Source organism: Elephas maximus, chromosome Y, assembly GCF_024166365.1.
Source record: "Elephas maximus indicus isolate mEleMax1 chromosome Y, mEleMax1 primary haplotype, whole genome shotgun sequence".
NCBI lineage: Eukaryota > Metazoa > Chordata > Mammalia > Proboscidea > Elephantidae > Elephas > Elephas maximus.
Genome location: NC_064847.1, coordinates 4,031,643 through 4,103,731, shown reverse-complemented (window position 1 = coordinate 4,103,731; position 72,089 = coordinate 4,031,643). Strand labels below are relative to the sequence as shown.

Here is a 72,089-nt window from a genome sequence, read left to right as displayed (position 1 = left end):
TTATATCATTTGTGCCAGTGAAAGATAAATCACTGGAGTGTGAAATCCTTAACAATTTTAAATCCTCCAGTTTTTCTCCATGTGAAAATGTCTCTTAAATTTATAAAATGATTTAAAAAAATTCTGGCTATACTTATTCAGGAATTTTTTTTTCCCCATCTGAGACTTCAAAGCAAAAAAACAAGCCCATTGCCATGGAGTTAATCCTGACTCATGGCGATGCCATGTGTTATAGAGTAGAATTCATCCACAGGGTTTTGTATGCTGTAGTCTTCATGGAAGCATATCTCCCGGCCTTTCTTCTGAGATGCTTCTGGGTGAGTTCGAATCACAAACCTTCAGGTTAAAAGTCAAGCACAGTAATTGTTTTTGCCAACCAGGGACTTCCTGAGCCCTTATGAATGGGTTATTAACTAGAAGAATAAAGAAAGAACATAGTGTGATATCTTCGTTATCTAGTGCTGCTATAACAGAAATACCACAGTGGATGGATTTATCAAACAGAAATTTATTGTCTCAGAGTTTGGTAGGCTAGAAGTCCAACCTCAGGGCACCAGTTCCAGGGGAAGGCTTTCTCTCTGTCGGCTCTGGATGAAGGTCTTTGTCGTCAATCTTCCCGATACAGCGGCTTCTCGGTGCAGAGACCTCGGGTCCAAAGGATGCTTGCTCTTCTCCTAGCTCTTGTTTTTTGGTGGTCTGGGGACCCTATGTCTCTCTACTCGCTTCTCTGTTTTATCTCTCAAAGGAGATTGGCTTAAGACACAGTCTAATCTTGTAGATCTCATCAACGTAACTGCCGCTGATCCATCTCGTTAACACCATAGTGACAGGATTTGCTGGAAAATCACGACAGATGACAAAACAGTGGACAGTCATCCGATACTGGGAATCATGGCCTAGCCAAACTGATACACTGTTTTCGGGGTGTACAATTCAATGCATGACATGTGGCTTCATAAACCATATGATCACCCCCCAAATCAGAAATCATACACTCACACACCTCCACACCCTATATATATGAAAATCTACATAATATGTATATCCATGCGTACCATATTTTTATGTAAATAATGCATGCCTCTTGCTCTTGTTGTCCGTATGAGCCCTTCCCCTGTGATCTTTTTCATAAGCACGCTGTGCTAATTTTTTATAGCAACATATGGAAGAAGATCAACATGGCAGCATTTATGAGGGTGCCTTCAACGGGGAGGACACAGCTAGAAAACAAATGCAGAAGGTGCGTCATTTGTGGAAACAGTTGTATATCAAAATTTTACACTCCTTTATGTATTTTCTATATTTACATATGTAAATATGTTTATATCAATTGCAATAGTTAAAATTGAAAGGGTTTGTATAAGTTCTTCTAAGATAAAATGTAATGCACCTATCCAATGTGTACTTTTAAATATAAATTGGAATTAATACAAATTTTCCTAATAACATTTCAAAATTTTAGTTAAGTTCTGAGTTAGTGAGTGGATTAAAAGCTGTTTCAAAAGTACAACCACCATCTTGGTACTTTTCAGGTGAATTGTGAATTAGTGGAGACACTTTATAGCAAACACATTAAACATTACAAATTTATGTGAACAGGTAATAGACATATTAAGGTGTTTTATTGGATTTTTTTTAAATATAGGGACCAATACATCTGATAATATCAGACAAAAAAAAAAAAAATTCTAAGCAGTTAAAAAACTTCTGAGAGCCTTCAGAATAGTTGGAAGCAAAAAGTTTTGTTAGAATCCCATCTTTCTATGAGCAGTCACCTTTATTCTTGCATCAAGTTTGCAAACTTGGCTTTTAAATGATTAGTTTAGGCTATCGGATGACAAGGAAGATGAGAAAATGCAGTCCGACCCAATCAGGCTCATTTTGGAAGTGGCGAAGCTCAGCTCCTGAACAGAGCCAAGTCAGATGCAAAGGAGTATGAGCAGAATGTTCCACTTTAGTCTGGAAGTTGGAGCTGCCCAGTTGGAGACAAGAATCAGGAAGACCCTGGGTCAAATCAGCTAAAGCTGTGCTGTCTAAACAAGGGAGAATGAACAATTGGACTGAATCCGCAGAAAGCAAAAGCAAAATAACACACAGCCAGGCGTGGGAGCGGGGAGATGGTCCAGCCCTACCATGTTTGTTGGTTTTTGAATGGCTCTAACAGTTCCATATGCATTTTCACTTCACTCCTATACTCTCATGAAGTAAGCTTATCTTCCATTTACCTGCTGTGATATGATTACCTTGTGTCTACCCAAACCACCAAACCTGTTGCTGTTGAGTTGATTCTGACTCACAGAGACCCTACAGAACAGAGTAGAACTTCCCTATACGGTTTCCAAGGAGCGGGTGGTGGATTTGAACTGCCAGCCTTTGGGTTAGCAGCCCCAGCTCCTAACCACTGCACCATCAGGGTTCTTCTTGTGACTAAGCACTTCCTAAATAACCAGTAACCATTTTCTGTCATGTTGATTCCGACTCACGGTGACCCCATGTGTGTCAGAGAGGAACTGTGCGCCATACGTTTTTGTGTTATTAAATACTGTTTTATTGTGCTTTTGGTGAGATTTACACAGCAGCTTAAGTTCCCACTCAACAATTTCTACAAGTTGTCCAGTAATGTTGGTTGCATGCCTCACAATGCATGAACACTGTCATTGTTTCCATTCTGGTTGTTCTGTTGCCATTAATCTAGTTTCCCTGCCCCCTTACTTTCTCATCTTTGTTTTAAAATAATTGTTGACGGTGTGGTCTCATATAGGTGATATTTTAAAGGAACACAGTACTTATGGGTGATATTCATTATTTTTGGAACCAATCAGTTATTTAGCTACAAGGTGACCTGGGGGATTACGTCAGTTCAAGGTTTGAAGAATATCTCAGGGCAGTAGTCTGGAATTCTTCCAGTCTCAAGCAGTCCAGTAGATCTTTTTTTCTTTTCTTTTTAGGAAGCCATAGGGCTTCAATGGCTGATTTCTAGAAGTAGATTTCCAGGCCTTTCTTAGCAGGTATCGGTGGGTACACTGGAACCTCCAATTTTTCAGTTAGCACCTGGGCTCATTCACTGTTTGCACCAACCAGGGACTCCTGTATTACATGTATGCAAATATCATATATGACATCCAGGTGAGCAAAAGGGAATATAACCCATCTGAATGTGACTTTTTTGGCCTAACCAGATTAACAAACTTCTTGCTCTGGTTGCAATCCTGTCATCATAATAGAGATCATTTAATTTTGCGCGTTTTTTTTTTTTTTTTGGACTTGGGTCATGCCTATCATCAGCATTAAACCCAACAGGTTTTATGTATCACACACGGTGGGTGTGGAGAACATCTTTGAAACTTGAGTAAGATTTTGAAATGGGGATATTGTGTCCATTCATATCCTTTCCCAGGGATCCAGAGAGATTGCAAGCAGAAAACCAAACAGAAATTATACAGCAATGTTCGCTGCAGCACTTTTCACAGCAGCCAAAAGGTGGAAACAACTGAAATGCCCATCAGCAGGTGAACGGATAAACACAATGTGGAATAGCCATACAATGGAATACTACTCAGTCATCAAGGGAAATGAAGTACTGATATATGTCTTGGCATGGGTGAACCTTGACAACATCACGCTGAACCAAAGAAGTTGGTCTCAGAGAGACCAATAGCATAGGATCTCATTATTTGAAATATGCAAATATATAGAAACCAGAGATGATTAGTGATTACCAGGGGTGTAGAGGGGTAGTTTTAGCTTGTTCATGGTGATGCAGTGGTTTGCACAAGGAGGGTGAGAATGGTTGTACAACTTGAAGAATGTAATCCATGCCCCTGAATTTTACTTGTAGAAATGGTTGAATTGGCGTAAGTTTTGTGGATGTATTCACCACAATGAACAAAAAAGAGTGAGATTGGAAAGTGAACATTTCCACGTTTCTCTAAAATGTTCTGTTTTCCCCCAGCCACCTAGTAATCAATGGAGAACACGGCCCTATGACCCCCAGTGTGGGCTCTAGAAGGAGTTTCATAACCCATTAGCACCACCAGCTGTCAAGAGAGACTGAAAGAAGGAATGGATAAAGCTTCCCAAGCCATCTCTCCCGCCCCAACAAGTGTATCGTACCCACCTTCCCTGCTTTCTTTTTGTTTCTCTTTAGAACTTTTTCCTTTCTAACATGCTCTATACTGCGTGCCCCCTCCTTTTTTTTCTTTCTTTTTGGTCTGTCTTCCTCATTAGGGCAGACAAGATGTTGCTGTTGGTCTTGTTAGATGCCATGGAGTCAGTTTCGACTCACAACGGCCCAATGTACTACAGAACGAAACACTGCCAGGTCCTGCACCATCCTCACAATCATTGTTATGCTTGAGCCCATTGTTGCAGCCACTGTGTCAATCCATCTCATTGAGGGTTTTCCAGTCTTTCACTGACCCTCTACTTTACCAAGTGTGATGTCTTTCTCCAGGGACTGGCCTCTCCCGATAGAGTGTCCAAAGTATGTGAGATGAAGTCTTGCTATGCTTCCTTCTGAGCAGCGTTCTGGCTGTACTTCTTCCAAGACAGATTAATTCATTCTGCTGACAATCCATGGTGTATTCAGTACTCTTCACCAACACCGTAATTCAAAGGCATTGACTCTTCTTCAGTCTTCCTTATTCATTGTCCAGGTTTCCCATGAATAGGAGGTGATTTAAAATGCCAGGAGATGAGCAGGGATCTGTCATAAATGAAGGGGCTGGTCACTGATAAGAATTCAGTTCTAGTTTCCTCCTCGACAGTGGATTCTGTAAACTGCTCTCTCAAACATGAGAAAATAACATCATATACATTTTATAGCACGCCTTTGTTGTGTTTTCCATTTGTAAAAGTCACACTTTTTAAAAAAAATTAGTGACATCATAAATTATGTTGAAGTGTCATGTTCTTTTATTACAAAAATTTTGAAAAAGTGTGGAAAAGTTAAAAAATAATTTACGTTGATAATATCTGCTTCTCAAACATGAACATGGTTAACCATTTGCTGCACATGTAAATTATTTATATATTGTTAGTTGCCATGGAGTTGATTCCAAAGCATGGCGACCCCATGTGTGCAGAGCAGAACTGCTCCATAGGGTCTCCAAGGCCGTGACCTTTCAGAAGCAGATTGCCAGGCCTGCCTTCCTAGGAGCCTCTGGATGTGTCCAAATCGGCAGCCTTTTCAGCTGGTAGTTCAGCGCTTAACCATTAGTATCACCCAGGACTCTAATCATTTATGTACATACTCATTTATATGCAATATATGCATCCATGAAATGTTTACACGTTTAGCATCATCCTGTACCTGCAATTTTTCATTTTGCTTCAAAAAATGTTCAGTTTTAAAAAATTTCAGATGTGGTGTATATATATTTTTAATATGAATTTCAGTGGCTGGATATGACTCTAGAACTCATTCAACTTGTTTTATGCTGTTGAGAACTTGGACTTGTTTCAGAGTATCACTATTATAAATAAAACTATAATGAAGATGCTCATATATAAATCTTTCTCTAAATCTGATGATTTCCTTAGGATAGATTCCAAGCAAGGGCTTTGCGATAGTGTTCAAATTGTATTGTTTTCTTTCCCTGACTCTCTGCCAGACTCCACTGCAGCTCAAACCTAATAACCACTGGCTGTTTTCATTGTTGCAGGATTTTTAGACATGCCTCAGGAATTCAGAGAGTGACCGGTCATTTTCTTTAGTTAAAACGTTTTCTTTTGATGTAATAACTCCACTGGAAACATTCTTTCAATTTTCCTAATAATGCAACGTGTTTATTTCTGTGTTCTTTAAAGCATCAGGTATCAGTAAACCAGACTCCAGCTTAAATGATTCAGCACATTGATGAACTATTTAGGACCCTTCGCCTTGGAGATATGCACTTCTACAGTCATCAGTGATGATCAAAAGCAAATTACATTGCTTAATTTTCCAACAGAAAACATTGATGCTTTCGTGACTATTAAGTAACTCAGTTAATCTTAATTACTTATTCTACACTAATCATGTCAGTTGCTAAGACCTTAAATTGAAGAAAAAGAATGCATTTGGGAGGTGACGTTTACTTTCTCCCAAAGCGAGCATCAAGAGTGCACTCAAAGGATATAATGTCCGTCAACATTTACTGAATATCCGACGGCTTCAAGTTTGGTGGTGATATGCCAAGAATGCTTAATGTTAACATATAGCCTAAATATTTATGAAATACGTATAAAAATATATACAAAGAACACCGCTTAGTAAAAACAACTGTGCAGAAGTGATCTGAAAATGCTGAGGTAGGCACATTTTCTATCAGATCTAAAATGAGGAAGGACAGGAAGTTGGAAATGAATCTGAAAAGGACTCAAGAAGAGAGAAGGATCTTTTAAAAGCAGCTTCTTGTTGTTGTGAGGTGCCGTTGAGTGGATTCCGACTCATAGCGATCCTGTAGAACAAAGTAGAACTGCCCCATAGGGTTTCCAAGGAGCAGCTGGTGGATTCGAACTGCCAACCTTTTGGTTAGCAGCCGTAGCTCTTAACAAGTGTGCCACCAGGGCTCCATAAAAGTAGCTGGGACTCCTCAAATATTGTTGTTGTTATTATCTCCCTTTGGGTTGGCCCTTGACTCACGGCCACTTTATGTACACTGGGATCAGACCATTGTGATCCACAGGATTTTCATTGGCTGGCTTTCAGTAGATCACCAGGCCTTTGTTCCTAGTCTGTCTTAGTCTGAAAGCTTCACTGAAACCTGTCCATCACGAGTGACCCTAATGGTATTTGAAATCCTGTGATGGCTACCCTGAGGCTCACTGTCTGGGAATCAAACCCAGGTCTCCTGCATGGAAGGTGGAAATTCTACCACCAAATCCCCACTGCCCCCTAAAGGAAGAATCCTATTTCAAATGAAGGGAGGTATTTTGTGTCCAGAGTGACAAACTGGTTTACAGAGCTAACTCCGTTAGAAACAAGGGGTATTAGAATTTGTGAGGAAGATGTCATTCGAACTGAAACGGCAAGGTCCGTGCTCTTTTACTCCTGGATGCATATGCAGAGCTTAGCAAAATCACAGCCTCGTAGTTGACTCTTGGGAATATCTCTAGTATAAATTTTTGAACCACTTGAAATTGACCCCTGGGAGCTAAAGGTCAAGGTTTTACAGGATTTCTTTTAAGATGAATATTTTAGATTGAACGTGTCCAGTATTCTTATTTAGGAGTCCCTTGTTGGCACAAAATGTAAGCCCCACTACTAACGGGAAGTTTGGTGATTTAAACTCACGCAAGGTGCATCGGATGACAAGCCTGGTAATCTGCTTCTGAAAGGTCACAGCCGTTGGAAATGCTATGGAGCAGTTCTACTCGGAATCGACTCCAGGGCAACTAACAACGATAACATAATTCTTGTTAAATACGGTAAAGACACGTTTTACTTCAACTCCTCTCTCAAAAGTAAGGGAAAGAAAACTTCATCTTCAAGGTGAATAAGAAATGAAGCCAGCTCCAGACCACTGTACCAAGCCCCTTCCTGTCTAAGCATGAAGCCTACCCAAGAAGGAGGCACTGTCAGATAACATGTCATTATTGTCCTTCAGTAGAACAAATGTTTCCTAGAGAAAAAAGTGTCATAGATCTGAAAAGGCACCCCATAATTAAACTGCCAGTGGATATACGTAAATCCTGAATCCTGTCTCTTGCTAAAGCCTGTCTATCAAGGCTATATTGCTTGGTATATAGATAGATGTTAGACAGATATGTGGATGGGTAGATGGATGGACAAACAGACAGATGGACAGATGGAAGGATGGATGGGTGGATGATGGATGGGTGATAGGTAGACAGACAGTAGATGGATGGCTGGTTGGATGGATGATTGGATGGATGACAGACGGACAGATGGATGGATGGATGGATGAATATATATATGTATGGATGGATGAAGGGATGGACGGATGCATGGATAGATGGACGGACAGAGAGGTAGGTAGGTAGGTAGGTAGGTAGGAGCTACAGATAGCTGCCCTTGAGTTGACTCCAACTCAATGAGATCTTTTGTACATCAGAACAACATGCTACCTGGTCCTGAGTCATTCTCATGAACACTGGCATTTCCAAGTCCATCCTTGCAGCTGGTGTGAAAATCCATCTCACCAAGGGTCTCCCTCACCCTTGCTGGCCCTCTGCTTCACCAAACACAATGTTGTCCTTCAGCCATTGATCTCTCCTGATGATGTGCCTAAAGCAAGCTAGTTGGCCAATGTTCTGTTGTGATCCATCTGCTTTCCATTGGCTGATTTTCAGAAGTAGCTCACCAGGCCTTTCTTCCTAGTCTGTCTTAGTCTGGAAACCCTGCTGAAACCTGTCTACCATGGGTGACCGTGCTGGTATTTGGAATACCTGTTCTGTGGCTTGCATCCCATTGTAGTTATCTTTCCGGTTCACCCAAACTTTAGAAATTTGAGTCTGTTCCCGTTTCTCTTCCTATAAGTGAACTGGGAACAACCAGTTTGAAGCCCTGATTAAAATGGTGGAAAAACTATGAAGAACATAGTGGATAGGTTTGAAGAACTCAGAATGAAATGAAAAAGTGATAAAACTGTGTAGATGCAGGAAGATGATAGCAATGAATGACAACGAAGATAAAATGTTTGCATAATTGATACCCCTGAAGATGAGAAAAGAGGTCAATTCAAAGAGAGGATAGAAGAGAAATTTCTTAAGATAGAGCAAGATTTGAATCTAGTAGTCAATACTTGAGTCTGGTTAAAATTATACACAATGAATGTCTCTTCAAGACATGCAAAACAAACCAAACCCATTTCCACCGTGTAGATTCCAACTCGTAGCAACCCTATAGAAGAGAGTAGAACTCTCCCATAGGGCTTCCAAAGAGTGGCTGGTGGTTTCAAACTGCTGACCTGTTGTTTAGCAGTGAAGACCTTAACCAGTGAGCCACCAGGGCTCCCACTGAGACATAGCTTAGTGCAAAATTAAATAAATTAACAAATATATAAGTAAGCAAAAATAAAAAAACAAACGAGAAGTTATAGGGGCATTCAAACAAATGATGGGAACATTAATTCTGAACTTGCGAAGGCTTAGTCCAAAAAAGATTTGGTGCGTCCTGAGACCATTAATAATATAACAGAATTAATACGAATTATAAAACACAAAACTATGGAGAGGATTTTGGGAACTGGCTGAATTTAATTGCTGTGAAAATTTGCGGTTGTCAAATCTGGAAGAGGATGGGTGCCAAGAATGTAATCGGGGAGAGTTCTACATTATTCACAGCAGAGATGCAACTGAAGCCAGATAAAGCTAAAGCATGTTACTAAAAAAGCGTAATGTCGCCAACATTTCAAAAACACCTTTTTGAGAAATCTTTATGGAAGAAATGTCCTTCTGAATATCAGTAACATTCTCAATTCCATTAAATTTTTATTTTCTTCTCTTAACATAAAATTGAGTACATATTTTACTTTAAGCATATATGACACAATCTCTTTTTTTTTTTCAAAAAAGTGAACTCTATAATTTAATCTATTTATTTACATTTATTTGTGTATGTGTGTGCAGAGATGCCAAGAATGATGTTGACCTGATGTTGACTGCGCTTATTTCAATAGAGTTTTTGGAATTTTTGTTATACTACTTGAATTTATTATTTCAGTAAAAATATACCTACTTTTAAAAACCCAGATTATATACTTGTGAAGAAAAACTAAAAGACTAATTCAATTCATGACGACCAAAACCATCCATTGCTTCAAAATTTGGGAGATCTGTGCCCAAATATCTTCCTGACAGAATTTCGAAGGATGAGATATAACCTACCCTGGCTCTTACCCAACCTATGCAGGTATTTCCAGACTCTCACTTGGTTCACTCGGAGTGGGAGAGAAGCTATTGGATCTCTTCGTCTCTTCCTTTTCACATGGAATGAGACACAGTAAGGTTGTATTCTCAATCTAGGATGAGAAACTAAATTCCTCATTGGTTTTCCCTTTTCTTCATCTTAAAATAAACTGGTGCCAATTGTTGCTCTTGTAGGTTGCCATCAAGTGAATTTTGACTCATAGCTCCTTGTGACAGAGGAAACCACCCTGTAGGGTTTTTTAGGCTGTAATCCTTACAGAAGGAGAACACCAGGTCTTTTCTCCAGTGGAGCCACTGAGTGGGTTTGAAATGCCAACCTTTTAGTTAGCAGCACAGCACTTAATCATTGTGCCACCCGGGCACCTTGGTATTAATTAAACTACGTACATAAACTAAGATTCTCTAAACGTCTCCTGGTTCCAAGCTCCAAATAGCATCTCTTCATTCAAGAGAGATACTTTGGTTTTGGGAAATGTCTAAGTTATGCCATGCTTCCTGTAGAGAGCACGGGTCTTGTGCTTCATCTTGCTGAGATTCATCGACTCTTGTACATCTCTTTGGGGGAGCAATACCACCACTTTGATAATCCACTGCCGTCAAGTCGATTCCGACTCGTAGCAACTCTATAGGACAGAGTAGAACTGCCCCATAGAGTTTCCAAGGAGCACCTGGTGGATTCAAACTGCCAGCCTTTTGGTGAGCAGACGTAGCTCTTAACCACTACGCCACCAGGGTTTCCCCATTTCGATAATGTCTGTCTTTATCAAGTTAAAACTGAAGCAGACGATGTTAGATGTTGTTACTGAATATGGACAGCTATGACTGAATGCCTAGAAAGGAATAGCAACTACAACAACAATAATAACAAACAGCTTTTGAGATCATCTGGCTAATAGGCCTTGAATTTTACCTCTGAGGACAGTCTGTCAAAGATCTAGTTCATTACCGTATTTTATGCAAATAATACACACCTTCTACATTTGTTTTCCAACTGCACCCTCCCCCTGAGAGGTATTTTATTAAGGGTGCTATGCTTATTTTTTTTTACAACAACTTGTAAAAAAAAAAAAATTGGCATAGTGGTGCTTATGAAAATACCTCAGAGTGGGAGGGCACGGCTGGCAAACAAACATATGAGGTGCACATTTTTGCATAAAATTTTGCATAATTTTTGCATAAAATTCAGTACATGAAAAACCTGGGGTTCATAATGTTTGGATTCTTGCCAGAGCTACTCAATCAATACAGCTGGGGACACAATCCAACCCATCATTTTACCGACCCACCATTGAGCACTCAGTGGAATTCTATACCCATCTAGAGTATCCATCCCTGGAGGATGGCATTGTGATAAAATGGAAAGAAAAGTGGGGAGGGAGCCTTGGTTTGTTAGTGCTGCCATAACAGAAATACCACAAGGGGTGGCTTTAAAGAACAGAAGTTTATTTTCTCACAGTTCGGGAGGCTAAAAGCCCAAATCAGGGTCTTGGCCATGTTGATTCCTTTGTTGTTGACAGCCCCGGCATTTTTCTGGCGCCTTGGTGTTCTTTGGGATTCTTCGGCTTGTAGCTGATCCTCACATGGTGTCTGTTTTCCCCCTGTGTGTATGTCTCTCTTTGTTCTGCCTTTGTCTTTATACCTTAGAAGTGATTAGGTTTAGGACCCACCCTGCTCTCGTATGACCTCATTAACATAAGAAAGGAATATGCTATCCCCAAACAGAATCATATCCACATGCCCAGGAGCCAGGCTTCAACACACATTTTTTGGGGAAAATAATCCAATCCATAACAAAGTATTCAAAAACAGTCAGAAATATGTAGACACCACCTTTCTTTCCAAACTCCAATTTCCAACTTTATAGATGTATCACAAAGAGAAACTTTGGTACAATGCTTGAAAATCAGTCACAAATTCCAAAACATAGATGTTTAGCAACATTACATTCTTTTCTTCTCCCTTTTTCTTGCTTTCCACAGTCACCTTCCCAAGCCCCGCTGCATTGTAGGAAGAAAACACCACATATATTTAATGAATGCGTCATTTCTTTTTTCATTCCCCTGGCCTTATTTTTTACTGGTAGAGAAAATTGGACTTGCAATTAATGTATATTCATCAGTACTCACTCCACCTCCATAGGTGTCCATTAAGGTAAAATGAATGTTACGTAAATTAATTAAAGCCGAGCTAAAGCTGTCTATTTTCATTTGACGTGGGTGCTTTAAGGGTCTGTGACCGATACATCATCAAAAGAATTAGGTTTGAGGTTAAATTAGTTATCGAGCCTCCTCCAGGCTGATATCCTGTATTTTGCATCTACAACTGGACAGGTTGACCAGCCTCCCTGAATAAATCAAGCTGTTACACCAGGGCTGGTCTGGTACTTTGAGTATCTACAGACTCTTAGCCACAGAGATGGATGAAATGCTCATTTAAAAATAAATGCACATAAATTAATTTCCACGACAAAGGAATTGCACTAACAGCTAAAGTAAACGTATGGCTACAAAACTGTGTGACCAGGGAATGTCTTGCCTTTTGAACATTTGGGTCTGTCCTTTACGTAGTTATCTAGGATCCACTTCAGCAGAGCAGGTTCAAATAATGCCCTCTGAGTAAAAATTTTATTTTAACGACGTGCTATGCACTCTGCAGGAACCTGGTGGTGCAAAGGTTAAGCACTCGACTGCTAACTAAAAGGTTAGTAGTGTGACCTTCCCTAGCAGCTCCGTGGGAGAAAAGACCTTGTGGGTCTGTTTCTGTAAAAGATTATAGCCGGGCAAACACTGTGGGGGTAGTTCTTATTCTGTCACACAGGGCCACTAGGAGTCGGAATGTGTGGTACCCAAAGATAACAACATGCATTGCACATTAAATTCAAGTGAATGATGCAGATCTTGAAACGCAGTTTAGCTTGGGTGGCTATCGCAACTTGGAAAGATTTACTAGGAAATGGGGCTCCACCATGTTGTACGCTACAGTATGAGAATGGTTCAAGTGAAGAGACTAACCATGTGTCTTAGTCACCCAGTGCTGTTGTAACAGAAATACCACAAGCACATGGCTTTGAAAAACAGAAGTTTATTCTCTCACAGTCTAGTAGGCTACAAGTCCAAATTCAGGACAACAGCTTCAAGGAAAGGCTTTCTCTCTCTGTTGGCTCTGGGCAAATGTCTTTGTCATCAATCTTCCCCAGGTCTAGGAGCTTCTTAGCACAGGAACCCTGGGCTCTAAAGACGTGCTGTTGTCCTAGCTCTTGTTTCTTTGTGGTATGTGGTCCTCATGTCTCTCTGTAGCTTCTCTCTTTTATAACTCAAGAGAGATTGGCTCAAGACACCATCCAATCTTGTAGATTGAGTCCTGCCTTATTAACATAACTGCCACCTATCCCACCTCATTAACATTATAGAGGCAGGATTGACAACACATAGGAAAGTCACATTAGATGAGAAAATGGTGGACAACCACACAATGCTGGGGAATCACAGCCTAGCCGAGTTGACACATATTCAATCCATGACAACATGCTACACCTCTGAGATGTGAAGGCTTGTTACTGCAGCACCTCCTGTCCTAACCTGACTAACACCAACCACTCCTGGCACATGGTAACTGCTTTCTCATTGTTAACAATTATAACTTGCTGCTCCTGGCTTGGGGGGAGCCCTGGTGGCACAGTGGTTAAATATTTGGCTGCTAACGGGAAGTTCGGCTATTTGAAACCACCAGCCACTGAGCAGGAGAAAGATGTGGCAGTCCACTTCTGTAACTACTACAGTCTTGCAACCTCTATGGGGCAGTTCTACTCTGTCCTGTAGAGTTGATATGAAAACCCTCTTGACAGCAACAGATTTTTTAGTTTGTCTCCTGGCCTCTTTACTGTAGAAATGAGGTTCAGTGTAGCCTAAAACTTGTGCATGGTAAGAGTTGCTGATTTGGGCAAATGCCTTTGTTTTGCCCAGTCTTAAAGTTTTAAAAAAGCAAAGATGTCACTTTGATGACTAAGGTGTGCCTGACCGTAGCCATGGTCTTTTCAATGGCCTCATATGGGTGCAAACACTGGACAATGAAAAAGGAAGACAAAAGAAGAACCGGTGCATTTGTATGTCGTGTTCATGAAGAATAGTGAGCATACCGTGGACTGCCAGATGAATGAACAAATCAGTGTTGGAAAGAAATACAACCAGCCTGCTCCTTGGAAGTGAGATGGAGAGACTTCGGCTCACTTACTTTGGACACGTCATCAGGAAAGTCCAGTTACTGGAAAAGAACATCCTGGTTGGTAAAGTGCAGGGTCAGCCAAAAAGAGGGAGCCCCTCCATGAGATGGAGTAACACAGTAGCCTTCACATTGGACTCCAACATACCAGTGATGATGAAGGTGTCATGGGAATGGGCAGTGTTTCATTCTGTCATACGTGGGGTCACCGTGAGTCGGAGCCAGCTCAGCAGCAACTAACAACAAAAACAACAGAATCACGTTATTGCCACCTAATGAAACTTTCACTTAGTGTTCAGCTAGATACACGGAGAGCGATAAGACAGTTTACTCACTCAGCTCAGTTAGTGATATCACAATCTCAGTAGGATCTCGGGGGCCCTGAGACACCCCCACCTCTCTTGCCCAGAGAGCATGCAGTGACTACCTCTGGACAGCTGTATTTCCTGTCCAGAGTCAAAGTTTATGCCCTTAGACCCATCTCTTGGTGTTCCCCATTCACCATCCCTTGTGTTGCTGTAATGAGTTTGTCCTCATTGGGGCTCATCTCACGTCCCTCAACATCACGTTTTCAGCCATAAAAAAACCCCGTCGTGAGTCGATTCCAACTCATAGTGACCCTGTAGGACAGAGTAGAACTACCCTGATGGGTTTCCAAGGAGCAGCTGGTGGATTTGAACTGCTGACCTTTGTGTTAGCATCTGAGCTCTTAACCACTATGCCACCAGGGCTACAAATGCCTTGACTGGACTATGGGAAAAGTGATGAGATGCCACATGCATGACTAGTTCATCAGAGACAATGACTTCGTCTTGGTAGCCATCACGTACACATGAATCATACAAACTGCCAGATGGAGGGGCCCACGTGGCAGGAAACTGAGGGAGGCCTCTGATCAAATCAGCCAGGAACTGAAGGCCTCAGGCCCACAGGACACAGGGGACCGAACCCTGACAGCAAGCACATGAGCTGACAAATGGGATCTTCCTTGTTGAATCTTGAAATGCTTACAGTCTGAGGATACCCAACTGCACAAGCCATGCCCATATTCCTGACACAGAAACTGTGAGATAATAAATATAAGTTGTTTGAAGCCACTGTATTTGGGGATAATTTATTATGTAGTAATAGACAGGTGGAGTCCCTGGGTGGTATAAGCAATTAAGGTAATCAGCTGCTAACTGAAGGGTTGGAGATTGGAGTCCACCCAGAGGCACCTTGAAAGAAAGACCTGGCTGTCTGCTACTAAAACATCAGCCATTGAAAACCGTGTGGAGCACAGCTCTACTCTGCCACACGTGGGGTCGCCATGAGTCAGAGTCAACTCAATGGCAACTGGTTAAAAAAAAAAAAAGGTAATAAACCCTATTTTTACGTTTATCAACTGTTCAATCCCTCACCTTAACAGGTGTCTCTGGCCAGGAAATACAAGATTTTGATAAACTTTATGATTTTGATAAACGTATGGTTGATAGGAATTGACTTTAGGCCTTTCTCTTATTCTTTTGAAAGCAAATTTACTTTATCAGCAAATGTCTCAGAATGCCTCTGTCTGATAGAACCCCAACTCCAGGCTGCCATATTTTTTCCTCACGTTATATTCAAAACAGCCTACAAGCCTTGGTTTTGGTGAAGCAGCATTTTCACTATTATCTTAGTTATCTAGTGCTGCTATTACAGAAATACCACAAGTGGGTGGCTTTAAGAAAGAGAAAATTTTTTTTACAGATTAGGAGGATAGAAGTCTGAACTTGGGGTGCCAGCTCCAGGGGAAGGCTTTCTTTCTCTGTCAGCTCTGGGGGAAGGTCCTTGTCATCAATCTTCCCCTGGTCCAGGAACTTCTCAGCACAGGGACCCTGCGTCCAAAGGACACATTCTGCTCCCGGCTCTTGTTTCTTGGTGGTATATCGTCTCCCTGTCTCTCTGATGACTTCTCTCTTTTGTGCCTCAAAAGAGGCTGATTTAAGACACAACTCAATGTTGTCGATTGAGTCCTACCTAATTAGCATAGCTGCCTCTAATCCTGCCTCATTAACGTCATAGAGATTATTAGGATTTACAACTAATAGGAAAATCATATCAGATGACAAAATGGTGGACAATCACACAATACTGGGAATCACGGCTTAGCAAGGTTGACATGCATTTTGAGGGGATACAATTCAATACTTGACAACTGTGTAACCCCAAACACCTCTTTCTTGGTTTGCCGGAACCTTGGCTGTAATTTAAATCCTGTGTATAGACTCAGTTATGTACGTACTGTAAGATAAGACTGTTTTTGCTTTCTGAGGGAATTGTTCATAAGGTTGGTGGCAATACAACTCCTTTCTTCTCAGGGCAGGTTTACATCTGAGTGTTCCTTGCAATGCACTGAGGAGAAGTGCCAATGGCAGCAGCTGAACACCCCATGAGCTGGAGAACTGGAGGCACTAGTGTCATAATCCCAATCGCTGTCAATGTAGGTATAGGGGAGGCTTTCTGGAAAATGTTTGTGGCTTTAGCTTTGTTTCCCAAAAAGTAAGTTTGGACTTGAACTTGGCCATGTGGCCAAGACATTCTAGTTCAGACATAAGCTGACCCTCCCTCTGTAGATTTTACTTCACATTGCATCGTAAAAAAGCTGCGTCATTGAAACCAACACTCGTAGGCTATTCTCAACATGGTGGTGGGGGGAAATGGTGGCCTGGAGTTGCGTTTCTGTCAGGAATGTTTCTCCCTTCTCATCTCTCTGTTGGCTTAGATAATGTATCTGTAAATTGTTAAGTATTTCACAGTTCACAAAAAATATTTTTTCCAAATGCCACTTGTCCCACGATCTTCACAACAGATCTGTGAGGAGGCAGATGGGACAGATATTCTTTTGTGCACTTTGCAGTGTTTCGGAGGCTTCAGTGTTTGGGGGGTTTCACACTGGCCAATGTCATGTGTGGATGTGAAGAAGCAGCCGAGGAATTAGAGTGGGATATGCTGACCTTCAATCACATGTTCTCCCCATGATGTGACTCCGTCTCTGTTGTTGTTGTTGTTAGGTGCTGTTGAGTTGGCTCCGACTCATAGCGACCCTAGGTACAACAGAATGAAACACTGCCTGGTCCTGCACCATCCTCACAATTGTCGTTAGGCTTGAGCCTATTGTTGCAGCCACTGTGTCAGTCCATCTCATTGAGGGTCTTCCTCTGTTTTGAGCGACCCTCTACTTTACCAAGCAGGATGTCTTTCTCCAGGAGTTGGGTTAGATGTTATATAAGAACACAACCATGCTTGGGAAGAGGAGCAGAAATACAGTAATTTAGAGGAACAGAACACTTGAGCTCTTAAGCAGAAACTTCCTCTGGCAATGCCTATTTCAGCGCTTCAGCCATAAAAATCTCTACCAGCCATTTTGCTTGTTTCATTGTGTTGTCATTGTTGTTTGTTGTTATCAGCTTGGCTCTGATTCTTGGTGACCTCGTGTGTAACACAACAAAATGTTTCCCGGTTCTGGGCTGTCTTCATAATCTTTGGTATGCTTGAGTCCATTGTTACAAGTCTTATGCCAATCCATCTCCCTTAGAATCTCTCTCAATTTCACTGACCCTCTATCAACCCTGATGTCCTTTTCTAGCAATTGGTTTTTTTGGATGTCATGTCTGAACTAAGTGAACCAAAGTCTCATCATCCTCACTTCTAAGGAACTTTCTGGTTGTATATTTCCTTAGACAGATTTGTTGGTTCTTCTGGCAGTCCATGGTATATTCAATATTCTTCACCAACACCACAATTCAAATGCACAAATTCTTCTGTCCTCCTTGTATGGAATCTGTTTCTCTGAACACCACTTTTAACACTACTGAACAAGTGCATGGCTTCATTGATGTACCAAGGGATGTATATTTAGGTGACACATTGACCCAGTTCTCTTGCTATTAAGACTAAAAATATTTGTTCCCTTTATTATTGGGTAACAATACTAGATTGTAGTTGTCTTGGTTATCTAGTGTTGCTATAACAGAAATACCACATGTGGATGGCTTTAATAAACAAAAATTTATTCTTTTACAGTCTAGTGGGCCAGAAGTCCAAATTCGGGGCGTCAGCTCCAGGGGAAGTCTTTCTCTCTCTGTCAGCTCTGGAGGACGGTCCTTGTCATTAATCTTCCCCGGTCAAGGATCTGCTCAGGGTAGGGACCCTGGGTCCAAAGGATGCGCTCTGCTCCTGGTACTTCTCTCTCAGTGTTGTGAGGTCCTCCTGTCTCTCTGCTCACTTCTTTCTTTTGTACCTAAGAAGAGATTGACTGAAGACACTGTCTAATCTTGTAGATCTCCTCAATATAACTGCCACTAATCCACTTCATTACATCACAGTGGTAGGATTTACATCACATAGGGAAATCACATCAGATGACAAAATGATAGACAATCACACAATACTGGGAATCATGACCTAGCCAAGCTGACAGATATTTTGGGAGGCACAATTCAACCCATGACAGTGGTTCTAATTTTTTTTGCTGTTAGTAAATTTTTTTAAGTATTTTTTCTCCCATTTCTCTGCTTCAAAAAATTTTTGCACACTAAAATTTGGGATATTTTTGAAATTTCAAAGGGATTCCTTAGGGAACAGCTTTATTTCAAAAGTGGAAGTTTAGTTTTAATTCGTTAGTTATTAATTAGTTAATTTTCAAGGCAATCTGATTCCAAAATGCCATCCAGAATATGACCTCTGTATTTTTCAGTTTTCAAGGAGACTGTTTATAGGTAAATACATCCTTATCTAGAAAACTTTATGGGTTTTCGAAAAATATTTGTTGTGTCTAATTTTTATTCACACACACAACTTCTAAGAACAGTTAAGAAATGAAAACAAATTGTAGTTGTCTAGAGATTAACTCAGCAAAGTGTCTAGTTGATGGAAATGCATTGACTTTGCATAACAAAACTCTTTTTTCCCACAATTACACAACTAGAAATGTACAAATTATTGATATTCTACACTGTTAGCATTATACAGATTTTTAATACTCGTATTAGAATTATTTGCCTATGAGCCAACAGTGAGGCTGTCGGAGGTTGATCGTATATTACGTGGTGACTAGTTAAAAATATTCAATGAATCGAAGTGGTATGAAAAAATAAACATAATATGATTTTCTCTTCCACATAAATCAACATTGAAAATCCAGTCTAAGAGCAGGCATAGAGTTGCCATGGACACAAAGCTATTTTTAAAATAAACATAAAACCAACATCATTGCTTCATAATGATGTTTTGGCAATGCTCTGAATAGGACTGAACACTCCACTGTTTAAAAAACACTGAGGTTGTTAACCAAAGATGATCAATTAACACTTTCATGGATAAATTATTATTTTTTTGGAATTTTCTGGTGATCCAAAGTTTTTTCCACTAATGGAATGAAAGCTGAATCATTGTTGGGAGTTTTTTTGTTATTTGAAAAAATGGGGTGACAATTGCAAATGGGACGTATCGGTCCCGTGTTCCGTAAAGCACATCGCACACATGGGACATACTGGTCCCATGGGACATTGCACATCCTGGTTACACTTGAGCCATAAAATATCTTAATCAGCTTTCCAAAAGTACATACAAAATATTAAATAAACATTGCACTTGCTGCACATAATTGTTATCAGTTAGATTTAGAGTAGGCCATATCGTTCCCATATTCTATGATGCGCATCACACATATGGGACCTAGTGGACCCATGGCCCCAGGAGTGCTTCATACACTGCATTTCCCAATTCCAGGAACTGTACCTTCCCAGTAACACAAAGGAAATAGTAAACGTACTTGCAAGCCTTGTCTCACTGTACAGAAACCACAAAAAGTTTCACACAATCACTTCTCCGGGAAGCATCCCCTCATACGAGTGGCTCTCAGCACTCAAATGTGGTGCAGATCAACTTCCTTGTCTTTTAGGCAGTTACACCAGTATGTGCCACGACGCCAGAACATACTAAAGTAGCTCAATTGCCTAGCGTTAAACGTCCAAGGGTGAAAACATGTAACAGGAGCATTATCCCTTGGTCCATGAAAGGGTTAAGGAAAAATTAAGAAGGAGACTCTATTTGGATTAACAAGGATCGGAAAAGTCTCATTTTCTGGAAATTATACAATATCTAAAGCCTGACTGAGTCGATCTATAATATTTGATGAAAACAGACATACCCAAAGCCTTGCAGTAGTAAACTCAAAGGACCACTAAAATGGAAATGGAGAGAAGAAACTCAACATGTTCAGAATTCAGCCAGGACCTTTCCTGATTTATTTAGTTAAGCCCCAAAGACTGTTGCCCATGAATGCTTTATTTACTGGCAAGGAAACTCTTCTTTAGCTGAGTTTAAACTGAGGTTGCATGAATATTTAAAATGATGGTATCCAACCATAAAGCATATTCCTACGATGAGAAGAACAACTAGAGAACATTTCAGCTGACTTGCTTTAATAAGGATTGCAGACCTTTAAGATTATTCTTGTGAAAATAGCAGCAATACTCAGCCCCTTCCAAAAACACAAACCCACTGCTGTCGAGTCGATTCCAACTCATAGCAGCCCTACAGGACAGTGTAGAACTGCCCTGTAGGGTTTCCAATAAGCAGCTGCTGGATTCAGACTGCTGAAATGGACTGGTATTGGCCATTTTCAATCAGACAATCATGTGGTCAGTTGTCCAAGCACTTGCCCTTGCTCCTCCGGTGTGGTTCACAGACTAGCAGCTTGGGTGTGTTAACCTCCCAGGGCCACCATAACAAAATACTGCAAACTGGGTGGATTGTAAGAACGAAATTTATTGTCTCTGAGTTCTGAAGTGGAAGTCTGAGTCAGGGTATTGGCTGTGTAGATTCCTTCCAAGGGCTCTGAAACACAAACTCTCCCTTGTCTCTCCTAACGTCTGCTGGTCCCAGGCATTCCTTGACTTGCGGCTTCAGCATCACAGGGCTGAGGACTCAGCAGGAAGACAGGGTAGTGGGAGGGAAGTGAAAAGACCCGCCACATGGTACCCAAAACCCATTGCCATTGAGTCCATTCCGACTCCTAGCAACCCTATAGGACAGAGTAGAACTGCCCCATAGAGTTTTCAAGGAGTGGCTGGTGGATTCGAACTGCAGACCCTTTGGTTAGCAGCCGTAGCACTTACCCACCACGCCACCAGGGTTTCTAGCCGTATGATATTCGGAGCCTTACCACAGTCACATCCATTTATTTGTGAAAGATCCCCACAGGGGGCCGCCGTGTTATTAAACACTCATTACCCTCTCCACTCCCCTTGCCATCAAAAGCAAGAACTTAAGCAAAATCAAATTCTGACTTTTGCTTTGCCTGTCCAAGGAAGGCTCACACACCACCTGACTGTTAGTGGAGGCTTAAGTGTTGCTGTGATGCTGAATAGTTTTCTGAGGAGCTTCCAGGCCAGATGGACTAGGAAGAAAGGCCTGGCAATCTGCATGCAAAAATCAGCCAGTGAAAACCCTGTGGATCATGGGGCTGGTACAGGACCAGCAAGCACTTTGTTTTGTTGTGTTTGGGGTCACCGTGAGTTGGGGGCCAACTCGACAGCAGCTAGCAACAACAGGAGCATTCAAGGAAGGGAGATAAAAGATATGTAGTTGTCGTTGTGGGCTGCCGTCGAGTCATCCCCCGACTCATGGAGACCCCATATGTTACAGAGAAGAACTACTCCACAGCCTTCTCTTGGCTGTAATATTTACCAAAGTAGATCACAGGCCTTTCTTCCACAGAACCTGTGGGTGAGTTCAAATAGCCACTGTGTAAGTCAGCCAAAAAATAAAAAATCAAACCTGTTGCTATTGAGTCAATTGTGACTCCTAGTGACCCTATAAGACAGAGTAGAACTGCCCCACAGAGCTTCCGAGGAGTGCCTGGTGGATTCGAACTGCCAACCTTTTGGTTAGAAGCTGTAGCACTTAACCACTGAGCCACCAAGTTTCCTTTAAGTTAGCAGCTGATAGCAAATCATTTGTACCACTCAGCCTTCTCTGATAAAAGATAAACCTTGTGTAGTTATAGATAACAACTACGTCCTCTTTGGGAAAGCAAACACATAATGAAAATCTCAACTGTTACCTAGTGTTATAATGGAACAAGGGGATTACTGAAGGGCCAAAACCTTTTTCTTTTTTGTAATGGGATGCATGTGCTTCCTTGTCATTTCTTGCTTCGCTCTCCCATTGGCTGCCCCCACTACCTGCCCATGTTTTTTTTTCCAAAAGGATGCCAGAAATAAAAAAAACCCAAATCCATTGTCATCCAGTCCATTCTGACTCATAGGTACCCTGTAGGACAGGGTAGAACTGCCCCATAGCATTTCCAAGGCTGCAATGTTCTTTTGTTTTTTAATCGTACTTTAGATGAAGGTTTACAGAACAAACTAGCTTCTCCTTAAACACTTAGTACACATATTCTTTTATGACAGTCGTTTACACCCCCACGACTTGTCAACACTTTCCCTTCTCAACCTTGGGTTCCCTATTACCAGCTTTCCTGTCCCCCTCCTAACTTCCATTCCCTGCCCCATGGCTATGCTCCCCTTTAGTCTCATTTCGTTTTATGGCACTGTCTAATCTTTGGCCAAAGGGTAAATCTTAGGAGTGACTTCATTACTGAGACGAAAGGGTGTCTGAGGGCCATACTCTCCGGGTTTCTCCAGTCTCTGTCAGGCCAGCAAGTCTGGTGATTTTTTTTTTTAGTTAGAATTTTGTTCTACATTTTTCTGCATTTCTGCCCAGACCCCTGTACTGTGATCCCTGTCATAGCGGTCAATGGTGATAGCCAGCCACCATCTAGTTTTACTGGACTCAGTATGGTGGAGGCTGTGGTAGATGCAAGACAGCAATCTTTACAGAAGCAGACTGCCATGTCTTTCTCCTGAGGAGCAGCTGCTGGGTTCAAACCTCTGACTTTTCAAATAGCAGCCAAGTGCTTAACCACTGTGCCATCAAGCATCCTTCAAAAAGCAAGCAAGGAGACAAATATTCCAGGCAAACCAGGATCACATCTGCTTCTGTACCATGTCCATCTTGGTGTGTTCAACTTGCCTTCCATTACTAAATGATCTTTGCTCAATAGCCACTTGCTGTGTTTTATGAATATCAGGTTAAAATCTTTTTGTCTGTCTGTGTGTCTGCATGTGTGTTTTAAAGTCCCAGACAGAAGCCTGTTCCTTGTAGCTGCCCTCATCAGAACCTTCCAGCCCCCGACCATGGAGCATTTGGTGACCAGGACACGGGTAGCTCTCAGTATCCCCCTTGTCCCCAACTCTCCTTCCAAATAGCCAGCACAGCAGAGCTCACACTTCCAAACCTGCACATCTTGCGCTCTCTGGCACCCACCATCTGTCTTTTGGCAAGAAATGCCAGGACCTCTGAACAAGCACGAAAAGAAAAATGCAGCGGTGGGCCGGGCCTCCGGCCCCAATCAGCCACCACCTATAAGAAACTCCCACTGCAGATTTAAACCATCATCCTTCATCTCTTAGAGCGCTATAGAGAATCTATTAACCCATTGTTCGCAGCTCAACATATTCTGTCTAAATCTGACCATCTCAAAGCCCAATATGTTACTTTGTGGTTTGGTAGTGAGTCATGGTCATCCAACAATGATAAGTAGATTCTGCGAGAAGCTGGACTATATGAAGAAGAACGGGGCATCGGGATTGAAGGAAGACTCATTAACAACCTGCTTTATGCAAATGACACAACCTTGTTTGCTGAAAGTGAAGAGCACTTGAAACACTGATGAAGATCAAAGACCACAGCCTTCAGTATGGATTGCACCTCAGCATTAAAGAAAACAAAATCCTCACAAGTGGACCAATAAGCAACATCATGATAAACAGAGAAAAGTTTGAAGTTGTGAAGGATTTCATTTTACTTGGATGTACAATCAATACCCATGGAAGCAGCAGTCAGGAAATCAAAAGATGAATTGCATTGGGCAAATCTGCTGCAAAAGACCTCTTTAAAGTGTTAAAAAGCAAAGACGTCACCTTCAAGACTAAGATGTGCCTGACCCAAGCCATGATGTTTTCAGTGTGAATGAATAAGGAAGACCAAAGAAGGATTGACTCCTTTGGATTTTGACATTGGCGAAGAATATTGAATACACCATGGAGTGCCAAAAGAATGAACAAATCTGTCCTGGGAGAAGTACGACCAGGATCCTTCTTAGGAGCAAGGATGGCAAGACGTCACATACTTTGAACATGTTATCAGGAGTGACCGTTCCCTGGAGAAGGACATCATGCACAGTAAAGTAGAGGGTCATTGAAAAAGAGAAGACCCTCAATGAGTTGAATTGACATGGTGGCTGCAACAATGGGCTCAAGCATAACGATTGTGAGGATGGTGCAGGACTGGGCAGTGTTTTGTTCTGTTCTGGTGTTCATAGGGTCGCTATGAGTTGGAACCAACTCATTGGCATCTAACAACAACAACAACAACAGCAATATCTTTAGCAACATGCAGGATGTTTTTAGTGGGAGAAGTAAAACATGGCATGAGAATATGCACTTAGCAGCGGTGCTCTTCAGAAATGACCTTGGGAAGCCACACGTTTCTCCGAGAACAGACTCAAAAAGAGATCCCTGAACCATCATGAGCTGAACGTATCTGCTGTGCAATGTAAATGCCTTCAAGGGACATTCACTATTGAACCTTATTACTCTAGGAGTGATAAATAAGCTTCCTGAAACACATCTCAAATATGCATTAAAAAAGATTGTTGAAACGAGGCCATCAGAAGGATGCAGGATGAGGTGGATCATGCTATCCTACTCTGACTTCTGCTTTACAGACCTGTTTGTGGAGATACATATTAGTTTAGAAAGCGGTACTTTTCAGCTGGGGTGGGGCCTGATGCAAATTAATTAATGGATGCAGCCTACAGCAAAACATCTATATCAATGACAAGTGGCAGAGCAGGAGTAATCAATGTTTAAACATGATTGGCCATCGCATTTATTTTTAGAGACTGGCTTTCGAGAACATAGTCTATGCACTTGTAATTTGTGCTGGTGTGCAGGTTCCTATCAGGATCTTGGTGTTTAAGGCCCAAGCAAAGTGAGGTGCTGTGTTTTCTCTTTGCAGGGTTTGAGGAAAACACCAAAGAAGTTTTCAACAGGGACATCGCTCATCTCGTGAATCTTTGTCAGGCTGTGTCTATCCCTGGTCTCCTCTCCCCATCCCTGCCTTGCCCACTGCCCACCATCTTGTCCTTGCAAAATTAACAGTCCACCCACCTCATCATCCCACTTCTTGGTTCACACTTTATGCACGAAAAATCTAAGAGACTGTTGCCAACACTTCGAGACTCAGGCTTGATACCCTTTTGACCACAGTTCTACTCTGAAACAGTTGGGGTCACTATGAGTCAGGATTAACTTGAAGGCAACTTTTTGTTGTTTTTGTTCTTTTTATACCTTTGACCTCAGAATTAATCAGCCAAGTCAATGGCTTTTAAATAGCATCTCTATAGGAAGGAAGGAGCCCTGGTGGTGCAAACAATTAAGGGCTGTTAACCAAAAGGTTGGTGTTTCCCACCCAGGAGAGGTTCCTCAGGGGAAAGACTTGGTGATCTGCATCTGGCAAGATTACAGCCAAGAAAACCCCATGGGGCAGTTCTACCCTATGGCATGGGGTCTTCACGAGTCAGAAGTGACTGAAAGGCACACATCAGCAAAACAGGAAGAAAGGAGCCCTCCTGGCAAAGTGGTTAAGCACTCAGCTGCTCACCTGAAGGTTGGCAGGTTGAGCGCACCAGTGAAAGAAAAGGCCTGCCAATCTCCTCCTGTAAACATTACAGCCTGGAGAACCTTATGGGACAGCTCTACTCTGTCACGCGGGGCTGCTATGAGTCGGAATTGACTTGATGGCAAGCAGCGACAACAAAGGAAGGGAAGAACCCTGGTGGAGCAAATGGTCAAGTGCCCTTCTCCTAACAGAAAGGTCTGTGATTTGAACCCACCCAACAGCTCCATGGGAGAAAGATCTGGTGATCTGCTCCTGTAAAGATTACAGCCTGGAAAACCCTAGAGGGCAGCTCTGCTCTGTCACATGGGGTCACTATGGATCAGAATTGACTCTGTGGCACCAAACAACAACAACATGTGAAGAAAGGCTGGGTGATCTACTCTCCAACAATCAGCCAGTGGAAACCCTGTGCGTCACGATGCACACCAATGGAAGCCCTGTGGATCACAATGCACTCCAATGGAAACCCTGTGGATCACAACGCACACCAGTGGAAGCCCTGTGGATCACGATGCACACCAATGGAAGCCTGTGGGTCATGATGCACACCAGTGGAAGCCCTGTGCGTCACGATGCACACCAGTGGAAGCCCTGTGGATCACAATGCACACCAATGGAAGCCCTGTGCGTCACGATGCACAGCAATGGAAGCCCTGTGGATCACGATGCACACCAATGGAAGCCCTGTGCGTCACGATGCACACCAGTGGAAGCCCTGTGGGTCATGATGCACACCAGTGGAAGCCCTGTGCGTCACGATGCACACCAATGGAAGCCCTGTGCGTCACGATGCACACAGGGTCGTCAAGAGTTGGGGACAAGTTGACAGCAGCTGACAACATTGAGTTTACAACCCAGTTTATCTCTCTGGTCATGCCTCTTACCAAGTAAATAAGATCACGTATTTAACCCCATTCTGATAGCCAATATTTAAAACATAAACAGTACCATGCGCAGTGAGTCTCATAAGCACTTTTTGAATCACCTGGTTCACATCGGCCATGGAACATCCGTGCCTTCTTTCATTCCCACTTCTTATATGAAGAAACAGAGACCATTAGATTCTTGCCAAGCTCACACAGCACTTAACCAAAAAAATCAAACCATGTAGTTGTCTCTGGCTCACGGTGACACCATGTACGTCCAAGTAGAACCGTGCTCTGTAGATTTCCAATGGCTGGTTTTTCAGAAGTGGTGCACCAGGCCCTCCTTTCAAGGTGCCTCTGGGTAGACTCAAACCTCCAAACTTCTGGTTATCAGCCTTTTGCACCACACAGGACTGCATGTCAGTATTGGACTGCATTTCAGTATTGGCCAATGTTAACTACCCAGGAGTGTTGTGTGATGTCTTCTACATTTGAGTTTCTGACTCAACAACTCAGTACTTCCATTGGCCCACTCTATAGTGACTGTAAAGGACAGAGTAGAGCTGCCCAATAGGGTTTCCAAGGAGACATGGTAGATTTGGACTGCAAACCTAGATTTAGGAGGGAGGCTCAACCTCTCTACACCTCATTTTATATCCTTGTGAAGTAGAGATATTGATCATATCCACTTTATAACATTGTTCTGGAATTTAGATACCTGGAACATACCAAGATCATGATAAGTATTTGAGTGGTTGTTTTTGTTGTCATTATAACCTTTTGCAATATATTTATAACAATTATTAATAATTATCACCACGATGGTACTCATTGTGGAATTTTTTTAGAGTCCTGTGTGCAGTGAAAATGAACTATCTGTGGAGGCTAAGGAGCGCTGGTAGTGTAGTGGTCAAGAGCTATGGTTGCTTACCAAAAGGTTGTCAGTTCAAATCCACCAGCCACTCCTTGGAAACCCTATGGGACAGTTCTACCGTGTCTTATAGGGTCGATATGAGTTGGAATTGACTTGGCAGCAACTTTTTTTTTTTTTTTTAATGAAGGCAAAAACACTATGCAGGTCAGTCTTGGTTCATCAGGATAATCACAAAAATTTGCAAGCAGAGCTCCACATTCTTTTCTGGGGGCTAGGGAATTCCGTGGAGCTGAGGATGGAACAGACAACATATCACAGAAAATAAAGAATCAAACAGGAGGGGAGAGCAGAGAGGGGGGCTGAGACCACTTAGAAAGAGTTCTGAGGCCCACCTTCCCAGAGCAGACTGGAAGGCTGCTGAGTGGAGAAGTTTGAACTAGACACTGAAGAAAGAGGAAGCCAGGGAAAGCCACTGCGAGAAAGACCTGGGGCAGCAAGTTTAGAAAACGCAAACAGGGGTCCTGGCCACAGGCCTGGAGAGGATGGCGGTGGCTGGCCAGAGTGAATATGTGGAGTTTAACCACCTGGGGCAGCAACTGGGGGGAACTGTAGGGCTTACATGGCAAAACATGTGGCCAAGTAAATTCCCACATCGGGAGTAAACATTCAAGGGAGACCCAAAGTCTTCCCTATCCCTGTTAGGTGCTGTCAAGTTGGCTATGACTCATAGCAACCCTATCCATAACAGAAGAAAACACTGCCTGGTCCTGCACCAGGCTCACAATCGTTGCTATGTTTAAGTCCATTGTTGCAGCCACTGTGTCAATCCATTTCATTGAGGATCTTCCTCTTTTTCACTGACCCTCTACTTCTTTGTCATGGTCCCTCTTTCACATGCATATGAGGCGACTGAAAATACCATGGGTTGAGTCAGGTGTACCTTAGTCATTGGAGTGACATCTTTGCTTTTTTAGGATTTTAAAGAGGTCTTTTGCAGCACATGCAATGTATCATGTGATTTCTTGACTGCTGCTTCCATGGGCCAGCTGTGGTGTTGGCAAAGAATATTGAATATACTGTGGACTTCCTGCCCGAAGAACAAGCAAACCAGTCTTAGAAGAAACACAACCAGAATACTCCTTAGATGTTAGTATGGTGTGACTTCTGCTCGATTTACTTTGGACCAGCCATCAGGAAAGACCAGTCGCTAGAAAAGAATGTCATAGTTGGTAAAATTTTTGTTGTTGTGTGTCACTATGTTGATTCCAGCCCATCGTGACCCTCTGTTGTTGTTGTTAGGTGCCCTCGAGTCAGTTCTGACTCATAGCGACCCTATGCACAACAGAACGAAACACTGCCCAGTCCTGCGCTGTCCTCACAATTGTGGTTATGCTTGAGCTCATTGTTGCAGCTACTGTGTCAATTCACCTCATTGAGAGTCTTCCTCTTTTCCACTGACCCTGTACTTTCCCAAGCATGATGTCCTTCTCCAGTGACTGATCTCTCCTGACGACTTGTCCAAAGTATGTAAGACACAGTCTCACCACCCTTGCCTCTAAGGAGCATTCTGCCCGCACTTCTTCCAAGACAGATTTGTTTGTTCTTTTGGCAGTCCGTGGTATATTCAATGTTCTTCGCCAGCACCACAATTCAAAGGCATCGACTCTTCTTTGGTCTTCCTAATTCCTTGTCCAGCTTTCACATGCATATGATGTGATTGAAAATACCATGGCTTAGGTCAGGCACAACTTAGTCTTCAGGGTGACATCTTTGCTCTTCAACACTTTGAAGAGGTCCTTTGCAGCAGATTTGCCCAGTGCAATGCGTCTTTTGATTTCTTGGCTGTTGTTTCCATGGCTGTTGATCGTGGATCCAGGTAAAATGAAATCCTTGACTTCAACCTTTTATCTGTTTATCATGATGTTGCTCATTGGTCCAGTTATGAGGATTTTTGTTTTCTTTATGTTGAGGTGTAATCTATACTGAAGGCTGTGATCTTTGATCTTCATTAATAAGTGCTTCAAGTCCTCTTCAGTTTCAGCAAGCAAGGTTGTGTCATCTGCATAACAAAGGTTGTTAATGAGTCTTCCTCCAATCCCAATGCCCCATTCTTCTTCATATAGTCCAGCTTCTCTGATTATTTGTTCAGGATACAGATTAAATAGGTATGGTGAAAGAATACAATCCTGACGTACATCTTTCCTGAATTTAAAACAATCAGTATCCCCTTGTTCTGTCTGAAAAACTGCCTCTTGATCTATGTAAAGGTTCCTCATGAGCACAATTAAGCGTTCTGGAATTCCCATTCATCACGGTGTTATCCATAGTTTGTTATGATCCACACATTGGATGCCTTTGCATAGTCAATAAAACACAGGTACACATCCTTCTGGTATTCCGGGTTTTCAGGGAGGATCCATCTGACATCAGCAATGATATCCCTGGTTCCACATACTCTTTTGAAACCGGCCTGAATTTCTGAAAGTTCCCTGTCAATACACTGCTTCAGCTATTTTTGAATGATCTTTAGCAAAATTTTGCTTGCGTGTGACATTAATGATACTGTTCTATAAGTTTGACATTTGGTTGGATCACCTTTTTTGGGAATAGGCATAAATATGGATCTCTTCCAGTCAGCTGGCCAGGAAGCTGTCTTCCGTATTTTTTGGCACAGACAAGTGAGCAAATCCAGTGCTGCATCTGTTTGTTGAAACATCTCAAGTGATATTCCGTCAATTCCTGGAGCCTTGTTTTTTGCCATTGCCTTCAGAGCAGCTTGTACTTCTTCCTGCAGTACCATTGGTTTCTGATCATATGCCACCTCTTGAAATGGTTGAATATTGACTAATTCTTTTTGACATAATGACTCTGTGTATTCAATCCATATTCTTTTGATGCTTCCTGCATCGTTTAATATTTTCCCCATAGAATCCTTCACTATTGCAACTCGAGGCTTGAAGTTTTTCTTCAGTTCTGTCAGTCTGAGAAATGCCGAGTGTGTTCTTCCCTTTTGGTTTTCCATCTCCAGCTCTTTGCACATTTCATTATGATACTTTACTTTGTCTTCTTGAGAGGCCCTTTGGAATCTTCTGTTCAGTTCTTTTACTTCATCAATTCTTCCTTTTGCTTTAGCTGCTCAATGCTCAAAAGCAAGTTTCAGAGTCTCCTGTGACATCCATCTGGGTCTTTTCTTTCTTCCCTGTCTTTTCAGTGACCTCTTGCTTTCTTCATGGATGATGTCCTTGATGTCATTCGACAACTCGTCTGGTCTTTGGTCACTAATGTTCAGTGCATCAAATCTATTCTTGAGATGGTTTCTAAATTCAAGTGGGACATACTCAAGGTCATATTTTGGCTCTCGTGGAGTTGCTCTGATTTCTTCAGTTTCAGCTTGAACTTACATATGAGCAATTGATGGTCCGTTCCACAGTTGGTCCCTGGCCTTGTTCTGACTGATGATATTGAGCTTTTCCATTGTCCCTTTCCACAGATGTAGTCAATTTGATTTCTGTGTGTTCCATCTGGTGAGGTCCATCGAGTGGATTCTGACTCATAGCGACCCTACAGGACAGAGTAAAACTGTCCCATAGGGTTTCCAAGGAGCGGCTGTTGGATTTGAACTGCTGACCTTTTGGTTAGTAGCCGTAGCTCTTAAGCACTACGCCACCAGGGTTTCCCTTGGAGACTTTTTTTTTTTTTGCCATGGAGTCAACTCCAAGTAGAACTGTGTTGCAAAGAGTCTTTAAATGGCTGAGTTTTTGGAAGTATCTTGCCAGGCCTTTCTTTCAAAGTACCTCTGGGCAGACTTGAACTTCCAAACTTCTGATCAGCAGCCAAGTGTGTTAAGCATTTTCACCACCCTGGTACTCCTGAAGGGTCTTAAGGAAACACCCAGCTGTGTTTTTGATAGTTACCCCCAATATTATCTTTATCTAGAACCCAATTTGCTATACTCTTAACATTCAAATCCCTGTATGCCTCCAACCTAACCTCTGATTACACTCAACACAGATCTTGGATCCAGCCACTCTGACCGGTTTCCAGAACCTTCCATATGCTTCGGGTTTTTCCACCCCCCTATTTAATGCCCATGTTCCTGACACCCCCCTCTTCATCTGTTACATGGAATCATCTCAGTATTGATCTCTCCCTATCTTTTACTGAGTGCCACTTCAAATAGCAGCACCTCCACAACCCACCTGATATGGACTGAACTGTGTCCCCCCAAAATGTGTGTCAACTTGGCTGAGCCATGATTCCCAGTATTGTGTCTTTAGCCACCATTTTGTCATCTGATGTGATTTTCCTATGTGTTGTAAGTCCTATCTCTGCCGTGTTAATGAGGTAGAATAGGCGTCATTAATGTTAATGAGGCAGGACTTGATCTACAAGAATGGATTGTGTCTTGAGCCAATATCTTTTGAGATATAAAAGAGAGAAACAAGTAGAGAGACATGGGGACCTCATATCACTGAGAAGGCAATGCCCAGGAGAAGACCACGTCCTTTGGACCTGGGGTTCTTGCGTGGAGAAGCTCCTAGTCCAGGGGTAGGTTGACGACAAGGACCTTCCTCCAGAGACAAGAAGTGAAAGCCTTGCCTTGGAGCTGGCACCGTGAATTTGGACTTCTCGCCTACTAGACTGTGAGAAAATAAATTTCTCTTTGTTAAAGCATCCACTTGTGGCGTTTCTGTTACAGCAGCACTAGGTGACTAAGACACCACCCAGCTGACAGCCCGTCTCTTGTGCTTGGTATTTGTGCATGTGTGTATGTGTATGAGCAGTGTACATGTCCTCCATATACATGTGTGTGCACACGCATACATATATAGTTTCCTGTCTACCTTGAAGGCATGTGGTATAGTGCAAGGCATGTGCATACTGGAGTTAGACAAACCTAACCTGAATCATGACTCTGTTACCATGTGGTAACTACAGCCTTCACCCCTTTTGTTTTCTCCCCTCTGTAACAGTGGGTCTCTATAACCGACCGTAAGGGGGCAGTGGTGGGTCAGCAGTAGACTCCACACCTTCCATGTGGGAGACTGGGGGTCCGTTCCCACCCAAGGCACCTCATGTGCACCCACCACCCGTCTGTCAGCGGAAGCTTGTATGCTGCTGTGATCCTGAACAGGTTTCAGGGGAGCTTCCAGACTAAGACTGACTAGTAAGAAAGGCCTGGCAATCTATTCTGAAAATCAGCCATTGAGAACCTTGTAGATCATAACAGTCTGATCTCCACCTGTCTTAGTCATCTAGTGCTGCTGTAACAGAAATACCACAAGGGGGTGGCTTTAACAAAGAGAAATTTATTTCTTCACAGTAGTATAGGCCTAAAGTCCAAATTCACGGTGTCAGCTCCAGGGGAAGGTTTTCTGTCTCTGTGGGCCTTCTCATCAATCTTCCCCCAGACTACAAGCTTCTTGGCGCAGGGACTCTCGGTCCAAAGGGTCTCCTCTGCTCCCAGCACTACTTTCTTGGTGGTATGTGGTCCCCCTGTCTGTCTGCTCACTTCTCTCTTTTGTATCTCAAGAGTTTGCCTCAAGACACAATCCAATCTTGTAGACTGAGTCCTGCCTCACTAACACAACTACTACCCATCCTCCCTCATTAACATCATAGAAGCAGGATTTACAACACATAGGAAAATCACACAATACCGGGAATCATGGCCCAGCCCAATTGATACACATTTTTACGGAGACATAATTCAATCCATAACACCAACCAATCATTGGAATGACACAGGATCAGGTAGTGTTTCATTCCATTGTGTCACCATGAGTCTAGGCTAACTCCATAGCAGCTAACAACAGTTCTCATGACTCATAGAGAAACTATAGGGAGGAGTAGAACTGCCTCATAAGGTTTCCTAGGCTGTACTCATTATGGAAGCAGACTGCCATACCTTTCTCTTACAGAGCAGCAGGTGGTTCCTAACTGCCGACCTTTTGGTTTAGCAGCCAAGCACTTAAACACTGTGCCACCAGAGCTTCTTAACAACATTACTTTCCTTATATGGTTGCTGTTGAATAAATACCACGTGTAAGGGAAGTCTCAGTGCACAAAGCATGGGCCATCCCAGTTCTTCCTCTTTCAGGGGATAAGCTGCACCCTCCCTGTGATTTGCACAATGCTATATAGATAGAAGGAGCTCAATTACATGTTGCTGTTGCACTCATTGATTTTAAAATTATGCCTCATCAACTTTCAAATTGCATGAAATGAAATATCAGTCTCATCTCCTTTGTCGATAGTGAGACCCAGGTTTACAGAACACATTAGACCATTTACGCCATCTTGTCTTTTCTTTTTTGAATAGTTTATTTTATTTTGCTGTTGCTGAGAATACACACAGCAGAACTTCCACCAATTCACCAGTTTCTGCATGTAGCATTCAATGACATCGATGATATTCTTTGAGTGATGCAGCCATTCTCACCCTCCTTTTCTGAGTTGTTCTTGCCCCACTAACATAAACTTACTAAGCTTCCTATCCACTCTTTCTAGTTGCTGTGGTCAATGTAACCCCATTTAAAAAAAAAAAAAAAATCTGTTTCTGTTGAGTTGATTCAAACTCATAGCCACCCTATAGGACAGAGTAGAACTGCCCCATAGGGTTTCTAAGGAACAGCTGGTAGATTCAAACTGCTGACCTTTTGGCTAGCAGCTGAGTACTTAACCTCCATGCTACCAGGACTCCATCTAGACAGTTCTTAAAAGAGTGTAATGCTCAAGGCAGACAGTCTTTACTAGTTAGCTACTGTTTGTTTGCTTTTTTAAATATAATGTAATCTTTTTGTTGTTAATGAGAATATACACAGCAAAACATACACCAACTCAACAGTACCTACAAGTACAATGCAGTGACATTTTCTACATTTTTCAAGTTGTGCAGCCACTCTCACCCTCCTCCTCTGAGTTACTCTTGCCCCACTGACACAAACCCACTGTGGCTGGTGGTTGTGAACCGCCCACCTTTTGGTTAGCAGCAATGCTTACCCAGGGCCCCACCAGGGCTCTGTATATAAGCATATGCGCGTGCTTGGCTCCCCCAACATGTCTGTCAGTTTGACGTATTGTGGGGGTTCTTACACCAAACTTTTGACACCTCCTTTAACAATACTTTAAATCATTTCAAGCCCAAAATGTGTCATCTCTCCTTTTCCGTAAGCAGCCCTGGATTTGCTCATTCATTCTTAGCGTGCTTGAGATCACTCTGATTCCCATCTCCTCCCTGGCTACCTTCCATCCCCGTTTGTCTTTAAGGCGCATTGTTCCTCAGATGAGGAAAGAGAAGCTGGTTCCTCTGCCAAGGAAACCCCCGACCTCTGGAAAAGCTGTCAGAGCCTCTCAAGCGTGTGCAAATAAATTAATTCACTTCATGGGTATAGAAAACGGTCTGGGAGGCTTGTTTTTACACCAGCCCTGAGAGGCCTGAGAGGCACTTAATTTCAGCTTGCTGAATTGACCATTGGATCTTGCTAAGTGGTAAAGCGCAGCTCAACCTCGGGGCTTTTCTGAACAAATAACTCTTCTACAGAAACTACAGGTAATTGGAAGGAATGGATTTCACCGGATTGCCTCTTTGGCCCTGAAAGCAGCAGAAGCCCCCAAGAAGGCGTTCTGGATGCCCTGCACTTTGCCCCAAAAGGCACCCAGAACATAACGGGAGTGACAGGCTACACAGATCCATTATGGACACACTGCCAGGGCGCAGCCCCACAAGACCTTCGCAGAGACAGACACTGTGTTTCTGAACGCACTTTTTTAATTCGCAGTTAGTTTGTGCATCAAGGCAAGGAGGAGACAACCGTGAGGGTGCACGTCTGATACCTGTTCCTTTCCCCAACTCGCAGCGAGTAAGGCTTGTCCTTGCTGAGAGGGGTGGAGGGGTGGCTGGAGGTGTTCCAGACCTGCATGCCTAGGCCATCCCCCAGGCAAGGGTTCAAGGGGGAGAGGACGACCTACGTGGGGGGTGGTTACCAAAGTCTTGGCACTGGTCATACTGGTGGCTTCGGTCCGTCCCCCTGCACCTCTGTGGCTCTGCGGGGGGTACCTGGAGGGTAAGGCGGAGAAGCCCGGTCGACCACGCGGCACTGGTGCTGATCAGAGGCCGTATGTATTCCGCTCTGGCGTGGCTGCAGGCCAGCTGTCAGGTTTGCTTCCTCGCCATATCTAGTGTGCAGCGCTTAGGGGTCGCCAGAGCACGGCTGGCGCTGCAGGGATTGATCCCAGGGCAACGTGGAGCCATGGTGGCGCTACCGGATGCGCCTGGGAACCTGCAGCGGGGATAGAGGGGGTCTCCGCGACGGAGCGATAGGGCGCCCAGGCCTACGTGGGCGCGAAGGCGGGGCCTCCTCCCCGGATTCACCTCTGTGGCGCTGGAGCAGCCTGTCGCTCACGGGACTTCTGAGAGGGCTCCCAGGGCCTTCCCAGATCCATCTGCCCACTGGGTCGTCGCAGGGCAGGTCCACGCCCCAGGCGTCGCCCAGGAGGGCCAGCAGCAGCTGCGAGAGCCTTCGGTGAGGGTGTCGGTTCCAGTGCACGCCACCTGGCTGCCGGTGCTGCCAGGAGTGCCGGAAGTGGAAATGCAAGTCCAGCATGTTGAAGGCAAGCCTGCTGGCCTCAGCGGTGCTGAAGAAGTTGGCCTCCACCACATCATCCCGCAGGCACGTGGTCGGGGGCATGCCCTCAGGCGGGAGGAAACCCCCCGAGACCGTCTCAGCCACGGGCATGGCAGTGTTCCACACCACGAGACAGGACTCGGGCAGCACCTGGCGAAGGCGCCAGAACAGGGTCTCCAGGTTCCTCCTGTAGCTCCACATGGAATCCTGGCCATACCTGGACAGGTCCCATAGGCAGAAGTTCATGATGACCACGTCTGGGCCGTGCTCGCCCCTCAGCAGCTCCAGTAGGACTTTCTCCACGTACCGGGAGTAGGCGCGCGTGAGGAAGTAGAAGCGCACAAGGTGGTGTGTGGAGCAGAACTCGCGGACTTCGCGGTAGTGGGTCCCGTTGTGCCTACGGCCCCACCAGCCGCCGTGCAGCAGCCTGTCCTGCTCGAAGCTCATCTCGCCCTTGGCCTTCAGCTGACTGCTTGAGAGCGGGCAGTCCTTCTGCAGCAGGAGCACCAGGTCCTTGTACACGGCCCTCTGCACCGAGTCCCCCATGACGACCACGAACTTGTTGTGCAGCAGCTGCTGGACTTCGGACGCCCTCAGGTGGACCATGGTGGCTGGGCGAAGGTGGCCTAGCTCCTGCCTTCCCTCAGGGCGGGTCCCGAAAGAGCTCTGGACCGAGGGCTGAGCGGCTGCTGCCAGAGACGGAGAAAGGCAGGCTGGCTCGCTGGCTGGCGGTTGTTGGGGCGGCCGGGCGGGCAGACGGGGGGCTGTTTAATGCAGCTGGACTGGCCTGGGCCTGGACCGGGCGGAGAAAGGGGGCAGCGTCCGGGGCCCTGAAAGCCGTCTCGCCAAGCCTTAGGCCGAGGGTGTGACCTCTGAAGCCATGGCCCTGCCCCCGTACCCGGCTTGGCTCCCCCTGGTGGAGGGCAGCGGTGCAGACACTGATGCTGTTGGTCTGGATGGCTGTAGGCTGTTGCCGCCTCAGCCACCACCTGTGCTCCAGGCACTGGGACAAGGTCTGTCCACTGGGAGAACCAGGCCACTTCCAGGGCCGTGGCCCAGTCGGTGGTGGATCCACACCCAGGATTTCCAGGCATCATAGGCGAGAATACTCAGGAAAACATACTCATCTTAGTTCCATGGTGCTTTTGTCTTTGTTTTCATTTTGTCTCTCCTTCCCAATCCCATTGTGAGTACCCCTGCCCTCCTGAGAAATGACAAGAACACATCCCATAACCCAATCACTGTCTTTGCTCCAGGGTAAAGTCTGGAGACCCCTTCCAACACAGTGTCACGACCGGGGTGTGGGAAGCCATATCCACAAGGTACGGGCCATGATGGTGTCCCCAGGGAGCCCACGCTTCACCCTTCCATCTGCACACCCAGTGCTCCTGAGCTGAGGCCTGGCCACCACACAGCTCCTCTGCATTTACCCAGCGTCGCCCTTTGGAGAACAGATGCAAAGGAACCCTACCATAGGTAACATAGGTGGATGGTTTACCCTTCCTGGGCACCTTCTTCTGGGCAGTCATTCTGCCTCTCCGGGGATCCCCCCTGGGTTTCCAGTGTAGAACTCCTGCCGTCCACCACCTTTTTGCACTAAGAAACGGCCTCTGGTGTGGTTCAAGCAGGGTGAGCTTAGTATCCCACTTCTGGCTGCTACAAATCAGGCTGCTATTACACTTTTGTAGGTGGACTTGTGCAAAAAGAGAACTCCAGCTCTTGATGAAAGCCCAGAACTGCAACTGTCTGCTGGTGTGGTGGTGGAATATTTGCTGCTTTGGGAAATGCTCAGACCCTTTTCCACGGTGGCTCTGCCAGCCATTCTTTCCTCCTGCAATGTAGGAGTATCCATCTTCTCTCTGCCGTTCTTTGGTACAGGTGTGAACATTTGGATGTCTGAAGGTTTAGGGCATTCCTTCTAGTTGGGTATGCATGCCGCATATGACTTTTTGGGGTGCCTGGGGACTGCTGTCTTTCTTACCTTGAGCATGGATATGCCTTTCAGAGCTGTAGCACCCAAACCTTCCTCCATCTATCTATTGCTATATGTATGAAGCTCTGGCTCTGTGGCGCTAGGTACTTAGTCTTGGATTAGGAACATGAGGTTCCCCCCAGAGGACTCCTCTCTATCTGCTCAGAGCAGTATCGGAACTTCTTTCGGTGTAAGCAATGGCTCTTTATACTTTTGTAATGGCTGCCAAGTTCTGACACCTATAGACCCTGACCTGTGACTCCCACTGGTAGGTGATTGGCTTCCTGGCAGTTTAAACACTAGCAGCCCTCTTCCTTGGATACCACTGCCACTACTTGGCTTCAGATACCCTGCCTGTGGGCACTAGCTCCCCGGCTGCATAAGCCCTAGTACTTCTGCCTTTGGGTAACCTTGAGACCTTTCTGACTCTATAATACTCTGATTTCTGTTGCCACAGAAATTCAGGCAACATTTCCAGCCAGTAGGTTGATAGATAGAGGCCCTCCTCTTTATCTTTGATTATCGAAGGAGTTCTCCTCACCCCGAAAACACTTAATAAACAAGAATCAACTATTGCCTCCATTGAAGAAGTCACTTTCCTGGCTATATGCATGCTGGACTCTTTTTTCCAGGGAAAAACCCCAAGGGTTCCTGACTCTCTATAGCTTGGCCTAAGGAAACTTCAGATAGAAAGGCAAGCTTTCACTCATTACCACACTGAAAATAACTTGCCAGTGTCAACTCCTGACTCCTCCTCTTGCCTTGGTCCTGGGTGGCATTTTCCCGGCTAGGATCACCAGGTGCTGTAAATTATGAGGACGTGGGTGCAGTCTCTTACATCTGTGTGAACCCTCATCTGTTCTATCTCTGGATACAAGTACATTCTCCCATGTGGTAACAACCATGACATATTTTTTAGAAAATATGGATTCAGGCCCCAGGACCTTGGAAAATGAATCGTCAACTTCTTTGGCAGGCTGTAACTCTGATTTCCGGGAGTAGTGATGTTCTCTTCTCTGTGCTATGGGGTCTCATCTCCTGGATTTAAGAATCAGGTACTATCTCTCATGACCCTGTTGATGCAGGCTGCTGATATTGTGGACCCTGACTCCTCAAAAGGCACAGATGGGTGCTGATAATACACATGATCTTTTTTTTTTTTTTTGCCACTGTATGAATTCAGATATCTTCAGCTCTAAGAAGCCTGACTATGCCAATGCTCAGATTAGTATGCTGGCTAATTTAGCTGAACAACAAAGGGCATTTTTTTAAAACTAGGATAAGGACCTGACTCCCTCCTCTTAAACTTTCACATTCTGTTGAATGGGTTATGGATTCTAACCTTTGCATCCAAATTAGTCCTGTCCATTTCCAGACTGGGGTGTTGATGAAAGAACCTACCTTTGAAGGAACACTTAGTCCCTTGTTCCTTGGATAGCGAAGTTAGCTTTCTGTCTGAAAAAACCTCTTGTGTTTATCTCTAGTTCATGCATTCAGGGACATGTCTCTATGGGCCATCACTTCCTCTCTCCTTGTTTGTTGATTTAATCTCCAGAATGTAACAGGCATGCCCCATAACCAACCATGGCCTATTACTGATTATGATTTGCCTGCAGACTGTTGCAGTGGATGCAGACCCCAAATTCTCATAAAAAGACCTGACTTAATGGTCTGAGACTAGAAGGACTCCGGTGGTCATGGCACCCAGACCTTCTGTTAATCCAAGACTGGAATCATTCCCAAAGCCAACTCTTCAGACACGGATTGGACTGGACAATGGGTTGGAGAGGGATGCTGGTGAGGAGTGAGCTTCTTGGATCAGGTGGGCACTTGAGACTATGTTGATATCTGCTGCTTGTAGGGGAGATGAGAGGGTGGAGGGGGTTAGAAGCTGGCGAAATGGATAGGAAAACAGTAGAGGCTCTCTCATTAGGGGGAGAGTAATTGGAACTATGTAGCAAGGTGTATATGGGTTTTTGTTTGAGAGACTCACTTGATTTATAAACTTTCACTTAAAGCACAATAAAAATTATTTTAAAAAATGTGTGCATGTATCAAGCTCTATGAACCCTGACTTCTTGTCTGCTTGAATAGGATGCTAGCTTTCTAACCGTACTGCCTTTGACTATTTCATTACCAGAATATGGGTCAAGCTCCTGGCTCTATGAAACCTGATCTTTTTTGTTATTCCTTTTTGCTCTTGGATATGGTTGCTAACTTCCTTTTTGTAACAATCATGGCATAATCCTTACTATTATGTCAATATCTTAGTAAAGGCATGGAAGTTCCCTTGTTATCTTTGTTAAAAATGACCTTTTTCTCACCAATGCCTACATAAACATTCTTCTTTATGAATCCTACCTTCATGTTTCTCTGGGTATAGATGCTAATTTCCAGCCCTCACAATCCACGTGTCTTTTTTTGAGTGGGGTATTAATGCAAATTTCCTTTCATATGTATTCTGACTGTCTTTAATCATGAATATGAATACTATCTATCTGGCTGTACTTACTCTGGCCCCTGTTTCCCTTGGCTATGGATGCATTTTTCTGGTTCCGGGAACCCTGACCTTCGTTTCTTGACTCTAACAACCACGGCCTCTTTAACACTCTGATCCAGAATCAGGTTTTTACTCAGATTTGGATTCTTTAAACTCTGTCTTTATATTTCATAGGATATGGATTCTAGCTTCCTGGCCATGAGAACCATGGGCTTCTTATACTAGAATATGGATGTAGGCTGTTAGCTTTGTGAACCCTAATCTGTTTTTGTCCATGAGCTGGGTTGCTATTTACCTGCTCATAAGAAACATAACACAATTCTTACCACAATCTGAGTCAGACCAAGGCTTTATGAGCCCTGAGCTTCTCTTAAATAGTACGTGAATGTAGCTTCCTGGCTTTAAGAAGCATGATGTATCTCTTACGAAAATATGATTTCAGGCTCATGATTCTTTGAACCCTAACCTCCTTTCTCCTCATATATGGAGGTTGTAACATTGTGCCCCACTTTTTGTTAGGGTATGGATGAGTTCCAGGTTTTATTAATTCTGACCTCTTATTTCAATGGCTATGAGTGCTAATTTTATGGCTGTAACGACCTTGACATTAGTATTATTAGTCTTCTCTAGGTAAATATTTAGTCTTAGAGCTTGTTTTAACCCCTCATGTTTTTCTTTGGGCACACATGCTAACCTCTTGACTGTAGTAAATACACCATGTTTACTACTGCCCATGACTCATTGCCATCGAGTGGATTCTGATGCACAGCAACTCTACAGGAAGGAGTAGAACTGCCACATGGTTTTCAAAGCAGTGTCTGGTGGATTTGAACTCCCGACCTTCTGGTTAGCACCTGTAACTCTTAAACACTGTGCCGCCAGGGTTCCTATTGGGATGTGGATTTAGTTTCCAAGTATACATATCTTGAGTTCCTCTTCAGCTGGATATAGATGCTAATTTCCTGGCTGCAATAACCATGACCTGTTTCTTGCTATGATATTAATGCAGGCTCCTGCTGGTATGAACTTTGGCCTCTTGTTTTCCCTTGGATAAGTTTTCTAGCTGTCTGATTGTAATACTCAATGAAGATTACATAACAGGGTATGTATCCATCCTATCATCTTTGTTGTTGTCGCTGTTTGGTGCCATTTAGTCCACTCTGACTCGTAGTGACTCTGTGTACAGCAGAATGAAACACTGCCTGTCCCTGCACCATCCTCACAATGGCTGCTATGTTTGAATCCATTGTTTGCAGACACTGCACTAATCCATCTGGTCCAGGGCCTTCTTCTTTCTTGCTGGCCCTCTACCAAGCATGACGTTCTTCCCCCCGATAACATGTCCAAAGTGTGTGAGATGAAGTCTTTCTATCCTTGCTTCCAAGAAACACTCTGACTGCACTTCTCCCAAGACAGACTTGTTCATTTTTCTGGCAATTCATAGGACATTCAATATTCTTCTCCAACGCCATAACTCAAAGGCATCAGTTCTTCCTCAGACTTCCTTACTCATCGTCCAGCTTTTGAACGCTTATGAGGAGATGGAAAATATCATGGCTTGTCTCAGGTGCACCTTAGTCCTCAAAGTAACATCTTTGCTATTCAACACTTAAAAGAGGTCTTTTTGCAGAAGATTTGCCCAATGCAATACATCATTTGATATACTGACTGCTGGCACTGATGGGGTATACAAGTAAAATGAAATCCTTGACAACGTCCACCTTTTCTCTGTTTATCATGATGTTGCTTGTTGGCCCAGTTGTAAGGATTTTTCTTTTCTCTATGTTGGGGTGTAGTTCACACTGAAGGTTGTAGTCTTTGATCTTTATCAGTAAGTGCTTCAAGTCCACTTCGCCTTCAGTAAGCAAGGCTGTATCATCTGCCTCTCTCAGATTATTAATGAGTCTTCCACAAGAAAAGTAACGGCATTAAAGAGTAACCTGAAGGGATACATACACAAAAGCATTGCCAGTATAAACGTGACACCTAACATACTCTTGAATGGCAAATAACTAAGGCAAAGTTATATGCAGAAAATTGGAGCTAAATACATACAATACAATAATTTATATTTATATTACAGGAAAGGGAAGAGACTAAGATGTAATTGATCATAGCACCTATATAACATGGAAGATGAGTGTCAACACAGAATTTTTTATTGTTAAGGAAGTCAGGGTGTTATCAAGATATATCAGTTTGTTATAAATGTGAGGTGTTAAATACAAATCTCATGGAAAGCACAAAAAAGTAAATGAAAAGAAATCATACCTGGAAATAAATAGTAAAGCAAACAAAATGCTCAGCATTCACAGGAAAATAATAAATAAGATGAAGAAAAACCCATACTCATTAAGAATTCAGCACTGATGGTAAAGAACAAAGAAACCATAAATTTCACCAAAAGTAAAACCAGAAAAAAGTACAACAAAACGGCAGAAGCAAATCCACCCATACTGGTAATCACCGTAAATGTAAATAAATACTCCTATCAAAAGGGGGAGAATGGCGGAATGGATTTAAAAAATAGAAAACACACACACACAAAGGAAAAAGAAAAAAAATAGCACGATACATCTATATGCTGTCTACAACTTAGGAACAAGGACATACATAGTTTAAAAGCTAAAATATGAAAAAAAAAAAAAGTCAATGCAAATAGCAACCGAAACAAAACAGGTGTGATAATATCTTAAAAATTAGACATTAAATTAATATTATAAAAGATAAAAGAACAACTACGTCGATTCAAGAAGACATAGCAATTACAAACATACACCGAACATCAGAGCCTCAAAATATATGAACCAATCTCTGACAGAACTGCACAGAGAATGGAAAGGTGTGCAATAATAGTTGTTGTTTTGTGCAGTTGAATCAATCCCAGCTCCTAACTATGCTACAGGACAGAGTAGAACTGCCCCACAGAGTTTCCTTGGCTAAATTTTTAAGAGAATAGGTTGTCTTTTCTCTTGCAGAGCTGTTGGGTATGTTTGACCTGCCAATGTTTTGGTTAGCAGCCAAGCTCTTAATGATTGTGCTACCAATGTATGAAAAGTTTCAATAGTAGGAAACTTTAAAACACCATTTTTCTGTTACGGAAGGAAATAGAAAGCAGATCAATAAGGAAACAGAAGACTTAAATATCACTATTAAACAATTGGACCTAACAGGCATTTATGGAACACTCTACCCCACAGTAGCTCCACATACATTCTTTTCCAATGAACTAAGATTATTCTCCAATATAGACAATATTTTAGTGTTCAAAGCAAACTTTAGTAAACATAAAGAGACTGAAACCATACAAAGCATCTTTTGAGACTACAACAGAATGAAGTTAGAAACCAAAACCAGGAAGTAAAGGGGCTGGATAATACAAGGAAATTAATAGCACACTACTAAAGATACAAAGGATTATAGAAGAAAAGAGGGGAGATATTAAAAAAAAAATTAGAATTAAACAAGAATGAAGATACACTATACCGTAACCTATAGGACATACTGAAGGAATTGCTGAGGGAAATTATTAGCATTGAGTGATTACATTAAGAATGAATGAGGATCCCAAATCAATGGTTTAACTCCACCATGAAGAAATAGAAAAGGAACAGCAGAAATAGACCAAACTATCAGAAAAAAAGAAAATAATAATGATCCTGGGAGAAATAAATGATCTTGAAAATAGAAAAACAATCGAAAGAGTCAATGAAACCAGAAGTTGGTTCTTTTAAAGAATCAATAAAATAGGCAATCCACTTCCTAGACTGAAATGAAAAAACTGAGAAAATGCAAATAACCAAAATAAGAAATGAAGATAGAGACATTATAACAGATAAATTAAAAGGAACATAAAAGAATACTATGGAAAGTCATATTTCAACAAACTGGAATGCTTAGATGAAATGTTCATATACCTAGACACATAACCTATTGCTACTAACACACATACACACATACACACACACACACACACAAAAAACACCTAACCCATTAAAAAAGAAGAGATTCAATCAGTCATCAAACACCTCCCTCTCCCGAACCAGAAAAAAAAAAAAAAGCAGATGACCAGATTGCCTCACTAGAGAATCTAGCAAACATTCAGAGAAATGACACTGATCCTACTCGAAGTATTCCAAAGTATAGTATAGAAAGGAATGTTTCTTCACTCATTCTATTAAGCCAGCATGACTCTGATACCAAAGCCAGACAAAGGCATAACAAGAAAAGAACACTACAGACCAATAGCCCTCGTAAGTATAGACATAAACACTCTCAAAAAAATTTTAGGAAACAGGATCCAATAGCACATTAAACAAAAAATTATACCACAAACAAATTGTATTTATTCCAGGAATCCAAGGAGGGTTCAACATTAGAGATCAATCAGTGTAATATACCACATTTTAAAAAAAGAAAATCCATATGATCATCTTAATATATGTACAAAAGTATTTCAATAAAACCCTTCACCATTTCCTTATTAAAACTTTGACAAAATAGAAATAGAGGGGAAATACCTTAACGTGATTAAGAGCATCTATGAAAAACTAAGAGACAATATCAAAGCCAATAAAGACCAGAGCCTTCCCTTTGGAAGGAGAATGAGACAAGGAGGGCCCCTATCACAACTTATATTCAATATTGTTCTGGAAGTCCTAGTGAGCACAGTAAGAGTAAAGAAAAGAAGGAAGGGAGGGAGGGAGGGAGGAAAGACAGAAAGAAAAAATGTATCCAAAGTAGAAAAGAAGACATAAAACTATATGGAAATGACATAACATGCATATAAAAACCTGAAGGTTTCACAACAAATTGGCTAGAACAAATAGAAAAATAAAGCAAGGTGGCAGGCTACAAGATCAACACATCAATCACTTGGTTTTTCTGTACTGCAACAATAAGAGATCAGAAAAGGAAATCAAGTAAGCAGTATCATTTGCAGTGTTTTTGTTAGATGCTTAGAGTTGGTTCTGATTCATAAAGACCCTTCAAACACTGCCTGGACCGGTGTTATCCTCACAATTGTTGTTGCGCTTGAGCCCACTGTTGTGGTAACTGTGTCAACCAATCTTGTTGAGGGTATTCCTCTTTTTAGCTGACCATCTACTTTGCAGGTCTGTGAAAAAGAGGAAGGACCCCAACAAGATGGACTGATACAGTGGCTCCAACAATGGGCTTAAGCATAACAACAATTGTAAGGATGGCACAGGTCCAGGCAGGATCAGGCAGTGTTTCATTCTGTTTTATATAGGGTCACTATGAGTTGGAATTGACTAGATGGCGCCCAACAACGGCGACAATTACGCTACCAAATATGATGTCCTTCTTCAAGGACTGGTCCCTTATAACATATCCTAAGTACGTGAGGTGAAGTCTCACCATCCTTGCCTCTAAGGAGCATTCTGGCTGCATTTTGCTTCTTCCAATACAGATCTGTTCCTTCTCCTAGTGGTCCACAGTATATTCAATATTTTTTGCCAACACCATAATTCAAATGCATCAGTTCAGTCTTCTTTATTCTTTGTCCAGCTTTCACATGTACAGGAGGGACTGAAAAAACCATGGTTTGGGTCGTGTGCACCTTAGACCTTAAAGTGACATATTTGCTTGTTTACACTTTAAGGAGGTCTTTTGCAGCAGATTTGCCCGGTGCAATAGTTCTTTTGATTTCTTGACAGCTGCTTCCATGGGTGTTGATTGTGGATGCAAGTAAAATGAAATCCTTGACAAATTCAATCTTTTCTACTTTTATGATGACATTGCTTACTGGTCTGCTTGTGAGGGTTTTTGTTTCCTTTAAATTGAGGTGTAACCCACATTGAAGGCTGTAGTCTTTGATATCATGAGTAAGTGTTTCAAGTGCTCTTCAGTTTCAGCCAGCAAAGTTGTATCATCTGCATATCGCGGGTAGTTAATGAGTGTTCCTTGAATCCTGATGCCCCTTTCTTCTTCATATAGTCCAGCTTCATGGATTTTTTGTTCAGCATGTGGATTGAATAAGTATGGTGAAAGGATACAACCCTATGGCACTCCTTATTTTAAACTATGCAATATCCCCTCATTTTATTGGAATGACTGCATCTTGGTGTATGTAGATTCCTCATCAAAACAGTTAAGTGTTGTGGAATACCCATTCTTCACAATGTTATTCATAATTTGTTAAGATCCACACAGTTGAATGCATTTGCACAGTCAGCAAAACACAGGTAGACATATTTTAGGTATTCTCTGCTTTCAGCCAGGATCCATCTGACATCAGCAGTGATATCCCTCATTCCATGTCCTCTTCTGTCTCCAGCTTGAATTTCTGGAAGTTCTTTGTCAGTGTACTACCGCATTTGGTTTCAAATGATCTCCAGCAAAATTTTACTTGTGTGTGATAGTAATGGCATTATTTGATAATTTCTGCATTCTGCTGGATCACCTTTCTCTGGAATGGGCACAAATATCGATTTCTTCCAGTTAGTTGGCCAGGTTAGTATCTTCTAATTTCTCAGCATAGACGAGTGAGTGCTTCCAGCTCTAAGTCCATTTGTTGAAGCATCTCACTTGGTATTCTCTCTATTCCTGGAGCCTTTTTTTTTTTTTTTTTTTTTTTATCAATGTCTTCAATGAAGCTTGGACTACTTCCTTTAACAGCTCTGGTTCTTGATCATATGGTACGTCCTGAAATGGTTGAGTGTCAACAGATTCTTTTTGGTACAATGACTCTGTGTACTCCCTCCATCTTCTTTTGATGCTTCTTGTGTCATTTAATATTTTCCTCATAGAATCCTTCAAAATTGCAACTTGTTGTTAGGCACGTTGAGTCAATACTGACTCATAGATACCTTATGCATGATAGAATGAAACACTTCTCAGTTCTCTGCCATCCTCACAATTGTTGCTATGCTTGTGCCCATTGTTGCAGCCATTGAGTCAATCCATTTCACTGCGTGTCTTCGTCTTTTACAATAACCCTCCACTTTACCAGACATGATGGCCTTCTCCAGGGACTGATCCCTCCTGATAATATGTCCAAAGAAAGTGAGACGTAGTAGCCTTGCCATCCTTGTTTCTAAGGAGTATTCTGGTTGTACTTCTTCCAAGACAGATTTGTTCATTCTCTTGGCAGTCATGGTATAGTCAATAACCTTCTACAACATCACAATTCAGAGGCATCGATTCTTCTTCTGTCTTCCTTATTCACTGTCCAACTTTCACGTGCATACGAGGTGATTGGAAACACCATGGCTTGGGCTTAGTCCTCAAGGTAAAAATTTTAATTTTCACCACTTTAAAGAGGTTTTTTACAGCAGATTTGCCCAATGCAATGTATCTTTTGATTTCTTGGCTTCTGCTTCCATGGCAGGTGATTGTGGATCCAAGTAAAATGAAATCCTTGCCAACTTCAAACTTTTCTCCATTCATCGTGATGCTGCTTATTTGTCCAGTTGTGAGGATATTTGCTTTCTTTTTGTTGAGGTGTAATATGTACCGAAGGATGTGGTCTTTCATCTTAATAAGTGCTTCAAGTCCTCTTCACATTCAGCAAACAAGGCTGTGCCATCTGCATAACTGATGTTGTTAATATTTTTTCCTCCAATCCTGATGTCCCCTCCTTCTTCATATAATCCAGTTTCTCGAATTATTTGCTCAGTATACATATTGCAACTTAAGACTTGAATTTTCTCTTCAGTTCTTTCAGCTTGAGAAATGATGAGTGTGTTCTTTCCTTTTGGTTTTTGTACTCTAGGACTTCGCACATTTCATTATAATCTTTACTTTGTCTTTTTTAGCTCCCCTTTGAATCCTCTGTTGAGCTCTTTTACTTTATATTTTCTTCCTTTTGCCTTAGTTACTCTACATTCAAAAGCAAGTTTCAATCCCTTTTCTGACATCCATTTTGGTCTTTTCTTTCATTGCTTTTCATGACTTCTTCCTTTCTTCACGCCCTTGATGTCATCCCACTGTCTGTGTGGCCTTTGATCATTAGTGTTTAATGCGTCAAATATATTCTCAGATGACCTCTAAATTCAGGTGGGATATACCCAGGTTCATACTTTGGCCGTTGTTGACTTGTTCTGATTCTCTTCAGCTTCAATTTGAGCTTGCTTATGAGCAATTGATGGTGTTTCCCAGAGTCATGCCCATGTTTCTTATGACTGAATTGAGCTTTTCTGTACTCTTTCCACATGCTTAGTCATTTCGATTCCTGTGTATTCATCTGGTGAGGTTTACATGTATAGATGCTGTTTATGTTGTTGAAAAAAGGTACTTGTAATGAAGAAGTCATTGGACATGCAAAGCTCTGTCATGCCATGTGGTCCCTGGCATTGTCTATATCACCAAGGCCGTATTTTCCAACTACTGTGTCTACTTCTTTGTTCTCAACCTCTGCATTCCAATCACCAGTAATTATTAATGCATCTTGATTGTATGTTTGATCAATTTCAGACCGGCAAAATTTGTACAAATTGTCAATTTCTTTATCTTTTGTCTTAGTGGTTGGTGTGTAAAATTGAAAAATAGTCATATTAACTTGGCTTTCTGTAGGTGTATGGGTATTTTCCTATTATTGATGGGGTCATGCTTCAGGTTAGAGCTTGAAATGTTCTTTTTGATGATGACTGCATTGCCATTCCTCTTTAATGTGTCATTCTTAGCAGAGTAGATCATACAATAGTCAATTCAAAATGGCCTTTATTAATGTACATTCTTATTATTAATGTATATTTGCAGGGGTTTCTTCTCATTTTGAGTTGTGTCACATCAGTAAATGAAGGCCCCGAAAGCTTGTCTTCATCCATGTCACTATGGTTGACTCTACTTTGAGGAGGAAGCTCTTCCCCAGTACTGTTTTGAGTGCCTTTCAACCTGAGTGGCTCATTTTTGGCACTATATCAGACAGTGTTCTTTTGCTCTTAATATAGTTTTCACTGGCTACTCTTTTGAGAAGGAGACCACCAGTTTCTTTGTCCTAGTTTGTCTTAGTCAGGAAGCTCAGGTGAAACCTGTCCACCATGGGTGACCCTGCTGGAATTTGAAATACCAGTGGCATACCTTCTAGCATTACAGCAACATGGATGCCAATATAGTGTGAGAAAATAACACATGTGTGGGAATCACTTGTTGTTGTTGTTAGGTGCCTTCGAGTCGGCTCCGACTCCTAGAGACCCTATGTACAACAGAACAAAGCACTGCCAGGTCATGCACCATCCTTTCAATCACTTATGCTTGAGCTCATTGTTGCAGCCACTGTGTCAATCCATCTTGTTGAGGGTCTTCCTCTTTTCCGTTGCCCCTGTATTCTGCCAAGCACGATGTCCTCCAGGGACTGATCCCTCCTGACAATTTGTCCAAAGTATGTCAGATGCAGTCTCACCATCCTTGCCTCTAAAGAGCATTCTGCCCACTCTTCTTCCAAGACAGATTTGTTCGTTCTTTTGGCAGTCCATGGTGTATTCAATGTTCTTCGCCAACGCCACAATTCAAAGGCGTCAACTATTCTTTGGTCTTCCTTATTCATTGTCCAGCTTTCACATGCATATGACGTGATTGAAAATACCATGGATTGGGTCAGGTGCACCCTAGTCTTCAGGGTGACATCTTTGCTCTTCAACACTTCAAAGAAGTCCTTTGCAGCAGATTTGCCCAATGCAGTGCGTCTTTTGATTCCTTGACTGCTGCTTCCATGGTTGTTGATTGTGGATCCAAGTAAAATGAAATGCTTGACAACTTCAGTGTTTTCTCTGTTTATCATGATGTTGCTCATTGGTCCAGTTGTGAGGATTTTTGTTTTCTTTATATTGAGATGTAATCCATACTGAAGGCCATGGTCTTTGATCTTCATTAGTAAGTGCTTCAAGTCCTCTTCACTTTCGACAAGCAAGGTTGTGTCATCTGCATAACACACATTGTTAATGAGTCTTCCTCCAATTCTGACACCTGTTCTTCTTCATATAGTCCAGCTTCTTGGATTATTTGCTCAGCGTAAAGATTAAGTAGGTATGGTGAAAGAACACAACCCTGCCGCATACCTTTCCTGTCTTTAAACCAATCAGTATCCCCTTGTTCTGTCTGAACAACTGACTCTTGATCTATGTGACGTTTCCTCAAGAGCACAATTAAGTGTTCGGGAATTCCCATTCTTCCCAGTGTTATCATAGTTTGTTATGATCCACACAGTTGATTGCCTTTGCATAGCCAATAGAACACAGGTGAATATCCCACTGGTATTTTCTGCTTTCAGACAGGATCCATTTGACATCAACAATGATATCCCTGGTTCCACGTCCTCTTCTGACATCGCCCTGAATTTCTGGCAGTTCCCTGTCGATATACTGCTGCAGTCGTTTTTGAATGCTCTTCAGCAAAATTTTGCTTGTGTGTGATATTAATGGTATTGTTCTATAATTTCCATATTTGATTGGATCACTTTTCTTGGAAATAGGCATAAATATGGATCTCTTCCAGTCGGTTGGCCAGGAAGCTGTCTTCCATATTTCTTGGCATAGACAAGTGAGCACCTCCAGCGCTGCATCTGTTTGTTGAAACATCTCAATTGTTATTCCTTCAATTCCTGGAGCCTTGTTTTTTTGCCAATGCCTTCAGAGCAGCTTGGACTTCTTCCTTCAGTACCATCGGTTCCTGATTATATGCCACCTCTTGAAATGGTGGAATATCGACTAATTCTTTTTGGTATAATGACTCTGTGTATTCCTTCCATCTTCTTTTGATGCTTCCTGTGTCGTTTTATATTTTCCCCATGGAATCCTTCTCTATTGCAACTTGAGGCTTGAATTTTTCTTCATTTCTTTCAGCTTGAGAAACGCTGAGTTGTGTCCTTCACTTTTGGTTTTCCATCTCCAGCTCTTTGCACATTTCATTATAATACTTTGTCTTCTCTAGAGGCCCTTTGAAATCTTCTGTTCAGTTTTTTTACTTCGTCAATTCTTCCTTTTCCTTTAGCTGCTTGACACTCAAGAGCAAGTTTCAGAGTCTCCTCTGACATCCATCTTGGTCTTTTCTTTCTTTCCTGTCTTTTCAGTGACCTCTTCCTTTCTTCATGGATGATGTCCTTGATGTCATTCCACATCTCGTCTGGTCTTTGGTCACTAATGTTCAGTGAGTCAAATCTATTCTTGAGATGGTCTTTAAATTGAGGTGGGATATACTCAAAGTCATACTTTGGCTCTCGTGGACTTGCTCTGATTTTCTTCAGTTTCAGCTTGAACTTGCATATGAGCGATTGATGGTCTATTCCACAGTCGGCCCCAGCCTTGTTCTGACTGATGATATTGACCTTTTCCATCATCTCTTTCCACAGATGTAGTCAATTTGATTTCTGTGTATTCCATCTGTTGTCTGATTCAAAATGGCCAGTACCAGTCCATTTCAGCTCACTAATGCCTAGGATATTGATGTTTATGCGTTCCATTTCATTTTCGACAATTTCCAATTTTCCTAGATTCACACTTCGTATATTCCAGGTTCCAATTATTAATGGATGTTTGCAGCTGTTTCTTCTCATTTTTAGTTGTGCCACATCAGCAAATGAAGGTGCCGAAAGCTTTACTCCATCCACGTCATTAAGGGGTCAACTCTACCTTGAGGAGGCAGCTCTTCCCTGGTCATTTTTCGAGTGCCTTACAACTTGGGGGGCTCATCTTCCAGCACTATATCAGACAATGTTCCACTGCTATTTATAAGGTTTTCACTTGCTATTGCTTTTCAGAAGTAGGCTGCTGGGTCCTTCTTCATAGTCTGTCTTAGTCTGGAAGCTCAGCTGAAACCTGTCCTCCTTGGGTGACCCTGCTGGTACCTGAATACCGGTGGTATAGCTTCCAGCATCACAACAACACGCAGCCCCCATAGAACGACAAACTGACAGACACGTGGGGTACGGGGAATCACTTGCAATATTGTTATTAGGTGCCCTTGAGTTGCTTCTGACTCAGAGTGACCCTATGCAAAATAGCACTAAACACTGCCCAGTCTTACACCACCCTCACAATCATTTTTTATACTTGAGCCCATTGCTGCAGCCACTGCATCAGTCCATTCTATTGAGGGTCTTTCTATATTCGCTGGCCCTTTACTTTACCAAGCATGATGGCCTTGTCAAGAGACTGATCCCTCCTGATAACATATCCAACATAACCATTCTCGCTTCTAAGGAACATTGTGGTTGTACTTCTTCCAAGACAGGTCTGTTTGTTCTTTTGGCAGTCCATGGTATTTTCAATATTATTCACCAGCACCACAATTCAAAATTGTGAATTCCTCTTTGGTCTTCCTTATTCATCATCCTGCTTTCTCATGTGTACGAGGTGAATGAAAATACCACGGCTTGGTTCAGGTGCACCTTGGTTTTCATGGTAACATCTTTGCTTTTTATCACATTAAATCAGTATTTTGCAGTAGATTTGCTCACTGCATGCACCGTTTGATGTTTGACTGCTGCTTCCATGGGTTTTGATTATGGATCCAAGTAAAATGAAATCCTTGATAACTTCAATCTTTTCTCCATTTATCATGATGTTACTTATTGGTCCAGTTGGAAGTATTTTTTCTTTATGTTGATGTATACCCCTTACTGAAGCCTATGGTCTTTGACCTTCATTAAACAGTGTTTTGAGTCCTGTTCACTTCAACAAAATCGTGTCATCTGCATATCACAGGTTATTAATGAATCTTCCTCCAATCTTGATGCCCTGTTCTTTTTCATGTAGTCCAGCTTCTTGGATTCTTTGTTCAGCATACACATTGAATGAATATGCTGAAAAAACACTATCCTGAACACTTGGACTAAGGTGCACCTGACCCAAGCCATGAAGTTTTCAATTGTCATCCATATCCTAACATAAAGTGGGGCACAAAGTTACAACCTCCATATGCAAGGAGAAAGAAGGTTAAGGTTCAAGGAATCAAGATCCTGTGCTCAAAGAAAGAAAGACAAATATGGACAAAGAGCTAAAGAAACAGAGAAAAAAAAAGTCTCTGTACGTACACAATGAGAATACTAGTAAAGTTATAGAAAATATAAAAGTGAGTTTTTCGGAGGTAAAAAAGTAAAATTACTAAAGTGAAAATTTTAATTGGGAGTCTCAACAGAAGATTTGGACAGGCAGAAAAAGCAATCAATACACTTCTATTGACAGAGAAATTAAAATTTTCCAGTCATGGGAAAAAAAGTTAAAGTAAGTAGGAAGAATGCAAAGCAGTGGCTGTGGGTTTGGCCAAAGAGTGGACCGTCTGTAGTTTGAACCCGCCTTCTGGTCTGCAAGAGCAGGATTCCAGTCTGCTTCCATAAAGATTTACATCTTTGGAACTCCTACAGAGCTGTTATACTCTGTCCTGTATGTACAGAATGAGTAGGAATTAACCCCATAGCAACTATTTTTTGTTTGTTTGTTTAAATGTCCTATCAACATCAAGTATACCAAAATACAAATTATGGGAGATAGGCCATTAAAGGAACAAAACAAAATTTGAAGAGCTAATGACCAGAAACATCCCATTTTAAGGAAGAAATGAATACACACATTCGAGAAACTCAACACATTTGAAGTAACCTCAAAAGGGAACTCTACTGAAAATCATTATATTCAATTGTGAAAACTCAGAGAGGGAGTTTTGAGTGCATCAAGGGAGAAGCAACTTGTCATGCAGAAGAGAGTCTCAATAAGATTAACAGCTGAATGTATATCAGGGCCCATGAAGGTAAATTGTACATGTACATTTTGAGATGGTATATGTTTTGTCATGTGTGATTTTACCACAGACAAAACAAACAAAATTCAAAATAATTGGAAATGAACAGTCAGCAAGACGACAGATTTAAAGTACTCAAACAAAGAAAACAAAATCTGTCCATCAAGAATTCTCTCCAGCTTCACTGGGATCTGCTAAGAACCAGAACAGCTGGTGGCTTTGTGGCAGAAGGTGTGGACTTCCTGCATGGGGTCATCATGAAGACCATGTGCTTTGCCCACAGCTTCCAACCCATGGTGGTGAAGGGGCAGTAGGCCATCCTGACCCAGGGGCCACCCTCCTTGTACTTTGATGCCATCCCTTGTAAATGTATAGGAGCAAATTTGTCGTATATTGCCAGCCACTTTGTCTGTTGGTGGTGGTGGGTTGAGTGTTGCTGTGATGCTGAAAGCTGTGCCAGTGGGATTTCAAATACCTGCAGGGTGTCCCATTGTGGACAGATTTCAGTGAATCTTCCAGACTAGGAAGAAGGAGTAGGCAGTCTAATTCTCACAAGATTGACCAGTGGAAACCTTATAAATAGCAGTGGAATATTATCTGATATAGTGCTGCCCTCTGGTTGGAAGGCATTAAAAATTCCTCTGGGGAAAAGCAGCCTCCTCAAAGTAGAGTCAACTGAAATGATGTCAATGGAGTAAGCTTTTGGGACCCTCATTTGCTGATGTGGCAACACTCAGAATAAGAATAAATCACTGCAAACATCCATTAATAATAGGAACATATAATACATGAAGTATGAATCTAGAAAAATTGGAATTCGTCAAAATGAAGTGAAACACATGAAGATCCACATCTTAGGAATTAATGAGCTGAAATGGACTGGTATTGCCCATTTTTGGTTGGGTGATCATGTGGCCCTCTACATGGGAATTACAAATTGAAGAGGAATGGTGTGACGCTCTTCATAAAACAATATTTCAATGTCCTTCCTGAAATACAACACTGTCAGTGATAGGATACTACCCCTACACCTACATGGAAGATGGTTAATACAACTGTTTTTCAAATTTGGGCACCAACTACTATTGCTAAAGATGAATACATTGGAGACTTGTACCAACTTCTGCAGTCTGAAATTGATCAACCAAGGTGCATTGATATTAATGGTGATTAGTATGTAAAAGTTAGCAACAAAGAAGGAGGATCAGTAGTTGAAAAATACGGCTTTGGCAGTAGAAATGATGCTGAAGATCACATGACACAATTTTGCTAGATTAATGACTTAGTCATTGCAGATACCTTTTTCAACAACATGAATGGTGACTATACATGTGAACCCAACAAAATGGAATAAACAGGAACAAAATGGTCTACATCTGGGTGTAAAAAAGCAAATCAAAACCAAACCTGTTCCCTTCAAGCCGTATCTAACTCATAGTGACCCTACAGGACAGAGTAGAAGTACCCCATAGGGTTTCTACAAAGCAGCTGATGGATTGGAAATGCCAAGCTTTTGGTTAGCAGCCAAATGTTTCAACCACTGTGCCACCAGGACCCCACATCTGTGTATACAGACTGTAAGAAAACTCATTATCATCAGAGCAAGGCCAAGAGCTGACTGTGGACAAAACCACCAATTACCCACATACAAGTTCAAATTCAAGCTGAAGAATATTAAAACAAGGCCATGAAAGGCAAAATACGACCTTGAGTGTATCCCACCTGAACTTAGAGACCATCTCAGGAAATCATTTGATACACTGAACATTAATGACAGAAGACCAGATGAGCTGTGGGATGACATCAAGGACAATATAATGTAGGAAGTTAAAGGTCATTAAGAAGACAGGAAATGAAGAAAAGATCAAAATAGTGTCCAAAGAGACTCTAATGCTTGCTTTTTAATGTAGAGCAGTTAAAGGGAATAGAAGTAATGACGAAGTAACAGAGCTGAACAAAATATTTCATAAGGCAGCTCGAGAAGGCAAATTACAGTATTATGAAATGTGCAAAGACCAGGCATTGGAAAATCAAAAGAGAACACATGCATTATTTTTCAAGCTAAAAAACCTGAAGAGAATCTTGAAACCTTAAGTTGCAATTACGAATTATTCTATGGGAAAACTATTAAAACGTAGAGGTAGCATCAAAAGAAGATGGAAGGAATACACCGTACATAAAATAACTGGTTGACATTCAACCATTTTAGTAAGTAGCATGCAGTTATGAACTGAGGGTCTTATGGAAGAATTCCAAGCTACACTGAAGGTACTGGTGAAAAACAAACTCCAGGAATTGACAGAAGACCAACTGAGATGATTCTGCAAACAAATGAAATGCTGGAAGTACTCACTTGTTTATGCCAAGAAATTTGGAAGAAAGTTCCTGGGCCGGATACCTAGAAGAGGTCTTTATTTGTGCCCATTCCAGAGAAAGTCATCCAACAGAATGCAAAAATTATCAGACTATATCATTAATATCACACAAGTAAAATTTTGCTGAAAAGAATTAAAAACCAGTTGTAGTGGAACTGTGAGAGGGAAATGCAAAAAAAGTCAAGCCATATTGAGAAGAGGGTGTGGAATGAGGCATATCATTGGTGATGTCGGAATGATCTTGGCTAAGCAGACAATACCACAAAAATGTGTACCTGTTTTTTATCGAGTGTGCAAAGGCATTCTACTCTGTGGATCATAACTAATGATGGATAATGCTGCGAAGAACCGCAATTCCAGGACACTAATTGCGCTCATGCAGAACTGGTATACAGAGAGAAGATCAGTTGTTAGAACAGAATAAGTGGATATTGAGTGGGTTAAAATCAGAAAACCTGTGGGCCAGCAGTGTATTCTTTCACCATATTTGTTAAATTTGTATGCCAAACTAATAATTCCAGAAGATGGACTTAGGGACAATGTAGCAACGGTACTGAAGGAAGATTTATTAACAACCTGAATATGCATGATACAACATCGCTTGACAAAAGCATAGAGGTCTTTAAGTACTTACTGAAAAAGACCAAAGACTGCAGCATTCAGTAGGGATTACACCTCACCATAAAGAAAACAAAAGTCCTCACAACTGGACCGATAAACAACATCATGAGAAATGGAGAAAATATTGATGTCAAGGATTTCATTTTGCTTGAATCCACAATCAATGCCCATGGAAGCAGCAGTCAAAAAATCAGTTACGTTGGGCAAATCTGATGCAAAAGACCTCTTCAAAGTATTAACAACCAAAGATTTTGCTTAGAGAACTAAGGTGTACCTGACCCAAGCCATAGCATTTTTAATCACTTTTTGGCATGGGAAAGCCAGAAATGATTAAGGAAGACAGAAGGAGAATTAATATCTTTACACTACGGTGTGGGTGAAGAGTATTGAACATACCACGTACTTCCAGAAGAATAAGCAAACCTGTCTTAAGAAACGCAATTAGAAAACTGGATTTCATAACTAAAATTTTGAAAGTGTGCGCAGTATCAGAAGACCGAAAAGAACAGAAAACAGAGACTAGGTGATAATATGTGCATGTTACATTCTTGATAAGGGATTAATATCCAGAATATACAAAGAACTAGTACAAACAAAACAATGACAGCAACAAGACAAATTAAAAAACAAAGAGCCCACTTAAAAATTGGCAGCGGACTTAGGTAGACTTTCTAAAAGGAGATATGCAAATAACCATTAACCACAAAAAGAAATGCTCAACACCATTAGTCATTAGACAAATTCAAATGAAATGCATGAGATACTACTTTACCTCTATTAGCCTATTATAAAAACAACACCCACCCCTTAAAACAAAAACAAAACAATGTGCATAGAAGTGGAGAAACAGAGCATGTCTGCTTTGGTGCTGGGAATATCAAATAATGCAGCTTCTATGGAAAACAATTTGGTGGTTCTTCAGAAAGTTAAACATAGAATTACTTGTTGTTCTTAGGTGCCATCAAGTTAGTTTTCACTCACAGTGACTGTATGAACAACGGAAAAAAGACAATGCCTGGGTAAGGCCAATCCTAAGAATTGTTGCTTTGTTTGAGCCCATATTGCAACTACGGTATCAATCCATCTGACTAAGGGTCTTCTATTTTTTACCTGTTCTCTATCTTTTTTTTTTTTTTTAATTTTTATTAAGCTTCAAGTGAACATTTACCATTCCAATCAGTCTGTCACATGTAGGTTTACATACATCTTACTCCCTTCTCCCACTTGCTCTCCCCCTATTGAGTCAACCCTTACAGTCTCTCGTTTCGTGCCAATTTTGCCATCTTCCCTCTCTCTCTATCTTCCCATCCCCCCCCAGTCAAGAGTTGCCTACACACTCTCCCGTGTCCACCTGATTTAATTAGCTCACTCTTCATCAGCATCTCTCTCCCCCCCACTGACCAGTCCTTTTCATGCCTGATGATTTGTCTTCAGGGATGGTTCCTGTCCTGTGCCATCAGAAGTTCTGGGGAGCATTGTCTCTGGGATTCCTCTAGTCGCAATCATACCATTAGGTGTGGTCTTTTAGTGAGAATTTGGGGTCTGTATCCCATTGGTCTCCTGCTCCCTCAGGAGTTGTCTGTTGTGCTCCCTGACAGGGCAGACATCGATTGTGGCCGGGCACCAACTAGTTCTTCTGGTCTCAGGATAATGTAGGTCTCTGGTTCATGTGGCCCTTTCTGTCTCTTGGGTTCTTAGTTGTCGTGTGACCTTGGTGTTCTTCCTTTGCCTTTGCTCCAGGTGGGTTGAGACCAATTAATGTATTTTAGATGGCCGCTTGTTGGCATTTAGGACCCCAGGCACCACAATTCAAAGTGGGAATGCAGAGTGTTTTCATAATAGAATTATTTTGCCCATTGACTTAGAAGTCCCCTCAAACCAAGTTCCCCAGACCCCAGCCCCTGCTTCGCGGACCTTTGAAGCTTCCATTTCATCCCGGAAACCTCTTTACTTCTAATCCAGTCCAATTAGGCTGACCTTCCTTGTTTTGAGTGTTGTCTTTCCCTTCACCCAAAGCAGTTCTTATCTACAGATTGGTCAATAAAAAGCCCTCTCCCTCCCTCCCTCCCTCCCCACTTTGTAACCACATAAGTATGTGTTCTTCTCCGTTTTTTCTATTTCTCAAGATCTTATAATAGTGGTCTTATACAATATTTGTCCTTTTGCAACTGACTCATTTCGCTCAGCATAATGCCTTCCAGATTCCTCCATGTTATGAAATGTTTCAGAGATTCGTCACTGTTCTTTATCGATGCATAGTATTCCATTGTGTGAATATACCACAATTTATTTACCCGTTCATCCGTTGATGGACACCTTGGTTGCTTCCAGCTTTTTGCTATTGTAAACAGAGCTGCAATAAACATGGGTGTGCATATATCTGTTTGTGTGAAGGCTCTTGGATCTTTAGGGTATATTCCGAGGAGTGGTATTTCTGGGTTGTATGGTAGTTCAATTTCTAACTGTTTAAGATAACGCCAGATGGATTTCCAAAGTGGTTGTACCATTTTACAATCCCACCAGCAGTGTATGAGAGTTCCAATCTCTCCGCAGCCTCTCCAACATTTATTATTTTGTGTTTTTTGGATTAATGCCAGTCTAGTTGGTGTGAGATGGAATCTCATCATAGTTCTAATTTGCATTTCTCTAATGGCTAATGATCGGGAGCATTTTCTCATGTATCTGTTGGCTGCCTGAATATCTTCTTTAGTGAAATGTGTGTTCATATCCTTTGCCCACTTCTTGATTGGGTTGTTTGTCTTTTTGTGGTTGAGTTTTGACAGAATCATGTAGATTTTAGAGATCAGGCGTTGGTCTGAGATGTCATAGCTGAATATTCTTTCCCAGTCTGTAGGTGGTCTTTTTACTGTTTTGGTGAAGTCTTTAGATGAGCATAGGTGTTTGATTTTTAGGAGCTCCCAGTTATCTGGTTTCTCTTCATCATTTTTGGTAATGTTTTGTATTCTGTTTATGCCCTGTATTAGGGCTCCTAGGGTAGATCCCATTTTTTTCTTCCATGATTTTTATCGTTTTAGTCTTTATGTTTAGGTCTTTGATCCACTTGGAGTTAGTTTTTGAGCATGGTGTGAGGTATGGGTCCTGTTTCATTCTTTTGCAAATGGATATCCAGGTATGGCAGCACCATTTGTTAAAAAGACTATTATTTCCCCAATTGACTGACACTGGTCCTTTGTCAAATATCAGCTGCTCATACGTGGATGGATTTATATCTGGATTCTCAATTCTGTTCCATTGGTCTATGTGCCTGTTGTTGTACCAGTACCAGGCTGTTTTGACTACTGTAGCTATATTATAGGTTCTGAAATCAGGTAGGGTGAGGCCTCCCACTTTCTTCTTCTTTTTCAATAATGTTTTGCTTATCCGGGGGTTCTTTCCTTTCCATATGAAATTAGTGATTTGTTTCTCTATCCCCTTAAAGTATGACATTGGTATTTGGATTGGAAGTGCGTTATATGTATAAATGGCTTTTGGTAGAATAGACATTTTTACTATGTTAAGTCTTCCTATCCATGAGCAGGGTATGTTTTTCCACTTAAGTATGTCCTTTTGAATTTCTTGTAGCAGAGTTTTATAGTTTTCTTTGTATAGGTCTTTTACATCCTTGGTAAGATTTATTCCTAAGTATTTTATCTTCTTGGGGGCTACTGTGAATGGTATTGATTTGGTTATTTCCTCTTCGGTGTTCTTTTTGTTGATGCAGAGGAATCCAAGTGATTTTTGTATGTTTATTTTATATCCTGAGACTCTTCCAAACTCTTCTCTTAGTTTCAGTAGTTTTCTGGAGGATTCCTTAGGGTTTTCCACGTATACGATCATGTCATCTGCAAATAGTGATAGCTTTACTTCCTCCTTACCAATCTGGATACCCTTTATTTCTTTGTCTAGCCTAATTGCCCTGGCTAGGACTTCAAGTACGATGTTGAATAAGAGCGGTGATAAAGGGCATCCTTGTCTGGTTCCCGTTCTCAAGGGAAATGCTTTTAGGTTCTCTCCATTTAGAATGATATTGGCCGTTGGCTTTGCATATATGCCCTTTATTATGTTGAGGAATTTTCCTTCAATTCCTATTTTGCTGAGAGTTTTTATCATAAATGGGTATTGAACTTTGTCAAATGCCTTTTCTGCATCTATTGATAAGATCATGTGGTTTTTATCTTTTGTTTTATTTATGTGATGGATTACATTAATGGTTTTTCTGATATTAAACCAGCCTTGCATACCTGGTATAAATCCCGCTTGATCAGGGTGTATTATTTTTTTGATGTGTTGTTGGATTCTATTGGCTAGAATTTTGTTGAGGATTTTTGCATCTATGTTCATGAGGGATATAGGTCTCAAATTTTCTTTTTTTGTAATGTCTTTACCTGGTTTTGGTATCAGGGAGATGGTAGCTTCATAGAATGAGTTGGGTAGTATTCCGTCTTTTTCTATACTTTGAAATACCTTCAATAGTAATGGTGTTAAGTCTTCTCTGAAGGTTTGGTAGAACTCTGCAGTGAAGCCATCTGGGCCAGGACTTTTTTTTGTTGGAAGTTTTTTGATTACCATTTCAATCTCTTTTTTTGTTATGGGTCTATTTAGTTGTTCTACTTCTGAATGTGTTAGTTTAGGTAGGTAGTATTGTTCCAAGAATTTATCCATTTCTTCTAGGTTTTCAAATTTGTTAGAGTACAATTTTATGTAGTAATCTGATATGATTCTTTTGATTTCATTTGGTTCTGTTGTGATGTGGTCCTTCTCGTTTCTTTTTCAGGTTATTTGTTTCCTTTCCTGTTTTTCTTTAGTCAGTCTAGCCAGTGGTTTATCAATTTTGTTAATTTTTTCAAAGAACCAGCTTTTGGCTTTGTTAATTCTTTCAATTGTTTTTCTGTTCTCTAATTCATTTAGTTCAGCTCTCATTTTTATTATTTGTTTTCTTCTGGTGCCTGATGGGTTCTTTTGTTGCTCACTTTCTATTTGTTCAAGTTGTCGGGACAGTTCTCTGATTTTGGCTCTTTCTTCTTTTTGTATGTGTGCATTTATCGATATAAATTGGCCTCTGAGCACTGCTTTTGCTGTGTCCCAGAGGTTTTGATAGGAAGTATTTTCATTCTCGTTGCTTTCTAAGAATTTCCTTATTCCCTCCTTGATGTCTTCTATAACCCAGTCTTTTTTCAGGAGGGTATTGTTCATTTTCCAAGTATTTGATTTCTTTTCCCTAGGTTTTCTGTTATTGATTTCTAGCTTCATTGCCTTGTGGTCTGAGAAGATGCTTTGTAATATTTCGATGTTTTGGATTCTGGAAAGATTTGTTTTATGACCTAATATGTGGTCTATTCTAGAGAATGTTCCATGTGCACTAGAAAAAAAAGTATACTTTGAAGCAGTTGGGTGGAGATTTCTGTATAAGTCAATGAGGTCAAGTTGGTTGATTGTTGTAAGTAGGTCTTCCGTGTCTCTATTGAGCTTCTTACTGGATGTCCTGTCCTTCTCCGAAAGTGGTGTTTGAAGTCTCCTACTATATATGTGGAGGTGTCTATCTCACTTTTCAATTCTGTTAAAATTTGATTTATGTATCTTGCAGCCCTGTCATTAGGTGCGTAAAATTTTAATATGGTTATGTCTTCCTGATCAATTGTCCCTTTTATCATTATATAGTGTCCTTCCTTATCCTTTGTGGCGGATTTAAGTCTAAAGTCTATTTTGTCAGAAATTAATATTGCTGCTCCTCTTCTTTTTTGCTTATTGTTTGCTTGATATATTTTTTTCCATCCTTTGAGTTTTAGTTTGTTTGTGTCTCTAAGTCTCAGGTGTGTCTCTTGTAGGCAGCATATAGATGGATCGTGTTTCTTTATCCAGTCCGTGACTCTCTGTCTCTATATTGGTGCATTTAGTCCATTTACATTCAGCATAATTATAGATAAGTAAGTTTTTAGTGCTGTCATTTTGATGCCTTTTCATGTGTGTTGTTGGCCATTTCATTTTTCCACATGCTTTTTTGTGCTGAGACGTTTTTCTTAGTAGCTTGTGAGATCCTCATTTTCATAATGTTTAACTTTGTGTTTATTGAGTCGTTACGTTTTTCTTGGCTTTTTTCTTGAGTTATGGAATTGATATTCCTTTTTGTGGTTACCTTTTTATTTACCCCTATTTTTCTAAGTAAAAACCTAACTTGTATCGTTCTATATCGCCTTGTATCACTCTCCATCTGGCAGTTCAATGCCTCCTATATTTAGTCCCTCTTTTTGATTATTGTGATTGTTTATCTATTGATTTCCATGATTTCCTGTTATGTGTATTATTTTGTTTATTTATTTATTTTTTAGAATTAGTCTTAATTTGTTTGTTTTTGTGCTTTCCCTATTTGAGTTGCGTTGATATCAGGACTTTCTGTTTTGTGACCTTGTATTGTGCTGGTACCTGATATTATTGGTCATCCGGCCAAACAATCTCCTTTAGCATTTCTTGCAGTCTTGGTTTAGTTTTTGCAAACTCTCTAAACTTGTGTTTATCTGTAAATATCTTAATTTCTCCTTCATATTTCAGAGAGAGTTTTGCTGGATATATGATCCTTGGTTGGCAGTTTTTCTCGTTCAGTGCTCTGTATACGTCGTCCCATTCCCTTCTTGCCTGCATGGTTTCTGCTGAGTAGTCTGAACTTATTGATTCTCCCTTGAAGGAAACCTTTCTTTTCTCCCTGGCTGCTTTTAAAATTTTCTGTTTGTCTTTGGTTTTGGCAAGTTTGATGATAATATGTCTTGGTGTTTTTCTTTTTGGATCAATCTTAAACGGAGTTCAATGAGCATCTTGGATAGATATCCTTTCGTCTTTCATGATGTCACGGAAGTTTTGTGTCAGGAGTTCTTCAATTATTTTCTCTGTGTTTTCTGTCCCCCCTCCCTGTTCTGGGACTCCAATCACTCGCAAGTTATCCTTCTTGATAGAGTCCCACATGATTCTTAGGGTTTTTTCATTTTTTTTAATTATTTTATCTGATTTTTTTTCAGCTATGTTGGTGTTGTTTCCCTGGTCCTCCAGAAGTCCCAGTCTACATTCTAATTGCTCGAGTCTGCTACTCTGACTTTCTATTGCGTTGTCAAATTCTGTAATTTTATTGTTAATCTTTTGGATTTCTACATGCTGTCGCTCTATGGATTCTTGCAACTTGTTAATTTTTCCACTATGTTCTTGAATAATCTTTTTGAGTTCTTCAACAGTTTTATCAGTGTGTTCTTTGGCTTTTTCTGCATTTATCCTAATATCATTTGTGATATCTTTAAGCATTCTGTAAATTAGTTTTTTATATTCTGCATCTGATAATTCCAGGATTGTATCTTCATTTGGGAAAGATTTTGATTCTTTTGTTTGGGGGGTTGTAGAAGCTGTCATGGTCTGTTTCTTTATGTGCTTTTATATGGACTGCTGTCTCCGAGCCATCACTGGGAAACTAGATTTTCCAGGTAGTTGGCTAAAAAAAAAAATGCAGTCAGATCCCTATCTGAATTCTCCCTCTGGCTCTGGGTATTCGGATGTTAATGGGGCCGCCTGGGGAGGGTGGGGTAGGGATCTGAGAGCTAGGAGTGTAGCACCACAGAATATAGAGCTGAACACCACGTTCACGCTCCGCCCCCGTTCGCCAAAATCCGGGCGGGACAGGTCCCCGGCTAGGACACTGCTTTCCTTGCTCGGATACCAGTCACTTCCTCCTGGGGACTTCTCCCTCCGGTGCCCGGCACCGCTGGAGGGCACTGGGTGGGCGTTTCCCGCACGAACGGGTGGGCCCGCCCCCAGGGTCTATTCAGGCGATTATAATTGGGCCCCCGCGGTCACGCCCCTCCCGTGTGCGCGCCCAAATCCCAGCGGGATGACTTCCGGGTTGGGACGCTGCTTTCCCCGTTCTGGAACCAGTCACTTCCTCCCGGGGACTTCTCCTTCTGGTGCGCCACACCTCTCTCGAGAACTGGGTGGGCGTCACTCGAACGACCAGGTGGGCCCGCCCCCTGGGTCAATTCAGGGTAATAATAATGGACCCCGCGCTCACACCCCGCCTGCGCGCACGCCCAGATCCCAGCGGAATGGCTCCCCGTCTGGGATGCTGCTTTCCCCGCTTTGAGAACAGTCACTTCCAGGGATTTCTCCCTCCGGTGTGCCGCACCACACGCGCGGACTGGGTGTGCGTCCCCCCGCACGAACTTGTGGGCCCCGCCCCGGGGTCACTTTAGGGAAATATAGTTGATCCCCCCGCCCCCCCACTCGCACCCCGTCGGCTTCTCACCTAACTCCCGGCAGGACGGCACCCCAGCTGGGACGCTGTTCTCCCCACTCCCAGATCAGTCACTGCCTCCCGGGTGTGCTTCTCCCTCCGGCTGCGCCTCTACTCCGCCCGCGCCAACCAGCTAGACTTCCTCCCGGGATGGGTTCGGGGGGGAAGGGGTGGGCCCCCTTTCTGTGCCGTCTGCCCCCCTGGGCTCTGCCCCAGATCGGGCTCCGAAGGTCACCTGCCTGGTACGCTGGCTCCTGGTTCTGAAAACGGTCGCCGTCTGCCCATATTTGTTCGTTTTCCATCTCTAAGTCTGTGCTTGTTGTTCAGAGTTCGTAGATTGTTATGTATGTGATCGATTCCCTTGTTTTTCCGAGTCTTTGTTGCAAGAGGGATCCGCGGTAGCATCCACCTAGTCCGCCATCTTGGCCCCGCTCCCCTGTTCTCTATCTTAATAATCATGATGTCATTTTCCAGGGACTGGTCCCACCTGAAATCATGTCCAAAGTAGATGAGACAAACTCTCTCTATCCTTGCTTTCAAGGAACATTCAGTCTGTATTTCCTCCAAGACAGATTTGCTCAATCTTCTAGCAGACCACAGAATATTCTATATTCTTTGTCAACACCATACTCTAAAGTTATCAATTCTTCTTCCATCTTCTTTATTCATTGTACAGCATTCTCATGCATATGAGGCAAGTGAAAACATCATGGCTTGGTTCAGGTGCAGCTCAGTCCTCAAAAATGACATCTTGGCTTTTCAAAATTTTAAGAGGACTGTTGCAGCAGATTTGCCCAAGGCAATAAGCCAATTGATTTCTTGACTGCTGCTTCCGTGGGTGTTGGTTGTGGTTTAAAATCAGAAACGCTTGCATCAAGGTTGTATCCTTTCATGATATGTATTTAATCTGTATGTGGACTAAGCAGAGAAGATGGACTATGTGAAGAAGAATGTGTCATCAGGATTGAAGGAAGACCCATTAACAACATGCGATAGTGGGAAGACACAGCCCAGCTTGATGAAAGCAAAGATGACTGGAAGGACTTGCTGATGAAAATCAAAACTACAGCTTTCAGTATGAGCTACACCTGAAGTAAACAAAAATCCTCACAACTCAATTAATAAGTAACAACATAATAAATGGACAAAAGAGAATTACCATAGCAAGTAGCAATAACACTCCTAAGTATAAATTCCAAAGAAATGAACTGAAGGACTAAAGCAAGTATTTGTACACCAACGTTTATTGAAGCATGGTTCATGATAGACAAAGAGTAGAAATATTTAAGTGTCCGTCAACAGATGCACTGATATACAAAATATGATACAGACAATGGAATATTAGGCAGCCACCAAAAAGAATGGCATTGTAATGCACTTTATGACATGGAAGAATTATGAAAACATTAAGTAAAAGAAGTCACACAAAACCTGATAAATATTTTACAGTTCCATTTATATGAGGTATCTAGAATATGCTAATGAGTTATTGTTTAATGGGTACAGAGTGACTATTTGAGAAGAGGAAAAAATCCTGGAACAACATATTTGTACATGTTTTCAGAGTATTATCAGTTCACTTAACATCTGTTAATTGTAAACTTAAAAAAAAAAAGGTGAGTTGATAACGACTGTTATTTATATTTTACCGCAATAAAATTGAAACAAAACAAAAACACAGAGAAAGTTTGCTGAGCACTCTAGCCAACTCCAGCCTCTGATTAATTTAGTTTTCAATAAGGTCTTTACATAATGCATCAATAAAGAGTTTGTTCTCATTACCTACTCTGCTTTGCTGTGTGTATTTGAGTGCAGTTTTACATAAAATTTTATCTCCACATTGGCCATACTAGAGGGTCCAGGATTGTGCAGATGCCCCTCATGACTGGCTATTAACAAAAAGTTTGGGGGATCACTTAGAAGCACCTTGGAAGAAAGGTCTGGCACTCTACTTCCAAAAAAATCTTCCATTCAAAACTCTATGGAGAAGGTCTACTCTGACACACATGAGGTCACCACGAGTCAAAAGTGACTGGCAGGTAATTTTTTTCCTTTAAGTGGGTGGGCAAATGGCTTGAGAATGTCCAAAAGGACATCATGAGTATGACACAAGGGATCAAAGTGTTATGCGCAGTTACTTTGCCTTCCCCTTGGCTCTTTCTCTGTTGAGTGAAAGTCAGAGAGAATGGCAGAGAGATTTGGAAGGAATCTGTGCAACTAACTATGCCTACACCCTGCTTTAGAAAATATAATAGAGATTAAGCAGAAACCTGTGGAACGTTACTTCATAGTCTTCCTATTACTCGACAATAAAAAAAAAAAAAAAAAGGGAAAACAAAAAGATAAATGAACTCAGACAAGAAAATGAAAAGGGCAGACAGATAAAACAAAGAAGGATTTTAAATGCTAATGTGGAAACCCAAGTCCTTCTAAGGTTTCTGACTGAAAGGTAGTAAAGTGGTCCCTCAGGTAGTTTTCCTGGGAATAATAAGCAGGGTGTGTTGATCCAGACTTCAAAATACTTGGCTTGCAGTTTCAGATCTAAAAAAGAAATATGACTGAGCTTCTCTAAGGTTTAAGGATTGAATCAACAGGACTTCAGCGGGTTTGGTTTGGGTTCTCAGCCGCCCTCACTGCCACCATTTCTGTCTAACAAGCAGGCTGATGGGGGAGGGGCTTCACGGCCGCGGTAGGTGGTGTTGAGGCTCCACAGGGAACATGATGGGGAGAGCTTGGAAAGAGGATGCTTCCCGCCACAACCAACAACGCGAGATTGCCTGCGAGCAGTTCTCCTGGAGATCAGATGTGACAGGAGGGTTTCAGGCTGGGTGGAGTGAGGAAGCCCTATGATGCAGGCTCTCCGCATGGGGCACCACGTCATGAGTTGTCCCCAACTGAAGAGCCACGCACAAAACCTGTTGCCCTCCATTGATTTTCACTCATAGCGACCCTAGGAGACAGAGTAGAAATGCCCCATAGAGTTTCCAAGGAGCGCCTGGTGGGTTTGAACTGCCGGCCCTTTGGTTAGCAGCAGCAGCACTTAGACACTACGCCACCAGAGTATCCAACTGAGGACGGAGAGACAAATGAGTACCTCTGGAGGTAGGCACAGTAGAGAGGCCCCACCATGTGCCTGTAGGTGCAGCCTGGACCTCCTGCAGCGCTAATGACCAGGGTCCAGCCACGTTCCATCTGGAAAGCCAAGATGACCCCCTCTGTCCTGTGCAGGGCGCCCTCTGCAGGCTGGGGCCCGGTAGTGCAGAGGCTGCCCTGAGTCTGATCGAGGCAAGGGGCGGGGTAGGAGTAGGAGCAGTCTCCGCCCCTGGCCGTCACTGATTGGTTGCCTTTGGCGACGTCGCCAGTGGCGCGACAAGGCCCGTTCCCGCCAAGTGCCGAGAGTCTCTCCACAGAGACCTGCGGGCACCCAACGTCGCTCTCCACGAGCGGAGAATTCTGAGAAGAGCGGCTGACCAGGGCCAGGTCGGTCCACTGTCGCCGGGGGGTCTTCCCCCCCAGCCCCACCCGTGACACCCGCCTCAGCGGCCACTAGCCCCATGGCGAGTGAGGCGCGGCCTGGGGAAGGCAGGGCTGCCCCGGGAGGTTGGGAGGACCTCGGCCTTCGAAGTGGTCCTTTTGAAGGATGGTTCCCAGGGTGTCCCGGGGAGCAGCCCCCGGAGAGCTGTAGCGCCAAGCCGCAGCAGGTCGCAGCTGGTGCGCAGGCGAAGGACCAGACGCCTGAGGAGGCCGCCATCTTCTGTGGGGTGCTGGTAGAGGAGAGCGGGGTCTGGGGGGAGAGAGCGGAGGCTCATGAGGAGGTGGTGGTGGTGGTGGGGGACGTAATTGAGGAGGTGGAGGTAGTGACCGTGGGGGACAAGGAAGAGCAGGAACAGGCGGAGGAGCAGGAGCAGCGCGAAGAGCCCGAGCCCAAGCAGGCCCAGCCATCGCCTGCACCCTGCAGCCTCGGGCGCTCCCTGGAGGCCCTGGAGATTATTCAATTAGAGCTGAACGCCTGGAACACCAGAGCCAACAGGGCCTACTTTTGCCTGCGGCGTAAGCTGTTGCAGACTTGCAAGCCATACCTGGACCAGAGAAGACTCATCATCCAGTGCATCCCCGGCTTCTGGGCCCAAGCAGTATCCTTACTTGGTTTGTCTTCCGTTGGCGTCTAAGGCTGGGGAGGGGGGTTGAGGGCTTGGTGTAGGAAAGGGGGGTGGGGCTCATGCAGACAGTCCAGGGAGGATTTGGTGGTGGGAGAGTCCCCTGCTAGCAGCCACCCTAAGAGGACCGTGATCAAGGGACTGCCTTTAAACCCTTAGGCCATGTAGTGAGCAGGGCAAAACTTCCCAGGAAGTAGGAGCAGAGTCCACAGAGAGCAGAAGAATCGCTCAAAGGACCAGAGCCCATGACCGCGCTTCTTCACCAATTTGTCACTACGGCTGGGGCAATGCTAAAACAAAGGTCCTCCTCACAAGTCGGCTTTGCCTCCCAGTTCTTGTCCTTCGCATGGACCCAGCTTCCGGACACACCACACGCAGGTGTTTCCAGTGTCAGGGCCGCCCTCAGCACACACACACAACAGAGGAGACGGATCCGAAGCTGACAGGCGGCTGACTGCAAGTGAGCCTGCAGACAGCTTCAGATGAGCACAAAGCCCAGCGATCCAGTGCACCAGGAGGGACCATGGTTAGGGGCAGGCAGGGTGGCTGTGGCAGGACCTCCAACTTTAGCCACTGTGCTAGCCAGGTGTGTTCACCTCCTTTGAGGGCTTATGTCGCCAGCCATTCATACTCCTTGACCCAAAGCAGATTGTGAACCACCCGCAGATATCGGCCATGACCAGTGAGTTTGAGGAAGACATTCTCAGCTACTTGACCAATTTGGAGGTCAGTCCCAGGAGTCGGGTGGGGGAGGGGAGCGGGAAAGAGTCCATCCCTGCAAACAGGCAAGGGCAGGTCTCCTGAAAACACCTAACACCCTGCCCCTCCACTCCTTTTGTCCAGGTGCAGGAGTTCAGAGGCGCCGAGAACCACTGCAAGATCATGTTTTTCTTTGAGAGCAACCCCTATTTCCAGAATGAAATGATCATTAAGGAATATGAAGTTAACGTCACAGGTTAGAGGTGGCAATCTGCATGGGGTTTGAGAGTGTGAGCGGTAAGTCCAGGACAACAAGATGCAGCCCCTTCCTCTCATCATTTCATCCTCCCCCCACAACCAGGATACAGGGCCTCTCATTCCACTGCAATCCAGTGGTTGTGGGACTATGAACGTGAGTCCCGCTGCCGCAGACAGCATGACTGCAGGCTTCACTTCTTCAGCTGGTTCTCTGACCACAACAGCCCAGGGTCTAACAGGATTACTGAGGTGGGTGCCTGCGGATAACACCACAAATGGTCTTAGGGGGTTCCCCTGCTGCTAGGGCAAAGGGTCTGAGCCGTGGCTTGACCCATCCTTTTCCTGTACCAGATCATCTGCAAGGACCTATGGGTCGATCCCTTGCGGTACTACCTGAGGGACTAAAGGACCAGAAGGAGGAGTGGAGAGGACATCAGGTAAGAGCTCAGGGGGGTAGAGGGCTGAAGTGAGTGCTTTTGGGGACGAGGGACTGTAATTTCTCAAGCGGAGGAGTTGCAGCCCTGAAGCACACAGGCAGACAGTGAGTCACCCCAAGACATTCGGGGAGTCAGTCTGAGACATGCATACCGGAGGGCTGTAGTCCAAAAGAGCTGAAGGCTAGGGAAGCTTTACCCCAGTAGAGGCACTTGGATTGGATTCTCAGGGATGCCTAGCAAAGTGCCACACAGCGGGTGGCTTTAAACAACAGGCAGTGCCTCAGAGCCGTGGTCCAAATTCAGAGAGCCTGCCAGGTTCTGTTGGAAAGCTCTAGGGGCAGATCCTTTCTTGTCTCCCTCAGCATCTGCTGGCCCCAGGGTTTTCTTGTCCTGTGGATTCATCTCCATATGGACACCATCTCTCTGTTTGTCTCTCTGTACCTCTTCTCTTTTATCAGGGCTTCCCTCAGATGGGGATTGGGACCTACAGTCCTGATGCCTCTCCTCAGCAATGATGTCTTCAAAGACTATTTTCTAGACCCGGTCACGGTCACTGGTACCTGGGGTTAGGACCTCAACGTAAACTCTGGGGGATGCAGTTCAATTCATTTTGGAGCGTGACCAGCCGAGACAACTCTGACAGAAGCAAAAAGGATCTGAGAACCCCTTCTCTGAACTGTTGTCCCAAGGCTGTCAAGCCTCCCTCAGGCCTGCAGCAGGTTCCTGAGGTTGAGCTCAGCATGAAGGAGGCCCCTCCTGCCATCCTCCCAAACCACACCACCAGATCTTACCCACTGTCTCACACCATTGTCCCCTCATCTCTTCTGCTGTGATCATTGGAATCTTTTTTGACTTTTCTGCTACATATGTGTACCCTCCCAC

At 42.7% G+C, this 72,089-nt stretch overlaps 1 protein-coding gene and 1 pseudogene across 1 annotated transcript; one reads left to right on the top strand and one right to left on the bottom strand.

Moving 5' to 3' along the window:
* Positions 1–35,396: 35,396 nt before the first annotated feature.
* LOC126069846 (PC-esterase domain-containing protein 1B-like) lies at positions 35,397–36,836 on the bottom strand. Its single transcript, XM_049873483.1, has 3 exons — positions 35,869–36,836; positions 35,613–35,781; positions 35,397–35,570 (listed from the first exon to the last, which is right to left on the bottom strand). The coding sequence occupies exons 1-3, from the start codon at positions 36,834–36,836 to the stop codon at positions 35,397–35,399; spliced, it is 1,311 nt and encodes a 436-aa protein (XP_049729440.1).
* Positions 36,837–69,210: 32,374 nt separating this feature from the next.
* Positions 69,211–72,089, top strand: part of LOC126069844 (testis-specific Y-encoded protein 2-like) — a 3,510-nt pseudogene continuing 631 nt past the window's right edge.

Coding starts and splice junctions, on each gene's coding strand:
- LOC126069846 (XM_049873483.1), bottom strand. CDS start 36,836: ATGGTCCACCTGAGGGCGTCCGAAGTCCAGCAGCTGCTGCACAACAAG. Junction 35,782..35,868: donor CAGGTTCCCAGGCGCATCCG/GTAGCGCCACCA, acceptor GCTGCACACTAG/ATATGGCGAGGAAGCAAACC. Junction 35,571..35,612: donor GGGACGGACCGAAGCCACCA/GTATGACCAGTG, acceptor CCCCCCACGTAG/GTCGTCCTCTCCCCCTTGAA.